General features: G+C 44.6%; 1 protein-coding gene across 3 annotated transcripts; it reads right to left on the bottom strand.

Annotated features, from left to right (window-relative positions):
- Positions 1–12365: 12365 nt before the first annotated feature.
- On the bottom strand, positions 12366–56197 carry HEATR6 (HEAT repeat containing 6). Of its 3 annotated transcripts, XM_039318808.1 has the most exons (20): positions 55854–56197; positions 54780–54887; positions 54249–54389; positions 52716–52831; positions 51515–51629; positions 47948–48049; positions 46294–46431; positions 43939–44219; positions 39493–39670; positions 37505–37711; positions 35834–35933; positions 32115–32470; positions 30724–30846; positions 28008–28088; positions 26356–26490; positions 24082–24204; positions 20600–20724; positions 18828–18924; positions 14770–14974; positions 12366–13317 (listed from the first exon to the last, which is right to left on the bottom strand). In XM_039318808.1, exons 1-20 carry the CDS (start codon positions 56118–56120, stop codon positions 12764–12766), a joined length of 3552 nt encoding a protein of 1183 aa, XP_039174742.1. In that variant the 5' UTR covers positions 56121–56197; the 3' UTR covers positions 12366–12763. The 3 variants fall into 3 exon arrangements, with proteins under 3 accessions (XP_039174742.1, XP_039174743.1, XP_039174744.1); XM_039318809.1 differs by lacking the exon at positions 46294–46431; XM_039318810.1 differs by lacking the exons at positions 54780–54887; positions 55854–56197 and having other exon boundaries at positions 52716–52821; positions 54249–54388.
- Positions 56198–71850: the final 15653 nt, after the last annotated feature.

Here is a 71850-nt window from a genome sequence, read left to right as displayed (position 1 = left end):
GGGTAGGCAACCTTGGCTCTTTTATGACTCGTGGACTTCAACTCTCAGAATTCCTGAGCCAGCCATGCTGAGGGGAAAGGGAGAGTTTCCAAGCTGAGCCGTGCTGGCTCAGCAATTCTGGGAGTTGAAGTCCACGAGTCATAAAAGAGCCAAGGTTGCCCTCCTCTGGTCTAGTCTAATGAAGGGAAGGATGAGGGGGGACATGATAGCAGTCTTCCAATATCTCAGGGGCTGCCCCAAAGAAGAGGGAGTCAAGCTATTTTCCAAAACGCCTGAAGGCAGAACAAGAAACAACGGATGGAAACTGATCAAAGAGAGAAGCAACCTAGAACTAAGGAGAAATTTTCTGACAGAACAGTTAATCAGTGCAACAACCTGCCTCCAGAAGCAGTGAATGCTCCAACACTGGAAGTTTTAAAGAAGAGATTGGACAGCCATTTGTCTGAAATGGTATAGGGTTAGATGACCTCCAAGGTCCCTTCTAACTTTATTATTATTGTTGTTGTTGTTGTTGTTATTATTATTATTATTATTATTATTATTATTATTATTATTATTATTATTATTATCTTCATCATCATCATCATCATCATTATAAATGTTGAACTCAATTGTGGTGGTAAGTCAAGCACTGCCTGTATTTGGACACAGCTTTGCAAAAATGACATGGAAAATAGATTAAAGATATATTCATTTATAATAAAATAAAGACATCCCTGCCTGCAAGGGGCAACTCTTTTCCTTTCTTCACCTCCTTTGTGCAAACAGGAGACGAAATGAAGCAGTTTTATTTAGTCTTCCTGTTTGTGTCAATAAAAAAGAAGCCAAATGTATGCCAAGGCTTAACTAATCTGGATTACGTGACCCTAAGTGCATGCATGCACTGCTAGCATGACCCCAAAGGGTCAACATTTCCTATAACCTGCCTTAAAAAAAGGAAAAAGCTATTCAGGATGGTGTTCTCCACCATAATAGCAAAAAATTGCCAAGGATTTCATCTCATATATCCTGGAACAGTAAGATATATCCAGTGGTGGGATTCCAATATGTGAACAACTGGTTCTCTGTGTGGATGCTGCTTCTGGAAGTCCATTCTGGGCCTGGGCAACAAAAAATTAGCTACCAGTTCTGCCAAAGTGGTGCGAACTGGCTGAATCCCACCACTGGATACATCTGTAAATTTTGCCGCTGTCCCCATTCATCACTAAAATGGCTAAATTCCACAGTCACCGATGTCCAGCTTTAAAAAAAAAAAAAACACCTAGAAAAATAAACAGGTACAATGGAAGTCCTCTAAAGAGATTAACCCCATCCATCCCCATTTTTAGAACTCCCAAGCCTTGCAGGATCCAATCATGGCTGATCACCGGGACCAACGGTTTAGTCTTCCAAGTTTTCGGAGGTGAAGCCCATCCGCAGGGAACTTTTCTCTCACCAGAATTCGTCAAAAATCCGACTTGACTTACGACCACACTTGAGCCAGAAATTCCCATTGCTAAGCAAGATGGCGGTTAAGTGAGTTTTGCCCCATTTTACCACCTGTCTTGCCACAGTTGTTAAGTGAATCGCTGCAGCTGTTAAGTTAGGGACGTGGTTGTTAAGCAAATCTGGCTTCCCCGTTGACTTTGCTTGTTAGAAGGTCACCAAAAGGATCACACGATCCCAGGACACTGCAACCGTCATAAATACATGTCAGATGCCAAGCATCTGAATTTTGTTCACGTGACCATGGAGATGCTGCAATGGTCATAAGTGTGATAAGCAGTCGTATGTCCCTTTTTTCGGTGCCATTGTAACTTCAAAGGGTCAGTAAACAAATCATTGTAAGTCGAGGAGTATCTGTAGCTCTCAGTTTACAACCAGTTGCTTAGTGACCATTCAAAATTAGAGTGGACCTACCTCGGGGCTACTTATGACCAGTTCTGAAGTTCTAAGTCAGTGGTGGCGAACCTATGGCACGGGTGCCAGAGGCGGCACTCAGAGCCCTCTCTGTGGGCAAGTGCGCCATCGCCCCAGTCCTAGGCCTTCAGCTGGGTTTTATAAAACCTTTTTGCTTTAGGCCTCCGCTGCTGTGTGCAAAAAAAAAAAAAAAAGGTTCAATCAATCTGTCAATTTCAACTTCTTGCAAAGTTGGAATTGATTGATTGAACTTTTTAGTCCCACCCAGTCTGCCGTTACCACCACAGCCACGCCCACCCAATGGGCCACACCCACCCAATGGGCCACACCCACCCAGCACCCGACAATGCATAAGTGGGCTTTGGGCTGCAGTTTGGGCACTCGGTCTCTAAAAGGTTCGCCATCACTGTTCTAAGTCTTCTCCCCCCTGCAGTCACGGGACAAAACTGCGGGTGCTCAACAATATGACCTCATTTATGTCCATTTGTAGTGTCCCAAGGTCACACACACCTGCGTTTTTTACAGTACAATAGGCACTTCCAGTTTTCAGCGGGACCACACCCATAGTCATTGCTTCCTTTTAATGACCACCACAAAAAAGTTGTAAAATTGGGTCAGTCACAGGACCGATCCATTTATATGACCACCATGACTTATGATTGTGATGGGCAACCTCCATTATGGTTGTAAGTGGAGGACTATCCATAAAGGTGGAATGGAATTGGTGAATGTAAACCTCTTAAGCATCATTCTTATTATGAGATAGTGAAAATTCATTTCATCATTTTGTCACAAGGTTTCAGAGTCATCTCCAGGGTCCATTTTGGGAGAGTAAAAAAAAATCTCATTAGCTGAGTAGATGGCATTCAGCGTTGAATCCATATCCTGCGGGGAGAAGCAACCTAGAGCTAAGAAGAAAAATCAAGGAGAGAAGCAATTTAGAACTAAGGAGAAAAGTCAAGGAGAGAAGTAACCTAGAACCAAGGGGAGAAGTCAAGAAGAGAAGCAATCCAGAACCAAGAAGAAAAGTCAAGGAGAGAAGCAACCTAGAACCAAGGAGAAAAGTCAAGGAGAGAAGCAACCTAGAACCAAGGAGAAAAGTCTAGGAGAGAAGCAACCTAGAACTAAAGAGAAAAGTCAAGGAGAGGAGCAACCTAGAACTAAAGAGAAAAGTCAAGGAGAGAAGCAACCTAGAACCAAGGAGAGAAGTCAAGGAGAGAAGAAACCTAGAACCAAGGAGAAAAATCAAGGAGAGAAGCAACCTAGAACCAAGGAGAAAAGTCTAGGAGAGAAGCAACCTAGAACTAAAGAGAAAAGTCAAGGAGAGAAGCAACCCAGAACCAAGGAGAGAAGTCAAGGAGAGAAGAAACCTAGAACCAAGGAGAAAAGTCAAGGAGAGAAGCAACCTAGAACCAAGGAGAAAAGTCTAGGAGAGAAGCAACCTAGAACTAAAGAGAAAAGTCAAGGAGAGAAGCAACCCAGAACCAAGGAGAGAAGTCAAGGAGAGAAGAAACCTAGAACCAAGGAGAAAAGTCAAGGAGAGAAGCAACCTAGAACTAAAGAGAAAAGTTAAGGAAAGAAGCAACCTAGAACTATGGAGAAAATTCCTAACAGTGAGAACAATTAACCAGTGGAACAAATTGCCTTCAGAAATTGTGGGTGCCCCAACACTGGAGACTGGACACCCATCTATCAGAAATAGTATAGATTTCCTGCAAGAGCCAGGGGGGGTTGGACTAGATGACCTCCAAGGTCCCTTCCAACTCTGTTACTGTTACTGAGTCCTTTCCATCCCCTTTCCTAGAAAAACATGAGGGCAAACCATCCAGGATGAATGGAAGACTGTCACACAAGTTGTGGTCAGCAGATTCCCAGATGATTTTCTGCCCTTCCACTCCTCACCCCAAGCTCGGACTTTGGACTCGGACTCAAACTTCCACAGCTTGTACTTGGGTTTGCTTGACCTAAGATTAACTTCTTGTTTGTAACTCTGCAAATCTGAGAAAAACACACAAGCTCCTATTTCAAATTGGGATTTTTGTTTTATCTGTCAAGGGGTCACCGATGGCATTTCCCGGATGTGTTTTTATCATCTCAGGGAGGAGAAATACGAAGAGGAATAAACAGACCTGAGGGCTATCTTTCCCCAAAGACAATCAACCAGATCGTGGCTTGTCTTGCCTAGGTTTGATGGATTGCAATTTTAGAGAGATTTCCCACACCCCCTAAAATATCATCCTGATCTAATTCTAGCAACTGAAATGGATACTGGAGGATCTTTCTCCCTAGACCACAAAGGATACATTCAGGATAATAAAATAGCTTTTTTAAAAAAATATTTTTTAATTATTTTATTTGTAATGTGTTTTGGAATTGTGAGCTGCCCAGGGTCATTGACTGAGATTAGCAGCTATAGAAATTAATTAAATGTTTAGGAAGAGATCTAACCTAGAATTAAGGAGAAATTTCCTGACAGTGAGAACAATTAACCAGTGGAACAACTTGCCTCCAGAAGTTGTGGGTGCTCCAACACCGGAGCTTTTTTAGAAGAGATTGGACAGCCTTTTATTTGTCTGGCATGACATAGGGCCACAGGTGGCACTCAGAGCCCTCTCTGTGGGCACGTGCACTGTTGCCCCAGTCCTAGGCATTCAGTTGGGTTTTATAAAACCTTTTCTCTTTAGGTCTCCGCTGCCGTGTGGAAAAAAAAAAGGTTCAATCAATCAGTCAATTTCAACTTCTCACGGGGAAAAAAAAGATCTCGGAAAGGTGGAATTGATTGATTGAACTTTTTAGTCCCGCCCAGTCTGCCATTACCATCGAAGCCATGCCCACCCAAAGGGCCACGCTCACCCAATGGGCCACACCCACCCAATGGGCCATGCCCATACAATGGGCCACGCCCACCCGGCACCCCACAATACATAAGTGGGTTTTGGGTTGCAGTTTGGGCACTCGGTCTGTAAAAGGTTTGCCATCACTGACATAGGGTGTCCTGTTTGAGCAGGGGGGCTGGGCTAGAGGACCTCCAAGGTCCCTTCCAGCTCTGCTACTCTGTTAGCCTGCTATTCTTGGATTGTCCCACAAATATTGATGGCAATGATGTTTACAGATTCTGACATGCCTAGCAAACATCTCTTTTATTCACTCTGAGACGAAAACACCAAGCTTTGGCTGAGTTCACACATTGCATTAAGCCAGAGGACAGTAAGCTAAAGCTAAACAAACCACACCTTAGGGTGATCTTTGCAAAGCTCCCTGCAAGATAAACAAGAGCCGACTGGGATTATTTTTATGATCGAGGAAAGATGATGTTTAACTTGTAGGGGGCATTCCAAAGGGACACCTCTTCTGATTTCTGCTATCTTTTCCATCCGGTTTCATCAAATCAGATGAATACAGGTAGATAGTAGACTCCTGGCTATCAGATCATGGATTTTCTAGTTAGCCCTACTTTGCCCAATAACAATGGCATCACCATAATGAGGAAGGTGAAATGAGTTTTTAAATCACTCCTGATCGCTATTCATCTGGAAGCGGTTTTAGAAGATTAACAGGGCAAAAACCAGAATTGAAACAGAATTGGAAACAATCTATAATATACGTGTAGATCTATAGAATTTATAATAATCATTATAAAACAAAAGGTAAAGGATGTTAATAGCTGGAAAAGACCAACCAAACAAAGGAAGTGTTTTGTTTTTTTAGAAAAATTAAAACACATCAAGGTTGCAGATGGCTGCGGAGATTCTCAGTTGTCCAGATCATGGTTATTTCAAAGGTGCTTTTTTAAAAGGCAACTGGACTTTTTGTGTTTTTCTTTGAAGAAGTTTCGCTTCTCATCCAAGACGCTTCTAAGAAGCTAGTTGGATGAGACGCAAAACATCATCACGGAAAAATAAAGAAACTCCAGTTGCCTTTTGAAAAAGCACCTTTGGGACAATCAGGGTTTGTAGGTTACTACTTTAGTACAAAGCTTGGTTAAAATATAGTTTACTGGAGCCTGAGAAAAACATTATCCGGAACTACTTCCTAGTCTTTAATGAGTTAAATCTACACGGTCAGAAGGAGAAAGAGGGAAGATTTACCATTCTAACTTTACCTCCTTTTTTTCAGATTATTTCCATAGCAGATTGTGGGAATGCTGCAGACATAAAATATCTTGACTTCAGCAAAACATTTGGCAAAATATCCTACAGCAGGGGTGTCAAACTCAATTTCATTGAGAGCCGCATCAGCATTGCAGTTGCACTTGGGGGGCCGGGTGGGTGTGGCCAGGGTGAGTGCGGCCTACTGGGTGGGCATAGACAGAGTGGGTGTGGCCTACTGGGTGGGCGTGGCCAGCTCTACATCGTTCGCGTCAAGGGTGCCTGTGGGGGCCTGGGAGGAGTGGGACAGATCTGAGGGTCTCTGGCAGAAGGGGGTGGGACCAGGGCAAATGCCAAAGCATGGACCACTGGAGGAGCCTCACTGTTCCTCTCTGGCCATACGTGGGGGGCTGGATAGTGGCACGGGCTGCCCGGAGCCCTGGGCAGCAGAGGTCAAACGCCCAGCCTGGCCTTCGAGCACCTGTGGCCTTGTGGAGCTAAGACTGAATATGTTTCAGCATAGATGGCCACCACAATATTGTACATTGGCTCCCAGCTGGCCTGGGCCAGGGCCAAGACAGCGGGGGCCATTCCCTCACTGTTTCCAGGATGGCTTCACAGACCACATGAAACCACTTCGCGGGCTACATCCGGTCCCCGGGCTTTGTGTTGGACATGTCTGTCCTACAGTATTCTGATTAACAGGCTATTCAGCAAGGTTGGATAACATGTACATTTAGTGTATCAATTGGGTGCCAGAGAGTTTGATGTGTGAGAGAAAATTAACAGAATGCAATATAATAATGATCAAGACAAAACCTTTACTCAGGAAAAAAGAAATGAAATCCAAAGAGGAAGATTTATATTTATTGATTGATCAGATTTCTAAACCACCCACCTCACCAAAGTAACTCTAAGATGGAGATACTAGGTGTAGCAATTGTATACCACTTCATAGTGCTTTTACAGCTCTCTCTAAGTAGTTTATAATGTCAGCATGTAGCCTCCAACAATCTGGGTCCTCATTTTACCAACCTTGGAAGGATGGAAGGCTGAGTCAACTTTGAGCTGATCAGGGTCGAACTCCTGGCAATGAGCAGAGTTAGCCTGCAGTACCGCATTCTAACCACTGCGCCATCAGAGCTTAAAACAAATGCAGTTTATTATAATTAAAGCATTCACAATAGGTAAAATTTAAATGTCCACATATTCCCAGTAATTTGAGAATTATCAATAAGCAAAAATAATAATTCCATAATAATAATAGGGACCTGCAAACACTAGTGAGATGTCTGTGGCAAAACTCATTTAACAACGATCTTGCTTAGAAATGGGAACTCCAGATTAGGAGATCCACAGGAAAGCTAAAACTACTTTTTATGGTGATCAGCTCTAATAACAGCTTCTTACAAGCCTGACTGTGATAGACTTCCTCGTTACAGTTCAATGAAAAAGTTCACAAATACAGGCAGTCCTCAACTTATGACCACAACTGGGTCCCAAATTTCTGTCGCTAAGGGGGCCAGTTGTTAAATGAGTTTTGTCCCATTTTGCTACAGTTGTTTAGTGAATGACTGCAGTTGTTATTTGAATCCTGTGATCATTAAGCGAATCTGACTCTCTTCATTGGCTTCGCTTGTCAGAAGCCCATGGGGAAGGTCACAAATGGTGATCACATGACCCCAGGAGAGTGCCACTGTCACAAATATTTGCCAATTACCAAACACTCAAATTTTGATCACGTGATCAGAGAGATGTTGCAATGGTCGTAAATGGGAAAATCAGTCATAAATCACTTCCTTCAATGCCACTGTAACTTTGAACGGTCACTAAAAGAATGGCTGTAAATTGAGGACTACCCCATAAAGATAGTACCAATAACGATAATCACCTTGGGTGCAATCCCAAAATATCTGGAGCACTATCGGCATTGACCAAATCCCATCCATCAATTGCAAAAGGCAGCCTTGCTTGGAACAGCTTACATCCTGCCTAAACGTCTGGCTGACCAACCATAACAGCAGCTATATAACTTCCCTAGAATCTTCCAGAAGCGATCTGTCTTTACCATTTTCTGAAAGGGTATTAAACAAGGCAGCAAACTAAAGAGGAAAATGCAATTTTAAGCCACAGCAAGAGAGGGTTTCTAGGTCTCAGGAAATAATAGCGCCATTAATGGCGTCCAGCATCCCACAGCTTCAGTTTGAGCACATTTCATATTTAAAGAATATTTGTAGCTCAGGGTTGACATGAGGGGTGCTCTCTGAACTTGGTTGCTTTCTTGCAGATGTTTCATTACCCAAACTAGGTAACATTATCAGTGCTAGTCCTAACACTAACGTTGATGCCATTAGCTAGTTTGGGAAACGAAACGTCTGCAAGAAAACAAGCAAGCTCAGAGAGCACCAAGGACCCCACATTTCATATACCCAAGACAGCTGTTAACCTTCCTAGTCTCCCTTTGTCTTTATTTTTGGACAAATTACTTTACAGATAGTCCTCGACTTACAGCCACAATTGAGCCCAACATTTTTGCTGCTAAGCGAAACATTTAAGTGAATTTTGTCCCATTTTATGACTGCTTGTGCCATAGCTCTTAAGTCAATCCCTGCAGTTAAATTAGTAATCTGGTTGTTAAGTGAATCTGGCTTCCCCATTGACTTTGCTTGTCAGAAGGTCGCAAAAGGGGATCTCACGACCCCGGGGCACTGCAACCGTCATAAATATGAATCAGTTGCTAAGCATCGGAATTTTTGATCCCCTGATCCTGGGGATGCTGCAACGGTGGCAAGAAAAATGGTCACAAGTCACTTTTTTCAGTGCCATTGTAACTTAGAACGGGTCACTAAACCCATTGTAAGTTGTAAGTCGAGGACTACCTGTGCAAATGAAAACAAAACAAAGCATCAGATTGCAGCAGCCATCCAATGTTTATTTTATAAGTGTAGTTCATAGGAGCGATATATGGATGGGCACAAGGCACTTTTATCAAGGAGATGCTAGAACAGTGGTTCTCAACCTTTTTAATGCCGCGACCCCCAACCAGTCGTAAGTCGAGGACTACTCAATCGGTCGTAAGTCGAGGACTACTCAACTGGTGCAGCACCGTTTGCAGAATGGGACTTTTGGCGGGCTCAGCAGGGCAGAGACAGCCTGGACAATTCCTATTGGCTTTTGAAAGCCAATAGAATTAGACTCTATTCAAGAGAGTCTATTCTATTGGCTTTCAAAAGCCAATAGAATAAAAGGGAGTAGCACAGCTAAGAAAAAGGGGAAAAAAATGGCGGACTGCGTTGTTTGGCGACCCCCGTGAAATGGTTGTTCAACCCCAAATGGGGTCCCGACCCACAGGTTGAGAACCACTGTGCTAGAAGGAGCTGCTTTGCTTTGAATGTTCCATTTGTTTGTTTTTAAATTAACAGGGATTTAAAAACAAAAAAAAAGAATGAAATGCAGGTGGGACAGGGAGCCTCACAGACTCCAAAGGGGATCTGAATATCTGCAGGCACTGTGCTGCTGACTCCTGCTATACAATCAAGCTAGAGCTTTTAAAGACAATCTGGGGATGCCATTCAAAGCTGGGGCCAACCTTTGAAAGCATTACCTCTTCACCTTTCAAAAAAGCTGCAGGTTTTGGCACCTGCAGCACAGCCCAGAAATGCACCGAAGTCAAGGAAACAATCCAATTTTCTTCTCGTTCTTTTTTTTTTTCCTTTCTACAGAGGAAAATGGTTTATTGACTTAGCATGATTGTGTGACAGACCCAGGTTGTATAACTTGAAGCTACCACTTGAACCTTGGACATTTGATTGCCCAGGGGTTGGAAGGTGATAGTTCAGAACCAGGATTGTTCTCCTTAACTGGTCAGGAGGTCGCAAAAGGTGATCCCGTGACCCCGGGACATGGCAACGGTCATAAATATGAGCCCGTTGCCAAGCGTCTGAATTTTGATCCCATGACCCTGGGAAATGCCTCATGGTTGTAAGTGAAAAAACAGTCGTAAGTCACTTTTTTCAGGGCCGTTGTAACTTTGAACGGTCACTAAAGGAACTGTTGTAAAGTTGAGGTCTACCTGTATGGTGGTCATCAGACTCACTTAATAATTGTTTTGCTTAGTAACTGAAATAATAATAATAGTAGTAGTAGTAAAGTTGGAAGGGACCTTGGAGGTCATCTAGTCCAACCCCCTGCTCAGGCAGGAAACCCTATACCATTTCGGACAAACAGCTGTCCAGTCTCTTCTTAAAAGCTTCTAGTGTTGGAGCATTCACCTCTTCTGGAGGCAGGTTGTTCCACTGGTTAATTGTTCTAACTGTCAGGAAGTTTCTCCTTAGTTCTAGGTTGCTTCTCTCCTTGATTAGTTTCCAACCGTTGCTTCTTGTCCTGCCTTCAGGCGCCTTGGAAAATAGCTTGACTCCCTCTTCTTTGTGGCTGCCCCTGAGACACTGGAACACTGCTATCATGTCCATTTTGGTCGTAAGAAGAGAGCTACCTGTATTTTGATATATTTTTTTCGCAAGGTGCAGGCATTCCTTGGCATGGGTCAATGGTTAAGATCAGTTAGTAGGTAGCTCTTGTACAATTTTTATTTATTTCTTAAATTTATATGCTACTCATTTCACTTTCCAAAGCAATTCTATCCACGAAGGACAAAACACCCACAGGCATAGACACACAGACACAGACACAAACACACACAAGCCTGAAAGATTTTACTTATCTTTCAAAGGCCACAAAAAAACTAGGAAAGGCCTGTCACTTTTCCGGCCTATAATAAATCGTACTTCCAGCTGATAAGGAAAGGGCCCTCACCTTGAAAACAATCCAAGGGAAGGATGTCAAAGGGTTGGCTTGCAAACAGAACTAGGAGGCAAGAATCCCCATAAAACCTGCCACCTGCACACTTAAAGGTTGTTAAACGCACCCTTGTCCCAACACAATGCCTCCTCCTGAAGGCTGGAAGTCCCCTATGCATGGAGTTTACAACTCACAGTGGTTACAACATCCCAGGATTCTGTGATCGCCATTTGCAACCTACCCAGCTGGCATCCAACCGGCAAAGTTAATCTCTTAACTTTAAAGACATACAGATCTGTCTCCACAACTTCACAGCTTCTAGAGCAGGGGTGTCAGCCTGCGGGCCGGATGCATCACGTGGGAGCCGTGCCCACCCCATTGCCGGCAAGGGCAAAATCGGACCGATACATTGCACGACGTCACGTGACGTCACGAGTTTGACATGCCTGTTCTAGAGGCAGGTTGTTCCACTGGTTAACTGTTCTAATGATCTTGTTGAGTGCTTGGTGATCTATGAGCTCACTGGTTTTCTTGCAGACATTCCCCATTACCCACCTTCACCACTGAAGACAAACCGCCAAGCTCAGAGAGCATCAAGGACTCTATTGTTCAACGCTAAGGTACAAATACCCACCTTTATTGGTTTCAATTGCCATTAGAAATTGGTGTCATGGATACACCTCCAGACTCCTTCCGGACACGAGTTCGGAGGAAGATGAGCCGGTCCTGGCATCCCTGGAAAGTGAGTACAAAGGTGCGTGGAGACAGGGAGCAGAGGGCTTCCAGCTCAATGGAGCAGCTACAGCTGGAATGACCGGATGGGCAGCAGGCTGAGCCTGAGCAGATGGAGCTGTGGCACATAGCTGACTCAGGAATTCTGGGAGTTGAAGTCCACGAGTCATAAAAGAGACAAGGTTGCCTACCCCTGACTTAGAGGCTTCAGGTGAAGAATGGGAGCAGCTACCTGTGGTCAGGAGGATGAGGAGATGGAGTCCACCCTCCTCCTGATTCAAGGATGTGCAGAACGGAGAGGCGACAGGAACAAGCAGTCGGCCAGATTATTCGTGAGGCGACAGCCTCGCCCACTGTGAAGGGCCGTACTGGCGTTACTTATTTAATCCTGCCCAAAGAGATGGGCATTGCTGGAACATATCCAGTTTCCTTGCTCTGTGTTCCTGCTTCTCATGTGTGCCCTTGAACCCATGTTTGAATTTTGGACTGATGTCTGGACTGAGTATTGTGCTTTGCTTCTAGCCAGGAACTTTTGCGTCGCTACGTGCAATTGCTCAAGTCTTGCTAAGCTCGGTGACTGAACGTGCTCTTCGTGTCAGCTATTTTAGAACTGCCCGGGTGGGATGGGGTTGAATAAAGATCTTTAACTGACTGTAGTATGTGTGAATGAGCAGGGCAGCACAACTGGGGACAGGCGTCTATCTGAAAGTGGGACGTCACTACAAACGGAGAGAAGAAACTATCCCTCCCCCCATTTCAGACTACCTTTTCCTGATCTTCAGAATAAGAGAGAAAAGATCAGTAAGAGCACTTATACAAGAAGGCAAAAGAAATATCAATGGACCTATGTTTAGAACCAAATAATTTATTATTGTTCACTGAAACAAAGTGATATTTTTTAAAGAATGTTAATACGGGAGTCCTTGATTAGTCTTTTTTTTTAATGTATTCATAAGGTAGCAAACCCTTCCCCAATCTGTGTCGTTCGCTCACATTATTTGTCTGAAGTATTTGGAAACGAGGCAGTCGGTAAGGCAAACGCTTAAAATATGTAAAAAGGCTCTGTGGAGTTTGTCCCTGTGGTTAAAAAGGAAAACGGAGCCACCAAAAAGGACTTTTCAATTCTTCCGCAAGACACCAACTGCGCCGTCTGACTTGGGATCTCTTAGTATCGTCCTCTCTAATCTTCTTTTTGGGGTGTTCGTAATAAGCACAAGGCTGGCCTGGCTCCTGCTTATTTTACCAGTTTAAGCTTTGGTGAATTCTGTGGAACAGTTGTGGGTTTTCAAGAGGTCTTCTAAGTAAGCCAACGTTCCCGTTTTCACTGGGTAGCCTTCAGATGCTTCCTCCAACCTTCGCACATGCTCAATGGCCCTTTCCAGGATTTTGTCTCTTTCAGGAATGGTCTCTCCTATTCCAGCTTCCTCACCTACAGTTCCTGATTTCATATACTGCAGCATATAAACCCGAATTATTTCTCCCTGCTCTATCAAGGTCCTCCTGATGTCTGGTAGGTCAGTCTCCTCAGCCAGACTCAGCAGATGTAGCAGAGCGTGACACAGTTGTATTCGGAGGCTAGCGCTGTATTTGAACTCTAAGAAGTCTTCGGCGTTTTCACTCCGCTGCAAAGCGGTCACCAGCGCCTCCCAAATCTGGGAAAACTGCTTGGGAGTCCCATAATGCCTCCTCTCAGAGGGCACGGAGAGAGCTGCAGCTGACTTGATGCGGACTTTAAAATTCTTGCAGGACTTGACCGCAGATGTGAGGGCATCATAGGCTTTGCCGGTCCAAGGGGCTTCTCCTAAAGAATTCAAAATAGGTAAAATATATATATATATTTTTTGTTGTTGTTAATTGCGAAGTCGTGTCCGACCCATCGCGACCCCATGAACAACGTTCCTCCAGGTCTTCCTGTCCTCTATCATCTTCTGGAGTCCATTTAAGTTCACCCCTACTGCTTCAGTGACTCCATCCAGCCATCTCATTCTCTGTCGTCCCCTTCTTCTCTTGCCCTCAATCTCAATCTATTTTTTTAAACCAGGCTTATTAGGAAGCCAACAATTGCTCCTCAATTCCTCCAATGAGATTTATGATATTTTTTGTTAGTTTCCAACAAAAATCAATGGGTTTGCTTAACGACCACAGCATTTGTTTTAAGGATCACTGCATTCATTTAACAACTGTGAAAGCTGGAAATTTACTTCCGGTCACATGGGTTCCTTGACTTACGACCATAACAACCTACAACTGTTCTTCAAATTATGGTCGTAAGTTGAGGACTACCTGTAGGTTCCAGCTATTACAGTTAAATCCATGGGTGAGCTTTCTCCAGGAATTTGGGCAGCGTCTGTGGAAAGCAGGACAAGATGTCCCTCTCGGTCTGGTCCAGCTGCCTCTCTGCATAATTCTGCACCCCACCGTCTGTACACAACCAGAAATTACGGCCAGTTGACACAACAAGATGGGAGGAGAAGTTGGCGTTGATAAAAAGCTGGGGAGGGGGGCATTTCTGTATTTACCCACATAGTAGGGCTGTAGTATTAGTATTTATCATTATTTTTCTTACTCTCCCCTTATTGATAATACAGGTAGTCCCCGACTTACAACAACTGACCCCAAAATTGATGTTGCTAAGCGAGAAGGTTGTTAAATGAGTTTTGTCCCATTTTACAACTTCTTTTTTACCATAGTTGTTAAGTTAGCAACACAGTTGTTAGGTGAATCTGGCTTCCCCGTTGACTTTGCTTGTCAGAAGATTGCAAAAGGGGATCACGTGACCCCGGGACACTGCAACCGTCGTAAATATGAGTCCATCGCCAAGCATCTGAATTTTGATCATGTGACCACGGGGATGCTGCAATGGTCGTAAGTGTGAAAAATGGTCATAAGTCACTTTTTTCAGCGCTGTTGTAATTTTGAAAGGTCACTAAATGAACTGTTACAAGTCGAGAACTACCTGTGTTACTATGATTATCATCATTCTGTTGCTTTTGCATGCAGACTGAGAGCTTCTACGCTGGAGACAAATCCCTTGTGTGTCTAAACTATACTTGGCCAAGTGAACTATTCAATCCAACGGCGCCTAGAGCAGTGTTTCTCAACCTTGACAATTTTAAGGCATGTGGACTTCAACTCCCAGAATTCCACAGCCAGCATTGCTGGCTGTGGAATTCTGGGAGTTGAAGTCCACATGCCTTAAAATTGTCAAGGTTGAGAAATACTGGCCTAGAGACAGGCTGCTGTTTTTACTTACCCAAGGGCAAGGCGGGGTTTTTAAACACGTTTCCGAAGGCATAGCAGGCGTTCCAACGCACTTTCATCGTGGCCTCGCTCTGCACCGTCGAAGTCAGAGCGTGGATGGATTCCTGGATGGGTTGGAGGAATCTGGGACTGGCGACGTGGGACGGCTGGAGAAAATGAAGGAGGTTCCCCAGGGCTCGGACAGCGTTGCTCTTGACCTAAAAGAGAGATTGAAAAAGTCTGTGGCTTGCACTGTAAAAACTAGAGCTGTTCCTGCGTTCCAAGTACTGAACAATGTCAGGAATCCATCTTGCTCTGTATTCCAGCCTTTCGGCCTCTGAGCCAGTAGGATGGACTGGGTCAGGGGTAGGCAACCTTGGCTCTTTTATGACTCGTGCACTTCAACTCCCAGAATTCCTGAGCCAGCCATGCTGAGGGGAAAGGGAAAGATTTCCAAACTGAGCCATGCTGGCTCAGGAATTTTTGGACTTGAAGTCCATGAGTCATAAAAGAGCCAAGGTTGCCTACCTCTGGACTGGGTCTTCCTGAGGACAAGCCATCCACTTCCTTTCCTGCAAGCTAAGAGTGTATAAAAATTGGATTGGGGTGATATCTATGGAGGTTCTCAGTCATCCAGGTCATGGTTGTCCCAAAGGTGCTTTTTAAAGAGGCAACTGGATGATGTCTTCAAACAAAACTCAAGCTCAATAGCAGTAACTGTGAGAGGGACCTCGGAGTCCTAGTAGGCAATCACCTAAATATGAGCCAGCAGTGTGCTGCAGCTGCCAAAAAGGCCAACACAGTGCTAGGCTGCATTAACAGAGGGACAGAATCAAGATCACGTGAAGTATTAATGCCACTCTACAATGCCTTGGTAAGGCCACACTTGGAATCCTGCATCCAGTTTTGGTCACCACGATGTAAAAAAGATGTTGAGACTCTAGAAAGAGTACAGAGAAGAGCAACAAAGATGATTAGGGGACTGGAGGCTAAAACATATAAGGAACGGTTGCGAGAATTGGGTATGTCTAGTTTAACGAAGAGAAGGACAAGGGGGGACATGATAGCAGTGTTCTAATATCTCAGGGGCTGCCCCAAAGAAGAAGGAATCAAGCTATTTTCCAAAGCACCTGAAGGCAGGACAAGAAGCAACGGGTGGAAACTAATCAAGAAGAGAAGCAACGTAGAACTAAGGAGAAATTTTCTGAGAATTAGAACAAATAATCCGTGGAAAAACCTGCCTCCAGAAGGAGTGAATGCTCCAACACTGGACGTTTTTAAGAAGAGACTGGACAGCCATTTGTCCGAAATGGTGTAGGGTTTCCTGCCTGAGCAGGGGGTTGGACTAGATGACCTCCAAGGTCCCTTCCAACTTTACTACTACTACTACTACTACTATTATTATCGATCATTATTATTATTATTATTATTATTATTATTATAAAACCAAGAAAGTCCAGTTGCCTCTTGAAAAAGCACCTTTGGGACAATTGGGATAATGTTTATTCCGGACTGAACAGCATGGTGGCCTGCTAGTAAAGACGCTTGCCTTCCACTCGGAAGGTTGAGAGTTCAATCCAAGGTAGCAGCAGACATTTCTCTCCTAGGGCACAAAGAAAAAATACAGTAGTGGCCAAAATTGTGAAAACCTTTTGGGAAAAGATGTACAGTAGAAATGCCACCTTTGGTTAAATTTCCACCAATTTTTCTTCTAATTTCTTTATAACTGTAGCCTTGTTCACTTAATAATGCTATTTTACGTAGCTTTCTGGGCAACCAGTCAACTCTTTGCACCATTACTTTAATTTTATTACGTTTTACAAGCTCACTCAATGCAAGAACACAAAAAAAACCCAACCAACTTGATAGCAATCATATAACACACTGACAAATGTCATCCTCTCAGCTTCAATACAGGACATCAATAACCGAATCCTACTGTGATCTGATTGGCTCATTGCCAAAACAAGATGACACCTGATTGGCTCTCTAAACACTCATGGTTACAATCAGAGGAAGGAAAGCTCCCTGAGATCAACCTAAGCAAGTTGTGCTTCCTTTTTCCGGTTACTTGGCTATAACCTTTCATAGAATACGGTACAGATAATTGAACAAACTTTGTTGCATTACATTCTTGATTAAATTATCTTTCCATTGATATATAATTTTATGGTACTACTCCCCCCAAAAAAGTGGTCTTGTTAGCCATCAAACCTCAAATGTACACTTTTCCCAAAAGGTTTCCACAATTTTGGCCACTACTGTATCTGCTGCCAACTCTGTGTAGGTGTCAGGAAGGGCATCTGTCCAGTAAATGCTCAGCTCCATCCAGTCGCCGCCAACTCTATCCCAAATTAAGGGACAGCAGGGTCATAAAAAGGGAGATGTCTACTTTTGACTACTGGATTTGGTTTATTTACAGAAGCGTTTTGACGTCTCTGTCTTGCTTTTCTTATATCCTGAAGCGACATTCTGCATCCTATAGATAGAAAACCAGTAAATTATCTACTTGATATAAGCTTGGTCTACTGGTTAAGGCACCAGGCGAGAAAGCAGGAGATTGTGAGTTTTGGGTCCTGCCTTAATCATGAAAGCTGGCTGGGTGACGTTGGGTCAGTTTTTTTCTCTTAGCCCAATTCACCTCACAGGGTTGTTGTGGGGACAAATAGGAGGAGGAAGGTGTGCTGGATACGTTTGAATTATTTGTAAAAATAATAAAGACAGGAAAGAAGGAAATAAACCGATGCTATTGTAACATTCCATTGTTTGTTTTTAATTCGTGTTTCTTTTCTCTCAGAGATGCTTTCACATTAGGAATTTGTATTTTTGTCTCTATTTTATGAGACAAAAATACAAATACAAATCATACTGCAAACACTGTCCTGAGAAGGCTGTACGGATGACACACAAATACTTTAAAAAATGCTGCAAACACAGCCCCCTGTGGTGAAGAATAGTAAAAATGCAGTTGTCAAGCTTCAAATTCCCTTGAAAAGAACCAGCCTGTTAGGTTAATTGTGTGCTATCAATTCATTTTCAATTCCTAGCAACCACATAGATATATTTTCTCCATGAGCCTGTTGAATAAACGGTAAAAAAAAAAATCATTGTGTTACAGGGAATTGTATACTATCTATTGATATTTCTCTATTTGACTGATTGATTTTTATCCTGCCTTTATTGCTTACTTACTCAAGGTGGCAAACATGCCTAAAACGCCTGCCTCCTCCTATTTTCCCCACAAGAACAACAACCCTGTGACGTGGGTTGGGCTGAGGACGAGGAACTCTTCCTCGTCCTCCAGAAAATGGCTTCAACTGTTTTTCAAGGCAAGACTTGACTCCTGCTGATTTCAAATTAGTCACTCAGGCGTCAAATTTAGTCAAAGGGCAACCATTACCTTTTGACTCCCTTCCTTTGAATTATTTTCCATTCCAGCTGCCCTTTCTAACAAATTAATTAAGAACTGGGGCACAAGTTTACTTTATAAGTAACTCAAGATGGCAAACATGCCTAAAATGCCTTCCTCCTCCTATTTTCCCCACAACAACCCTGTGAGGTGGGTTGAGCTGAGAGGGAGTAACTGGCCCAAAGTCACCCAGCTGGTTTTCATGCCTAAGGCGGGACTAGAACTCACAATCTCCTGGTTTTTAAGTCACCCAGCCGGTTTTCATGCCTAAGGCAGGACTAGAACTCACAATTGCCTGGTTTCTAAGTCACCCAGCTGGTTTTCATGCCTAAGGCAGGACTAGAACTCACAAATCGCCTGGTTTCTAAGTCAGCATCTTACCTATTACACCAAACTAGCTCTGAAGTCAGAAAACCCACAATAGATCCATTTTCAAATGAAAGTCTTCCCCATTTAAATAAGTAACTCTGACTTTTCTGCCCTTCACAGATTAGTCCATCTCACCACATTATTTGTTCTGACTGGATCCCTTGGTGTTGATCTTGGCACTTTCCCACTTATATGTAGCCTGACAAACTTCGCCTGCCAAACTGTCCAATTTCAGCTGTGCCTCCATTGCTGCCTACGTACAAGCACACAGGCACAAATCTGAAGATACTTGCCTTATCTTTGTCTTTCGATGCCTCAGTTGCTGATCGTAACATTTTCAGAAGTAATAAGTCTGAGAACTCATCCTGGAAGCTTTGTCCCATTAGTTCCCTGTTTCCCACCAAACAAAAACAAAGAAATCAGAAACTGTTCCAGATGGATCAAAAATACCAACAAATTCAATACCCACACAGGGGTCCATTTTAACACAGTCCCTGCAATTTATTCCTTTTGTATCTTTCATTGTTTTTAAAGAGGGCTTGATTTGAAGAGATTAGGCTGTTTTTTAAATAACGAGTTCATATCTGAGAAAACATTAGAAAAATGTGGCATTATGAGTGAGGTGGGCAATCTCTAACTCTGATAAATAAAGTGGCTTGGAGTTTTTATTCTCTTTCCTCTGTCCCTTTCAGCATACAATTGGATTAGATATAGTATTCATTTGAAAATGGCCTCTCGGAGTTCATTCCCTTCCTTCAGGATGCTTCTGTGTGTTTTTCTTTCAATAATACCAAAATTATGTAAGCCACCGAGAGTTGTTTTGATTATGGCCAAATACAATATTTTAATAGCTGAAAAATGAAGCTGCAGTTCCAAAAATTCAGGTATCCTTTGACAATTTGGATAAATACAAAATCTCAAAACACAGGCTTAGGGGTCTAGACCAGCGGTCCCAAACCTTTTGGGCGTCAGGGATCAATTCTGTGGAGGGCAGTTTTTCCACAGACTCTGTGTGTGTGTGTGTGTGTGTGTGTGTGTGTGTGTGTGTGTGTGTGTGTGTGTTTGCATGCTGCCTGGATCTCATGCCTGCGCAGATGGAGCTTCACTTGCTTGCATGGCCTGGTTCTGACCATGGACCACTGACAGTCTGTGAACCCGGGGTTGGGGACCCCTAATATAAACAGCACACAACTGAGGCAACCATCCACTAGTTCGGTGTTTTTTGAACTTGGTAACTTTAAGAGGTGTGGACTTCAATTCCCAGAATTCCCCAGCCAGCATTCTGGAAGTTGGGAGTCCACGTCTCTTAAAGTTGTCAAATTTGAAAAACATTGCTGTGTAACTTTATTCAATAAACATAAAACAAGAACCGATGTCTCTAGAACCTTTTTCACGATGGAATACTGTACTAACTTTCCGCCTTGGGCTTCAGAGAGTTGATTTATCTTAACATGGATTAAAAGGCACCACATACTGTCAGATTAAAAAAAAATTTCCAAGCCCTTTGAAACGTAAGTGGAATTTTTGAAGCTGCAGGATTGTTAAGAATTGAATAGATCAGGGGTAGGCAACCTTGGCTCTTTTATGACTCGTGGACTTCAACTCCCAGAATTCCTGAGCCAGCTCTGCTGAAGCTGAAGTCCACGAGTCATAAAAGAGCCAAGGTTGCCTACCCCTGGTATAGATAATCCTTGCTTACTGACCGCAATTTGGATCAGCAGCACAGTCGGTAGGTGCAAAAATCATGTGACTGCCTCACAATTTTACTTCCGCCTTCCATACCGCATAGTATTAATTCTGCTTGTTGCAAGTGAAAACGCACACCCGTTGCAAAGTGATCGTGTGACTGAGAGACTGCGACAGTCATAAATATGAGGATTGGTCACAATCCTTTTTAGCACTGCCATAACTTCGAACAGTTGCTGAACAAAGCAGTTGGTAAACGAGGATTAACTGTAATGCAAGGTTGCTTTTCTGTTTTGAATGCGTGCTCCTGGAACCTAGATTCAGCATTAAAGGAAGGAAATAAAATGTAAGAAGAAGTAATCCTAAGCCAGCAACCTACTTGTTGATGATCAGAGTGTCGGTCAGATTGCCCAAAGACCAAGCTGCTTTGGCACGGACATTCGGAGAACTATCACCGAGCGAATTCAGAATTGTGTTGGCCGTGTCAGCGACAAACATCACATCCTAAGATCAGATATTGGTCATTAATGTATTGCTATTTCTTCCCACATACTCTGCTACATATTTGTGCAATTTCTTCCTCGACACCATCAAAGTTGGAAGAATTTGCCTTTTCCTCTAAGGAAGCAATATTGTCTTAGACTTCTGCTCATCATCTTATTAATCTTTAATCACAGATGAGCTATATTCCAGAAGGGAGAAGTCCCCTGCAGATGCGCTCCAGCACGAGTCCAGAAGCTCGGTGACTGACCCAGGTTGGATCTTGCAACATTATCCTGGGATACGTATCATTTGCTTTCATTTGTGTCTCCAAACCCGTCTGATCCCCTGATTTTACAAGGACTTTGGAGTAAGTTTTCATTTCATAGTTTCACCGCTATTTAGAAGCAATTGCGGTTGAAGCAATTGCCTCAAGACACAAAATTTATTCATATCGCAATCTTCTCTTTGCATTAATTGCTTGTGTATATTTATTTATTTATTTATGAGACTTATATACCGCTTTAAGTGCAAGCACTCTCTAAGCGGTGTACACCAGTAAGCAATGTATATATATATTTACATTGCCCCCAACAATCTGGGTCCTCAGTTTACCTACCCCGGAAGGAGAGGGCTGAGTCAACCTTGAGCCGGTGAGATTTGAACCGCTGACCTGCTGAACACAGTCAGCTAAAGTGGCCTGCAGTACTGCACTCTAACTGCTGCGCCACCTCAGCTCATATTTGCTGGTGACCTTGTGATTCTACGCTGCTCTTCAGAACCAAACCCTATTTGACTCTCCTTTCTTGTTGATCACTTCCTTTTGTAACCAACCCCCAACCTCATTTCAATTTCAACTGTTGAGCTATTTAGTCTTGCATTTTTTCCCCAAGAGACAGACAAATGAACAGATAGATGGATAGACAGATGGACAATTCATTCATTTATTCATTCATTCACTCACTCACTCATTCATTCATATGAAGGCAAATATACGTGTCCCAGAATAATGTTGCAGGATCCAATCTAAGTCGGTCACCAGGACCAAAGGTTTAGTCTTCCAATCTTTTGGACTTGTGCTGGAGCCCATCTTCAGGGAACTTCTGTAGCAGAGTGTGTCCTTTGGACTGTTCTATGTGTAGTATTTATATGGTGCCTGGTTGTGTGTAGCTTTTTAGCTGTTTATTTATTTATTTATTTATGAGACTTATATACCGCTTTAAGTGCAAGCACTCTCTAAGCGGTGTACACCAGTAAGCAATGTATGTATATATTTACATTGCCCCCAACAATCTGGGTCCTCAGTTTACCTACCTCGGAAGGATGGAAGGCTGAGTCAACCTTGAGCCGGTGAGATTTGAACCGCTGACCTGCTGAACACAGTCAGCTAAAGTGGCCTGCAGTACTGCACTCTAACTGCTGCGCCACCTCGGTTGATTGGGTTGTTGAGCCAATGACTTAATAGCCAGCCATCAACACCCCAACCAACAACTAAAAAGCCACACACAACCAGGCACCGCATAAATACTACGCACAGAATAGCCCAAGGCACACGTTCTGGTGAGAAAGAGGTTCCTTCAGGATGGGCTCCAGCACCAATTCAAAATCTCTGGTCCCAGTGACCGACCCAGATTGGATCCTGCATTCATAGCTCTCTATAAGGCTGCCCAACTCAAGTGTGACTCTTGCTTACAGTGTAAAAATCAAGGTGATTGTGGATATGCATCTCTGTAGTTTATTCAAAAGTGGTTTGTCACTGCTTTCTGCTAATGTTTCAACTCCCCTATCTGGCCCACTGTCCTGGGATTCCCTAGTGCTTGCTAATTACTTTTGAGATCAACCAAGGTTGGTTAGATGCTGCCATCTGCTGAGGCAAGGGACCTCACTTGCATGCAGAGATTTAAATGTCTGGGATTTTTTTCCCCCCTGCTTTCGGACAGGACACATCATAGAACTCCCACTCTAATGATATTTCAGAAGTCCTAGCCCAGGGGGAGGCAACTTTGGCTCTTTTATGACTCGTGGACTTCAACTCCCAGAATTCCTCAGCCAGCATGGCTCAGCATGGCAACCTCTCCCTTTCTCCTCAGCATGGCTGGCTCAGGAATTCTGGGAGTTGAAATCCACGACTTATAAAGGAGCCAAGGTTGCCTACCCCTGTCCTAGCCGATTCTCTCAGACCCGTTGCTAAGGTAAATGCTGACGCCTTGGTGTTTTTTTTTCTTTTTTCACTATCGATTATCTTTTCCACAAAAGCCACAAGTGGCACAAAGAGCCATGGAAAGATACATGCTCGGCATCACAAGACAAGATAGAAAGACCTGCTTGTGGATTAGAGAACAAGCAAAAATGGAATGGAAATGGGCTGGTCACACAGCAAGAAGAACTGATGGCAGGTGGACCAAGGCCCTCATAGAATGGATCCCGCTTGATTAAAAAGCATCCACAAAAGAGACCTAAAACAAGATGGATCAACGATATCAACAAGTATTGTGGGTCCAATGGGCAAAAGAAAGCTCAGGACCATTGGAAACATGCAGAAGAGGCCTTTATCCTGAAGTGGGTGGACAATGGCTAAACTGACGATGATGATGATCTTTTCCAGACAAAAACAGGGGGGGGTTCTTGCTTAGTTGTCATGGAATACTTTACAGGATCTGTCTTTTTTGTAAGGGGGGCCGGATGTCAATGCTGCAAATATTGTATATTCTTGCTTTGACAATATGGAAAACTGTCTGGTATTTACTGGGTTAATACATAGCTTAGAGGGGGGGGGTAAAAAGCCCGGGAAAGAAAGAGGAAGTAAACTTTTGACCTTCACACTAATTGGATAATGTGACTTGGGACTGCAAGATAAGGGAGGGGTTTAGCAAGAAAAGTTTGATGCCAGCAAGAGGAAGTCAGATTCTGGCATCAAAACGTCCATGATGGTGACCGGCAATTTGTAGCTCTGTAATAAAGACTTTAGGAAACATGCCTGAAAGTTCTTTGAAGTGCTTCATTAGTCGGAACCCATGACATTAGTTTTATGTTTTTTCTAATTTTTAAGGAAGAGACACCTGGATTCAGGGCGCTCTAAAGTTATTATAGCTATTATTTAATTATCATAAATCATAAACCATGTGGCAAAGATTTTCTACGTGATGATTAGTATCTGGGAGAGCGAGGGGCTTTTGTGCAGAGGAAAAAAGCTGGCGGTAAGCATCGCTCTGATCTGAGAGCAGATCTTGTCAACTACTCTTTTACAAAACACTGAAGGTTTTCCCCAGCAGTACAAAACAAGATTCCTCCGTCTCCAGGCACAAGGCTGGTGGTGTTGGTTGAGGAAGTTTCATTCCAGAGCCAGATAAAGCAACACCCGAAGCAGTTCAAGTTCTTTACCTGACGGAGGCACGGGAAGACAATGTACACCCCGAGCGCCCGTGAAGCTGCGGCCTTCACCAGAGGATTCTCGCTGTGGCTGAGCCCAAGAAGGATCGTGATGCAGAGGATCTGCTTGTCGTCCTGCATCAACAACAGAAAGAAGCCAGTCCTTGAGCGCCGCAAAACGTAAACTCAATCTACTAACGTGTTTCACCTGGGGAGTAAATTAAAATGACCAATGTGGAAACTGCCCCAAAGGGGGGCAAAGCTCTGGCACAATGTCTAGGGAGAGACTCAGTCATCTGGGTCATGGTTGTCTCAAAGATGCTTTTTCATGGGGCAATTGGACTTTCTTGGTTTTTCTTTGAAGATGTTTCGCTTCTCATCCAAGAAGCTTCTTCAGCTCTGACTGAAAGGTGGGGAAGGGAAGGATTTATATTTGTTGCAGACATTCTAAAACAGACATGTCAAACACAAGGCCTGGGGGCCAGATGCGGCCCATGAAGTGGTTTCATGTGGCCAGCGAAGCCATCCTGGGAATAGTGAGGGAACAGCCCCCTCTGCCTTGGCCCTGGCCCAAGACAGCCGGGAGCCAATGTACAATCTTGTGGTGGCCATCTATGCTGAAACACATTCAGTCTTAGCTCCATTAGCCCCCCCCCCCGGCATGACCTGAGAGGAACGGTAGGCTCCTCCAGTGGACCATGCCTTGGCACTTGCCCCGGTCCCACCCCCTTCTGCCAGAGACCCTCAGATCTGTCCCACTCCTGCCCAGGCCCCCACAGGCCCCCTTGACACGAATGATGTAGAGCTGGCCACACCCACCCAGTAGGCCACACCGACTCCAGCCACACCCACCCAGTAGGCCATACCCACCCTGGCCACACCCATCTGGCCCCCTGAGGGCAACCGCAATGCTGATGTGGCCCTCAATGAAATTGAATTTGACATCCCTGTTCTAAAAGAAGGCAAATGACCAGTGGTCTGCAAGGAATATAAATTCTTCCCTTCCCCACCATCCAGTCAGAGCTGACGAAGCTTCTTGGATGAGAAATGAAACATCTTCAAAGAAAAACAAAAAAGTCCAGTTGCCTCATGAAAAAGCACTTTGGGACACTGGTACAATGTACCATTTCGGACAAATGGCTGTCCAGCCTCTCCTTAAAAACATCCAGTGTGGAGCACCCACAACTTCTGGAGGCAGGTTGTTCCACTGGTTAATTGTTCTGACTGTCAGGAAGTTTCTCCTTAGTTCTAGGTTGCTTCTCTCCTTGATGAGTTTCCATCCGTTGCTTCTTGTCCTGCCTTCAGGTGCTTTGGAGAATAGCTTGACCCTCTTCTTTTTGACAATCCCTGAGATATTGAAAGACTGCTATCATGTCCCCTCTCATCTTTCTCTTCATTAAACTAGACATACCCAATTCCAGCAACCGTTCCTTATATGTTGTAGCCTCCAGTCCCCTAATCATCTTTGTTGCTCTTCTCTGTGCTCTTTCTAGAGTCTCAACATCTTTTTTATATCGCGGTGACCAAAACTGGATGCAGTGTTCCAAGTGTGGCCTTACCAAGGCCTTGTAAAGTGGTATTAATACTTCACGTGATACCTTTTTAGAATGACTTACTGTCAGGTGCAAAGAACCAGGATTGTACCATCAGGTTGCAGTTAAGATGATTTCCTGCTCAAGCCTAGACACAAGAATCTAGTCAACTAAGGTTCAATGGGAGATTGGCACCCGAAAAGGGTCAACGGAATTTAAGAGGGTAGACTTAGACTATTTGTGGGAATGTAACGATTCTAAGCTTGTGACCTGCTTAACTACGCCCCCACCCTACCTCTGCCTGATCTTTGCTTACACTTACAGAGGAATAGGAGGGGAAGCCAGAAGCAGTATAATTCTTAACAGATGCACTGGTTCACAACATGAAATGACCATATGGCATTTTGCCAGCTTCGCAGTCTCAGCAAACAAAATCAAGCAACATTTACTTATGATTTTTCAAAATCTTGCATTTAGCAAAACAAGGACAAACACAGGCCCTAGCTATAGCAACAGCACTTAGACTTATATATCGCTTCACAGTGCTTCAGAGCCCTCTCTAAGCGGTTTACAGAGTCAGCCTATGACACCCCCCAGCAATCTGGGGGTCCTGATTTTACCGACCTCGGAAGGATGAAAGGCTGAGTCAACCTTGAGCTGCTCAGGATCGAACTGCTGGAGTGAGCAGTGAGTTAGCCTGCAGCACTGCATTCTAAGCACTGTGCCACCACAGCTCTTCTAGCCATGCACTTACGGAGAGACGGCTGAAGGCTTCTGGCAAAATAGAGGAGAGGGCGTCACAGGTGCTGGTCTGGAGAGTCGGGTGCTCATAGTTTTGGAGGGCAGCTGGTACTGGTCCATTTAGCATCCTTGTCCAGAATGTCACGACCTGGGCGGTTGAAAAGAAAATCCTTGCAGAGGATCATTCACAGAGAGACTGTGTTTTATGAATGAAGTTAAGGCAAGGGTTACTGTTTGTAAATACACATATCCTGCCATCGTTGATTTATTTTATTTATTAGATTTTTTATCCTACCTTTATTGTATTTAGAAATAACTCAAGGCAACAAATATATAACACTCCTTCCTCTTCTTATTTTCCCTACAACAACAACCCTGTGAGGTGGACTGGGCTGAGAGAGGAAGTGGCCCGTCACCTCTTCCTCTTTCTCCAGGAAATGGCTTCCATTGTTTTTCAAAGGCAAGACTTGATTCCTACTGATTTCAAATTAGTCAATTGGGCATCACTGGGAGAAAAGCAGGATTGTTACCCTTTTGACTTCCTTCCTTTGAATTATTTTCCATTCCAGCTGCCCTGACTAACAACCTAATTCTAACGAGTGAAGAACTGGGTCACAGGTTTACCCTATTTATCTTTCCTGCAGAATTTTAAGATAAGATAACCTTGACTGTCATTTCTTTTACTGTGGGCACAACGGCACACATCAAAAATGAAATTCAGTTGCTCGCTCTCAAAGTGAAACACATACATGACACACACCTAAACATACTATATACAACATACGTAGAGACCTACACCCTCACATATAAGTAACATATAAATATTAATCACTGTCCACCTTGAATACATAATGGAAGGAGGAAGCTTTAGAGTTCACAAGGTTGATACTGTATGGAACAAAACTGTGACTGAATCTGGATGTTCTGTTTCGGATACCACGGAGCCCCCTCCTCCCAGAAGGGAACAAGGAAAACAGGTCATGAAGAGGATGTGTAGCGTCCCAGACAATCCTGAGGACCCTGCTCAAGCAGCGCTTCTGTGCTATGTCCTGGATGGGAGGGAGGGAGCTGCCAATGATCTTTTCTGCTGTCCTCACCACTCTCTGCACAGCCTTCCTGTCCGAAGCAAGGATGCTTCCAAATCAGACTGTGATGCTGTATGACAGGATGCTCTCAATCGTCCCCCTGTAGAAAGTGGTCAGGACAGGGGAAGGAAGATGTGCTTTTCTCATGAGATGCAGAAAATGCAGGTGTCTCACTGTTGAGCGACCAAGCTCGTTAGCTGCACACCCAGGAATTTGATGCTTTTTATTTTATTTTATCCCTTCATTGTGGTTTACAGGGACCTCTTCACTATTGTGTGTTAATTCAGCTAACTTGAAAGCTTTTTCAACTGGAGATAGTGGGAAAATGTTTCAAATGCCAAGAAAAATAAAGCTGATTTCCTGGCTGTGGCAAATGAAGCAAAAGAAAAAATATATATCTGCAATCTACATATATGTTTGTAATATTTTAGATATTATATTTTGTATTTCGTATTTTTTATTTCTTGCGCCTTTTTAATCGAAATGTGATGTGAATGTGCTGTGCGATAAATAAATAATAAAGAAAAACTAAACAGGGGACAGAAAATACTGTACAATATCATAGCAGGACAATACACACCAAGTCAAGGGGTACCCGTTGATCTGCAACTAGGTCTGGCTTGTACTGTTGTATTATACCCACTCCAAGTTCATCCAGAAGCTTCCAGAAGCAAAAAAAGAAAGGAATATTAGAAAGGAATATTATGGATTTGCAAATGGAGATTCCATAAGGCAGGGGTCTTCAGACTTGGCTCTTTTATGACTTGTGAACTTCAACTCCCAGAATTCCTCAGCCAGTCATGCTGGCTGAGGAATTCTGGGAGTTGAAGTCCACAAGTCATAAAAGGGCCAAGTTTGAAGATCCCTGCCATAGGGAGACAGTTATACAGAGAGTCCTCAACTTACAACATTTGTCTAGAATCTGTTCAGAGTTAAGAAGGCATTAAAAAAAGGGAATTATGGTCAATCTTCGCACTTATGACGATTGCAGCATCCCCACAGTCACTTGATCAAAATTTGGGCATTTGGCAATCGACTTGTATTTATAACAGCTGCAGCATCCCGGGGTTGTGTGATTGCCATTTGCCACCTCTCCAGCTGGCTTCTGACAAGCAAAGTCAATGGGATAAGCCAGAGTCACTTAACAAGTGTATGATTCACTTAACAACTGCAGTGATTTGCTTAACAACCATGGCAACAAAGGTCATAAAATCTCATTTAACAGACACATTACTTAGCAAACAGAAATTCTTCTCCCAATTATGATCATAATTCAAGGACTACCTCTACTGGACCAGAACTAATATTGCAATAAATTACAATATGGTTTAGTCTGGATTAAGTTATTCAAGTGTGATTTATGTAGTAACTATAGCTTAACATGACTCTCATTACTGATAGGTTTTCCTTCTTTTCAGAATAAATCAAGGAAAAACAAATGAAATGAAACTGTTGGTGTCAGAATCCAATTATATTTCATCTTTAATTATCAAATATAGAAACTCCCAATTCTGCCTTCTCTGGATTCTGCCATAAGAGGGAGAGAAGGGGGAGAACAAAGGGGCTTTATGGCCCTCACTTCCTTCAGTATACTTCAAGGAGCTGAATGCTGAATGTGTGTTTATTGTAACCTCAAAGCGTTAGCACCAAAGAACCTTACCATAACAAAGAAGGGTATTTGCCTTTCATGTAGTTATCTGAAGTCTCCATCCAGACGGAAGAAAGAAAAAAGGGGGTGGAATTGTGATACCTGAAACTATCACTGGAAGGGGGGTTGATTGGGTGGGACTACTGGGGAACCCCTTAAAACCTTGAATGGGAGGGCTTGGACCCCAAGTCCTGTCTAGCACGCCTGCAACCACTTCTTCTTAATAAAGGATTCCTGTTGGAAGAATTATTCCAAGAGTTCTGTCTTCTTAAGATGCAAAGTGGGGTGGGTCCTTACATTAGACAGGACTTGCAAAATTAATCCACCTGGAAGGGAGACCCTTGCCGGGGGATTTTGCAAAAAATTTACCATGTCAGACAATGGAGCAAGAGAGGGGGAAAACTCCCTGGAAAGAGAGCCGCTGACCCAGTTAGAACCTTGCCAGATGTTGGGATCCGAGAGGTCAGATTCCTCAGGAGAAGAAGTGGTGGAGACACGGGACCACAAGCCTCGCTGGTCAATGGGCGTTGGAAAGAAAAGTGAGTGGGGAAAGGAATCAAGAAAGGTGATCCTGAGACGGGGGACCAAGCAACCAGAATGGAAGCAGGAGATGGAGAAATCCCTGCACGCAAGTGAAGAGGGAGGAAGCTGGGCACCATACTCAAACTGGATCCTAGAGAAAGCTATTGACCTGATGAAGAGAACTCTCAGCTCCCTAGGAGAGGAGAATCCTGAGCCCTATGGCCGCCCCAGCTCCTGGAGCCGCAAAGGAAGAAACACCGAGGGGGATGTGGAACCTGCAACCCCGGGGACAGCTACTGATCCAGTAGCCCCCACCCCCTACCGGACCACAGATGGCAACCTGGACGGAAGACATTACCACCAACAACGGAGGCACCGATCCATTCCAAGACGTCCACCGTTGGAGGTGAAATTCAAAGGGGAGCCAACACGCTTGGGGTTTTTCCTAACCCAAGTCCTCAGCTACATGGAGGAATACGGGCAGGACATTCCCAGTGACAAAGCCCACATCCGGATCGTGCAATCCACCCTGGATGGACCGGCTGCAGATTGGGTGGTGAACTTTCATGACTCCAATGCCCCACAATTTTTTTGTATGAATATTTAATTCCAGCATCTGAGTATAGTTTAGTAATTTAAATCACCAAATGGAGTCTCTGAATCCACAAAATAAGTAATTTTGAATCAAGCCATTCTTTAATGCAATGACACAACTAGATTGTTTTTTTTTAAAAAAAAATCATGTAAAGTTATGTTACTTTAAGGATTTCCTGTAAGAAACATTTTTATCAACAAGGAATCAATATTTCTATAAGCTAAATACCATTCTCCATAAAATAAACCCATATAAAACCAAAACAGTTATTTTCTCCAAAGCTTTAAATCACGATTGTCCAACTTTTTGGCTTGCCTGGGCCGCACTGAATGAAGAGAAATTGTCTTTGGCCGCATATAAAATATATAAGTTAGTTAATGCACTGTATATAAATAGATAATAAATAATAAGTAAATATATACATATATAATGTATATGTTTATTTTTAAAATATTTTATGATCTTTTGGGGCCATGTTATTAGTGGCCTGCAACATGAACACATCTGCATTAAATAGATATTAGTACTTACTTTTGCCCCATGGAGTTGAAGAGATGGATCCATTTCCTCCATGCATTTACAAGCCACTTCACCAAGTTCTAGTAAACAGCTTTGAGCAAGGATAAAATAACCCTTGACAAGCAGCGCTAAAACCTACAGTAGATTGAAGCCACAACGGGAAGGAAAGGGAAGAAACAAAATGGGAGTTTTAATATTCAATAGAAAACCTATCATATGACAGTGAACGTATCTAAATTGTTATTTAAATATTATTGCCAATAACAACTGTGATCAAAGAGGGCTGCCATTTTTTCATTTTATTTTCGTCATATATTCTTCTTTTTATTTTTAATTAATTTAATTTATTTTTAATTATATTTGTAAATAGTGCTCAGAGTTGTTTACACAAACTGGGCACCTATATAAACTGAATAAACTAAAAAAATAAAACAAAATACGAATTATAATTTTTGTCAGCTCTATGATTTGAAAAACTGAAATATACTAGCCAACATATTATAGGTGAACAGAGATACCGTCACTTCCTATGGGCTTTCAGATGAATTAATCTGCAAGCTGAACACTACTTAAGGATGCATCTCAAAGCAAGGTTCTAGTATCTAATGAAGGGGTAGGCAACCTTGGCTCTTTTATGACTCGTGGACTTCAACTCCCATAATTCCTGAGCCAGCCAAGCTCAGGAATTCTGAGAGTTGAAGTCCACGAGTCATAAAAGAGCCAAGGTTGCCTACCCCTGATCTAATGCATCATAAATTAAGTTAGGACAGTGAAGCTGTAGCTGTGCTGGGAATGGTTACTGCATCTCCTGAATAATTTTGGGAGAGCCACCCAGTCATTAGAAACTGAATAAATAAATTTATAGAGCTAATTAAACTGTCGACAAAATATAACTAAGTGGGAGTGCGGTGGCTCACATGGTGAAGACGCTGGGTAAACCATCAGCAAGCCCACATTCGAGGGCCGAGTCCTGCTGCATGACAGGGCGAGCTCCCATCACTCTCGCTCCAGCTCCTGCTGACCCACCAGTTTGAAAGTGGGTGACCGCAAGCAGATAGATGGGTACCACTTTGGTGGGCAACTTAACACAGGAACATGAAAGGAGCCCCTCCAACTGGGCATCCCCTGAGCAATGGTGATGTCACCAGCTAATTCTTTCACCCTCCAGAAGTGCCCTGGTGCTTCCGATACAAAAGCAGGTAAACGTAACTAAGCATCTTGACAACATACGTTCCAGTGGGCAACGTTCACTTTATTTATTATTTATTAAATTTATATGCCGCTCCCTTTCGCTAGCCACTAACTTCCTTAGTGCCCCAAAGTTTCTTTACTGCCACTCGATACCATCACCACGGCGCCCGTTCTATCAGCAACCCACCAGCTCTCTCTCCTTATTCATGTACCTGCAGGGCCTCCAGGCGAACTGGAGAGGGTTCGTAGGTACTAACAGTTGACAGACAGCTGGTGTCACTATCCGAATAGCCATCCTCCCGGGGCAACACAGCGAGAGAGATGCAGAGACGCAGGAGCCAAGGGGGCTCAGCTGGTGTCTTCTCTGGGGCAAGTGATGGTTCTCCTGAGGCCAGAGTGGGCTCTTTGCGCCATTCGGGTGCACCGGAACGGAACAGCAGGAGGGGTGCGCCATCGCTCGTCCCCGAAGAGACGGGCTGCTGCAAAAGGAGGCGCACCTCGGGCAAAGGGGCTTGAGCCGATACGATGGAACCTAGTAGAGTTAGGCTTGACACTCGAACATTAACATCTAGGAATAAAACAAAACACACACACACACAGAGGGCACACATGGAGCAGCTATTCTAAGCCAAAGAAAGATGGCGGCATATAGGCAGTGATCACGGCGCAGGTGGCTAGATTCTGCGCAGCAGCACTGGGGATTCGCCAGAAACATAAATAAACATTTTAGATCTTTTTAAGAATCTTTTATAATCAATTTTATTACGTGTTTTTATCCAGCATTAGACTATAGCAGTGGTGGCAAACCTATGGCACGCGTGCCATAGGCGGCACTCAGAGCCCTCTCTGTGGGCACGCGCGCCATGCCCCGGAGATGGCAACCGTCCCTCTTCAACCAGCCGCCCGCTAACTCACCGAGGTCCCATGTGGCCGGATGCATCCCAGCACTGCTGGTTTCCCTCCCCTTCCCGTCCCATCCCTCCTGGCCTTGCATGCTCTCCTTTTCCCAGGCACGACCCACTGCATCGCATCCTCAGCTGTCGGCCAGCCGTCCAGCTCAGAGCAGTTTCTCTGAACTGCTGGTGGCGGGCTGCGGAGCCCCAGAGTGCACCAGTTGAGGGGCTAACAGGCTGTGGCTGCTGACAGACACAGTCGGCCCCCATGCACTCGCTGCCCTCTGCGTGTGGCCAATAGTGTCAGGCAGCAGCTGCCCCGACCCCTGCCTCGCCTTGCCCTGCGACAATGGCACCCCCACCCTGCCTCGCCTTGCCTCACCCCGCAGGACGAGCCTCCTGCCCACCACCCCACCTGCCAGAGACCCCCTGGATCTCCCCCAACCCTGCTCGGCCCTCACAGGCGTCCCTCCCCACGAGCAACATCGAGGTGATCACACCCACCTTGGCCACATCCACCCAGTCTGCCATGACCACCACAGCCACGCCCACCTGGCACCCGGCGACAAATAAGTGGGTTTTGGGTTGCAGTTTGGGCACTCGGTCTCTAAAAGGTTTGCCATCACTGGACTATAGTCAATGTATTTTTATTGTCAGGTCAGTATGATTCAGTTTTTCTGAAGCTAGCTGGTTTATATATATATATATACTGTCTGTAAAACTAGGCAGACCTTGGTCACCCATTGATTACATCATTAATGGTAATATCTTGCTATGTCTTCCTGTGTTGGTTTTGTTTAGTTTTATTTTATTTGAATGTTTAATGTATGTGTTGGCCTTTGGCTGTAATAATAAATTGATTGATTGATTGATGACGGCATAATGCATTATGGGATTCTGGAGGAGAGGAGCCATGGCTACTGATTGGTTAAGCTGCCCAAGGCCACAGCACAGCCTGGAAATCCAAGCCTGTTGCCTGAACTACACGAGAAGGAACACAGCAGTCAGAATGGGGCTGGGAAAAGAAAGGGGAAGACGGGAACTATGAAAGGAAGACTGAAAAAATGGCACAGTTCAGAAATACACAAGGAAAAAAAGCTTCAAATTAGCAGCATTTAGGTGTTTGGCCGACTTTTGTGTGTTGTGCCCAGTGGTTCTATGAAAGGTAAAAGTTTGCCCTATCTCAGGGGTAGGCAACCTTGGCTCTTTTATGACTCATGGACTTCAACTCCCAGAATTCCTGAGCCAGCCAAGCTGGCTCAGGAATTCTGGGAGTTGAAGTCCCTGAGTCATAAAAGAGCCAAGGTTGCCTATCCCTGTGTTGTTTCCGACTTTAGAGTGCGGTGCTCCTCTCCATTTCTTGGCTGAGGGAGCCAGCACTATCCGAAGATGCTTCCGTAGTCCTGTGGCTAGCATGACTATAAGCTGAGAGACACAAAATGCCGTTACCTTCCCATCAAAATGGTACCTATTTATCTACTCGCATTTGCATGCTTCTGAACGGCTAGGTGGGCAAGAGCTGGAGCAAGGAACGGGCGCTCACCCCATTGTGCAGCGCTCAGGTCTCAAACCCGGACTTTGCAGCTGACAAGCTCAGTGTCTTTAACCACTGAACCATCATGCCCCCGAACGGTTCCATAATCAACATTTAGTAAGGTCCCGAAAACCTTACTGTCCTTCCACCTCAGAGAATTTTAGCTCCCGGTTCATGCAGAACTCTCACTTCGAAGATAAAGCTGGCCTAAATCTTCCGTATTTTTGTTATAGCAGGATTCCTATGAAACCCCTGGCTGAAGTAGGATGCAACCAAGGAAGGTATGCTCAGTTACAAGTAATCCTTGACATCTGACATCATGAACCCTACCCACCACAGCTGTATATCATGATGGTTTTAAAAGGGGTCGGTGTTATGGTTCCAGCTAATGAAACATTTCAAAGAACTTCCAGGCATTTATTTTCCTAAAAGTCTTTTATTGAATCAAAATGTCCGCACAGGCACAACGGAGGGATGCTAGGATCTAAGTTCTCTTCCTCTGAGCAGTTAAATTATCAGCATGTTCCCTCCCTACATTAGCCTCATATCTCACATTATCCAATTAGTGTGAAGGTCAAATGTTTTCTTCCTCTTTCTTTCCGGGCTTTACCCCCAACCCCCCTTCTGCTCTGTATTAACACCATAATTACCAGACAATTCTGCATATTGTCAAAAGCAAGAATATACAATATTTGACTGACCCAATTTTACGTGTTTTGTGGCGGTTGTTAAACAAATGCAGTGGTTGTAAATGCAAACCTCTCTGTTCACTAGGGCACGGCTGATCACATGACCGTGGCATGCTGCAAGCCACCACACGTGAGCATCCGCAGTTCAGTCATGTGAAGGAGGGTGGCTGTCAGAACTTTGCATCCATGTTGTAAGTCTCCTTTTTCAGGTAGGTTGTAAATTCAAATGGCTGCTAAGCGACCAGTTGTTAAGTCAAGGGCCCCCTGTGTATTATTAATTCACACTGCCTTTCCTACAGCAAATTATTCTCTTTTAAACCGTAATGCAAAAAGCTTGCTTGGCACCCTAATCAGAGATGATGTCCAACAGAGACAGGTATGAAACAAATGGAAAATCTGTTCTGCGGGACAGCTTCACAATTCCATATGCCATTGATTATTTATATTATATGGGGAGTTCCTCACATCCACACCACTTTACATGGATGGCTCACAACCACATGTACAAGTTCTAACGAACTGGATAACAATTTCTGTAGAGACACACAAAGGTGCATAGATTATGTGCACCTAATTCCTGTGTCTTTTAAAAGAACAAAAACGTGTGAGCTGAGCAAAAAAAGAAACCCAATCCAATCCAAAACTTCTAAAAAACAGATGGGATAAACATGTTGGACCCCACCATCTGATGCTTCTGTGAAAGGCCACAGGCAAAGTTGCTTCATCCAAAACATGCAGCTGGACAGTATGTTTTATTGCAAATAATACCGATGACAAAACCGCTGCGCCCAGGATAACATAAAATAACTGCATACCTTTATGTTTAATGTATGGCTTTATCTGGTTCCATACTCTTGATAGCAGGCCAGGCTTTAAACGGTTGTACGGTACATTTGAGACCAGATTGGCAAGGCACTGTCAACAAGGAAGATAGAAAAGTATAAGCAGTCCTCAATTTATGACCACAAAGGAGCCCAAAATCTTGCTAAGCAAGACAGTTGCTAAGTGTCCCAAAGGTGTTTTTGTTTCCTCAAAAAGCAACTGGACTTTCTTGTTTCTTTTCCTTTGAAAAAGTTTTGTTTCTCATTCAAGAAGCTTCTTCAACCATGATCTGGGATGACTGAGAATCTTTATAGATGGGGATTAAGTGAGTTTTGCTCCATTTAAGTGAATCACTGCTGTTGTTAATTTAGTAACACGGTTGTTACTTCCCAATTGACTTTGTTTGTTGGAAGGTTGCAAAAGGGGATCACATGATCTTGGGACACTGCCAATGTCTTAAATATGAAACAGTTGCATGACTCTGGGACATGCTAGTTGCCAAGAGTTTGAATTTCCATCACGTGACCATGGGCGATGCTGCAACCGTCGTAAGAGTGAAAAATGGTCCTAAGTCATTTTTTTACAGTGCCGTTGTAACTTTGAAAGAATAGAATAGAATGGAATAGAATAGAATAGAATAGAATAGAATAGAATAGAATAGAATAGAATAGAATAGAATAGAATAGAATAGAATAGAATAGAATAGAATAGAATAGAATAATAGAAGCTGGAAGGGACCTTGGAGGTCTTCTAGCCCAGCCCCCTGCTCAAGCAGGAGAACCTATACCATCTCAGACAGGTGAATGTTTAGTCTCTCCTTAAAAATCTCCAGTGATGGAGGACTTTTGTTCTTTCTGAGGAGAAGGTAGAGATGACGGTGCCTGGTTGGGAGTGAAAACAGTTCAGAGCCCCAGAACAAGAATCAACGGATGGAAACTAACCAAAGAGAAAAGCAACCTAGAACTGAGGAGAAATTTCCTGACAGTTAGAACAATTAGTCAGTGGAACATCCTGCCTCCAGAAGCTGTGAATGCTCCGATACTGGAAGTTTTTAAGAAAAGACTGGACAGCCATTTGTCTGAAATGGCATAGGGCAGTGATGGCGAACCTATAGCACGTGTGCCAGAGGTGGCACTCGGAGCCCTCTCTGTGGGCCCACACGCTATTGCCCCAGCCCCACCTCCCTCCACGGCTCCCTCCTCACCAGCAGCCCCCCTGGAGGAGTCGCCCTGAGCGCAGTCCATGCGGAGCAGCGCAGCCAAGGACATGGCAGCTTGGCAGCATAGACAAGACTCTGTTCCTCATGCCCCAATGCGCAAAGTTGATGCTGTGGGGCGTGGACAGAGGGTGTGGCTGCCATGGCGCTGCTGGGCTGCCTGGGTGATCTGCGGCGGGCCCTGGAGGCGGTGAGTGGCCCTGCGGGCAGGCAGAGTGGGGCAGAGTGGGGACGGGGCAGGGGGTGGAGTGGGGTTGGGCAGGGGGTGGAGCAGGGGCGGGGCCAGGTTTGGGGCACACGATCTCTAAAAGGTTCGCCATCACTGGCATAGGGTTTCCTGCTTGAGCAGGGGGTCGTACTACAAGACCTCCGAGGTCCCTTCCAATTCTGTTACTCCGAACTACGGGAAGTTGTAGTGCAAAAGCAACATCGGTAGGCAAACACTGACCTTGAGTATCTGGGTGAGGGTCTGGGACGAAGATTCGGCCACCAAAGCCAACAGCATACAGCGGTGAAGTTCTCGGATGCTGGAGGCAATGCTCACGGAGAAGGGCGTGAAGGCTCTCTTGTGATCAATGGCATCTTCGGCAATGGACAGGAATTGCTTGGAGCCTTCCAAAATGGCTGAGAGAACTTGAAAAGCACCGGCCCGTGTCTGCAATAGAACAAAATCGTTAAAGGACTTGAGCCTAGACACCTGGGGGGGGGTGTCCAAATTATCTTCTACATCAGTGGTTCTCAACCTTTTTAATGTCGCGACCCCCAACCGGTTGTAAGTCGAGGACTACTCAACCGGTTGTAAGTCGAGGACTACTCAACTGGTGCAGCACCGTTTGCAGAATGGGACTTTTGGCGGGCTCAGCAGGGCAGAGACAGCCTGGACAATTCCTATTGGCGTTTGAAAGCCAATAGAATTAGACTCTATTCAAGAGAGTCTATTCTATTGGCTTTCAAAAGCCAATAGAATAAAAGGGTGTAGCACAGCTAAGGAAAAGGGGGAAAAAAATGGCGGACTGCGTTGTTTGGCGAACCCCGTGAAATGGTCGTTCAACCCCAAATGGGGTCCCGACCCACAGGTTGAGAACCACTGCTCTACATCAATGTTTCTCAACCTTGGCCAATTTACGATGTTAGGAGTTCAACTCCCAGAATTCCCCAGCCAGCGTTGCTGGCTGGGGGATTCAGGGAGTTGAAGTCCTAACATCGTAAAGTGGCCAAGGTTGAGAAACGTCGTTCTGCATCATCTCTCAAGGATATTGCTGGAAGTCCTGGCTGGACCTATGGAAGACAGAGATGGGCTGAGCAGTTGACATGATCGCCATTAGCATATTCTTCTTCCTCTCTAGCAAAAGGTCAGATAACTTTCTGGTGTACCGGGGAGCTGAAAGCAATAAAGGACTGGAGTGCCAGTGGAGGAACTTCAGAGTGAATTGGACTGAAAGAGGGTGGGGCTCTCTTTAAGACCCACATTCCATTATACTCCTGCATCCTGCATATCGTGTATAGATGTCAGTTAGTTAGGTTTTAACTCTATGTTAAACCTTATTTTATTTATCTTCAACAGACAGGATAGGACAGGACAGGACGTGTGGTAGTACAGTGGTTATAATGCAGTATTGCAGGCTAATTCTGCCGACTGCCAGCAGTTCGATTCCGACCGACTCAAGGTTGACTCAGCCTTCCAGCCTTCCGAGGTCGGTAAAATGAGGACCCAGATAGTTGGGGGTCATAGGCTGACTCTGTAATCCGCTTAGAGAGGCTGTAAAGCACTATAAAGCAATATATAAGTCTTATTGCTATTGCTGTAGGGTAGGGCAGGGTAGGATAGGATAAGATAGGATAGGATAGGGCAGGATAGGATAGGGCAGGGTAGGGTAGGGCAGGGCAGGGCAGGGCAGGGCAGGATAGGGCAGGGCAGGGCAGGATAGGATAGGATAGGATAGGGGAAGATAGGATAGGATAGGATAGGATAGGATAGGATAGGATAGGATAGGATAGGATAGGATAGGATAGGATAGGATAGGATAGGATAGAGCAAGATAGGATAGGGCAGGATAGGATAGGATAGGATAGGATAGGATAGGGCAAGATAGGATAGGGCAGGATAGGATAGGATAGGGCAGGATAGGATAGGATAGGATAGGGCAGGATAGGATAGGACAGGACAGGACAGGAGAGAATAGGTCAGGATAAGGACAGGATAGGATAGAATAGGATAGGATAGGGCACGATAAGGACAAGATAAGGACAGGACAGAAAATATGGAATGGAATAGAGCAGAATGGAATGGAACGGAGCACTCTGCTTGTAATGTTCTATGACTGCAATAAAGTAAATTGAATTGAATCCTATTCTATTGCAACGAGTGCTTGGAGGAGGGCTTATGCTGGATCATATGGGATGGGTAGACATTACAAAGATAATGGACCCCCTTACCTTGGGGGAAGGATCTTTTAAAGCAATGGTCATCAAAGACACTGTTTGTGGGCTTCCTATTCCAGGTTCATCAGGAATAAATGCTGACCAGTAGCCATAGAGTACTTTCTTCTCTACGGATTTCACAGCGGAAAGGAAGCAGGTTAAAGCCCCTTGGCGAACTTTAGCTTGGAAGGACCTGGCAGGAAACAAAGACACACAGGCAGGCGGGGGGGGGGGAACTGATTTAAGACATTAAGTAAATGACATTGTCATATTGGTCAAAGTGGGCGGGGGGGGAGAGTCTTTGATCTTAGAATGTAGAACATAGAATAGTAGGGTTGGAAGGGACCTTGGAGGTCTTCTAGTCCAACCCCTTGCCCAAGCAGGAGATCCTATATTATTCCAGACAGATGGCTGTCCAGTTTCTTCTCGAAAATCTCCAGTGCTGGAGCACCCACAGCTTCCAGGGATAAAAATGTTCTGTCAGGAAATGTCTACATTTTTCAAATTTCTTCATTTGAATGGTGTATTGGCTGCGATGCCCATCTCACAAAAAAAGTGACTCTGAGCAGCATACAATCCTTAGTTTTAAAAAAGCCAATACATTTATAAAAACCTTCATTGTTAAAAAGTATAAAGAGCACAAGAGCAAGCGAGGATGATATTAACCACAGCTAGGAAGATATCACAATGTCTTCCTGATTCCCGGGGACTCTCCCAGGCAGGATGATATTAACCAAATCTTGAAAGGCTTGTGGAAAGTGAAGAGGATCCAATCTGGGTCCGACACTGGGAACAGAGGAGACTAATCTTCAAAGCTTTTGGACACGTGCTGGAGCCCATCCTCAGGGACCTTCTCTGCTACAATGTGTGCTTTGGACCAGGGGTCCCCACCCTATGGGCCGCGGGTTGCTGGCCACTCACGCTAGCGCTGCGACCAGGGGATGCGAAAACAGGACACCGCACAGAGTAGTGCAAAAACAGGCCGTCGCCACGCCTCAGGGTGCAAAAATGAGACGCCGCCGTACCGCAAAAACGGGACACACACTGCCGCGGTGTGAAAACAGGCCAACGCCGCACCTCAGGGCGCCAAAATGGGATGCCATGAAAAAGGGCCGATGCCGCGCCTTGGGGTTCAGAAATAGGGTACTCTGCACAAGAACGGGGCAGGGCTAGCGAGTATCACCCAAGCAATAGCCCCGTCCTATTTGCGTCACGCACATGCTCGCAGCCCCATGCGCATGCACACATGCAGGTTTGCGTAAAATGCTTCCCCCTCCCTTTTCTTACAGTCCACCAATCAAGAAAGATGGGTGATCTCTGCTTTGGACTATTCTATGCATTGTATTTATGTGGTGCCTGGTTGTATGTGGTCCCCCAGCTGTTGATTCGGGTATTGCTGGCCAGCCACTAAGTTGTTGGCTGTTGTTTCCTTGTGCTGCCAAGTCCTCGGCCCCTAAGTACCCGATAAGCTGGTGATAAATCGCCACTCCTGTTGACTGACAAGGGGCCTGTTTACCAGGCTTACATAATTTCCCTGCTCAGCCAACAATCTCAGTGGCTGTGAAACTGAACCTAGGTCCTTGTTCACTGCAATGTGAGGCTACCAATAAATACTACGCGTAGAATAAACAGCCCAAGGCACACATTCTGGTGAGAGAGAAGTTCACTGAGGATGGGCTCAGCACAAGTCCCAAAGCTCAGAAGGATAAACCTCCGGTCCTGCTGATTGACTGAGAATGGATCCTGTTCTGGGACACGTATTTTTGCCTTGATTCACAATGTTAAGAGGGATGGAGCTCATCTCATTGCCAGGGAGGGGGGAAAAAATCCCATAAAATGGCACTATGGCAAGTGGTTCCCACTTGGAGCCTGCCAAGTGTAGGCCCTTGATCGACAGAACCTCTCTGCCAGATCTAATGGGACGGGCAGATATATTTGGGGAAGAGGCGGTCCCTCAGATAACCTGGCCCCTTGCCATGAAGCGCTTTAAAGGTTAAAACGAGCATCTTTAATTAAACCCGGAACCAAACTGCCAACCAATGCAGCTCGTGGAACAGAGAGGTAATGTGTGCCACTCTAGGGGCATAGATAACTGCCCGCATTGCTGCATTTTGCACCAGTTAAAGCTTCCGCGTATTCTTCCAGGGCAGCCCATGAAGAGTACATTACAGAAGTCTAATTGGGCGATGACTAAGGCATGAGTGTAAGGAACCAGAGGCCCCTGACCAAGGAACAGGCATAACTGGCACCAAACACACAGCTGGGCAAAGGCCCTCCTAGCCACAACTAACACCAGCTCTTTGAGCAGGAGTCGTGAATCCAGGAGGACCCCCCAGATTGTGCATTAGGTCTCCCCTCCAGCACCCAAAGATAGCACAGTCTGAGAACCAGAATGCCCCCAAACCCAAAACCACTCAAATCTTGCCAGGTCCAAAGCACCAGAGGGAGGAGAAGCAGCAATGGATGGAAACTAACCAAGGAGGGAAGCAACCTAGAACTAAGGAGAAAATTGCTAACAGTGAGAACAATTAACTACTGGAACAGCTTGCCTTCAGAAGCTGTGGTTGATTCATTCCCAGAGGTTTTTAAGAAGAGACTAGTATAGTATAGGTCTCCTGCGAGAGCACAGGGTTGGAGTAGATGACCTCCAAGGTCCCTTCTAACTCTGTTATGGTCCAGCTGAAGCCTGATAATAATAATAAAGTTGGAAGGGACCTTGGAGGTCATCGAGTCCAACCCCCTGCTCAGGCAGGAAACCCTACACCAGCGGTTCTCAACCTATGGGTCGCGACCCCATTTGGGGTCGATCGACCATTTCTCGGGGGTCGCCAAACAAGGCGATCCGCCATTTTCCCCCTCAGGCGGCGCCGCGCATGCACAGCACGTTTGTGTGATGGGGGTCACCGTCACACAAACGTTGAGAAGCACTGCCCTACACCATTTTGGACAAATGGCTGTCCAGTCTCTTCTTAAAAACTTCCAGTGTTGGAGCATTCACAACTTCTGGAGGCAGGTTGTTCCACTGATTAATTATTCTCAGTGTCAGTAAATTTCTCCTTTGTTCTAGGTTGCTTCTCTCTTTGGTCAGTTTCCACCCGTTGCTTCTTGTCCTGCTTTGGAGAAAAGCTTGACTCCCTCTTCTTTGGGGCAACCCCTGAGATACTAGAACACTGCTATCATGTCACCTCTTATCCTTCTCTTTGTTAAACTAGACATACCCAATTCCAGCAACTGTTCCTTGTATATTTTAGCCTCCAGTCCCCTGATCATCTTTGTTGCTCTTCTCTGCGCTCTTATCCACGTTGTTCCTTATCCATACACTCAGTCTCCAAGCACTGAGATAAGATTGCATGTAATCGCTTAATCCGCCAAGTGTACAAGTGAATATCATCAGCATATTGATGCTATCTCCCCCCATGGTAACAGATGAGCTCACCCACTGGCCTTGCATAGATGTTAAATAGGAGAGGGGAGTGCATCAAACCTTACAGCACTCTCCTGGGGAGGGTGTGTCTGCCTTTCCCCAGTCACCACTGCCTGGAATCAACTCCAGAAAAAGGAGGCAAGCCAGCACAGAACCAGGCTGCCTCTCCCAATCCTCTGAGATGATCTGGAAGGATACCAGGAAGGTTGAGGGCGGGGGTAGGCAACCTGGGCTCTTTTATGACTCGTGGACTTTAACTCCCAGAATTCCTGAGCCAGCCACGAGTCATAAAAGAGCCAAGGTTGCCTACCCCTGGTTGAGAGTATCGATGGTATTTGTTGCCACGATTTTCTTTGACAGATGTGATTTTCCACGTGTCAATTTGAAGCCAGTGGCATGCAAACATTAACCCATAAATAAATAGAAAAACCTTCCCTTTGCTCTTCCCAACACAGGTAGTCCTCGACTTACAACTTTTTGCTTAGCGACTGTTTGAAGTTATAGTGGCACTGAAAAAAAAAGATGACCCACGTCCATTTTTCACACTTAACGATCGTTGCGGCCTCCCCACGATCACAGGATCAAAATCCAGACGCTTGGCCATGAGCTCGTATTTATGGAGGTTGCGATGTCCCAGGGGGTCACGCGATTCCCCTCTTGCGATCTTCTCACAAAGAAAGTCAACGGGGAAGCCAGATTCACTTAACAACCGGGGTACTAAACTTAACAACTGCAGTGATTCACTTAACAACTGTGGCAAGAAAGATCATAAAAACGGGGCAAAACTCGTTTAACCTTTAACAACAGTCTGACTTAGCAACAGTATTGCGGTCTTTAAGTCGAGGACTACCTGCATTTGTTACAAACAGAGGCAGGGGAGGAAAGTGAAGAAAACCAAGTGAGGAAAAAAAATCTAAATAGACCTGCTTTTGAAAAAAGTCAAGTCAGAGAGAATCCAGCCACGCCGCTGTAAAATGAACACACTTCGGGGTGTGTGTGTGTGTGTGTGTGTGTTTTGAGTGGTTGCCATCACAAACCTTGTTTTGCTCTGCATTCCACCTTCAGCATCAGAATATTCTGAGTCACTGCTGCTGATTCTCTTCCAGCTAAAAGCGTGGGAAGATAAACGCTCCTTCGCAAGTGAAGGATATTTATCACCGAGCGCCCAGTTTGTCATCTTAGAGTCCTGATCTTGGGATAACTCATCTTTCGACGAGGGTTTCTCCCCTCTGGTTCCTTCAGCATCTCCTGGCTGTTCTTTTACTTCTTCTTCAGGCTTCCCTTTCTTGGGTTTTCCTTTAGGTTTCTTCCTGCGGTTCTGTTAGCGGTGGTGGTGGGGAGTAGAAATTATACAAACACATATCTTTTCAATTCGGTGAATTATACACAACTCTCTTTGATCAATCCACTCATCTAATGAACAGTCTTCTGAATATGAACACAGAATAGCCTGGACAGGATTTTTCTTTTGGCATCAAGGAATCTAACTCAAGAGGCCCTCTAGGACTTGAACTCTTTGCTTAAGGCACCATGTGGCTAGCAGAGCCTCCTGTTCAAGATTTAAATCAGTGGTTCTCAACCTTTTTAATGCTGCGACCCCCCCAACTGGTTGTAAGTCGAGGACTACTCAACTGGTTGTAAGTCGAGGACTACTCAACTGGTGCAGCACCGTTTGCAGAATGGGACTTTTGGCGGGCTCAGCAGGGCAGAGACAGCCTGGATAATTCCTATCGGCTGTCAGAATCCAATTATATTTCATCTTTAATTATCAAATATAGAAACTCCCAATTCTGCCATCTCTGGATTCTGCCATAAGAGGGAGAGAAGGGGGAGAACAAAGGGGCTTTATGGCCCTCACTTCCTTCAGTACACTTCAAAGGGCTGAATGTTGAATGTGTGTTTATTGTAACCTCGAAGTGTTAGCATACCAAAGGAGAGTATTTGCCTTTCATGTAGTTATCTGAAGTCTCCATCCAGACGGAAGAAAGAAGAAAAGGGGTGGAATTGTGATACTTGAAACTATCACTGGAAGGGGGGTTGATTGGGTGGGACTACTGGGGAACCCCTTAAAACCTTGAATGGAAGAGCTTGAACCCCAAGTCCTGTCTAGCATGCCTGCAACCATTTTCTCTTAATAAAGGATTCCTGTTGGAAGAATTATTCCAAGAGTTCTGTCTTCTTAAGATGCAAAGTGGGGTGGGTCCTTACATCGGCTTTTGAATGCCAATAGAATTAGACTCTATTCAAGAGAGTCTATTCTATTGGCTTTCAAAGCCAATAGAATAAAAGGGAGTAGCACAGCTAAGGAAAAGGGGGAAAAAATGGTGGACTGCGTTGTTTGGCGACCCCCGTGAAATGGCCGTTCAACCCCAAATGGGGTCCCGACCCATAAGTTGAGAACCACTGATTTAAATCATAGTAAAACTAATATTTCATATTTCACAACAGCTGCTTTGGAAGCCCATTTCAGACCCCCCCCCCCCCGTTTGGTAAGCAAAAGCTTCTACTTCAAATCCCTGGCATCTCCCGCTAGCAAATGGAAAATCCGTTTGAAAATATGAAAAGAAGCTGTCAGCTAGAACAGAACTTCCTCTCACACCCTGTTGCCCCCTCCAGATGTGTTAAACCTCTCATCCCCAATGAAAACTGCCATTCGTGAAGATGATGGGATTTAGAAGCCCCGTAAGCAGTAATTAATGAAGGTGGATATATGCTCATAAACAGTGGCTTTGCTCTACAGCAGGAGTCTTCAAACTTGGCCCTTTTGTGACTTGTGGACTTCAACTCCCAGAATTCTTCAGCCAAGCAATTTGACTCCAAGCAATTTGATTAGTATACAGTTCCATGTATTGTGTAATCTTGTCTGGAGTAGCGATTAAGGCATCAGGCTAGAAGCAGGGAGATCATAGTTCTAATTCTGCTTTAGTGGATGACCTTGGGCCAGCCACTCTCTTCTCAGCCCTAGTAAGGAAACAATGGCAAACCATTTCTGAAAAATCCTTGCCAAGAAAACTGCAGGGATTTTGTCAAAGCCAGGGGTCTTCAAACTTGGCCCTTTTATGACTTGTGGACTTTGACTCCCAGAATTCCTCAGCCAGCATTGTTGATCTAAAGCAATGTTTCTCAATCTTGGGGCTTTAAGCTTTATGGACTTCAACTCCCAGAATTTCCAGTGCTGGTTGGGGAATTCTGAGAATTGGCTTAAAGCAGTCAAGGTTCAGAAATATTGCTCTATTGTACAGAATTCCATGCATTGCTGTAATGTGCTTTTAGCAAAACATTACCTATTTTTCAAGCAGACAAAAACAGTCCTCAAGCTTGTGGCCAGATTCCATTTGAAGTGGCTTAGGTTTAACGCGCGACGCCCCAAAACAATTATTTAAAAAGTTTACCCCGCTCAATTTAACATTGTTCTGTTCCAACTTCTCTTGCTCAATGGGTGACCGGCTGTCATATTGAGGTAGGAGCGCTGGATATAAGATGCTGGGCATTTCTATGTTAATTCCAGGGAGTCCGTGAAACATGCATTTCTGAAATCATCAAAGAAAATCCTAGATATCAGTGCTATAATCTATTTAGGGGCGAGGAAAAATTAAATCTGGTGGGTTTTGGGGTTTTTTTTTGCCAAAAACCTTTACAGGTAGTCCTCTATTTACAATTTCTGTTGCTATGTGAGACAGTTGTTTAAGTGGGTTTTGACTGATTTTAAACTTTTAAATCTTTCTTGCCAGTTGTTAAGCGAATCACAATTAGTTGTTAAGATAGTAGCACAGTTGTACAGTGAATCTGGCTTCCCCATTGACTGTCAGAAGGTTGCAAAAGGTGATCACGTGACCCCGGGGACACTACGACCGTCATAAATATGAGCCGTGGGTATCCAAATTCTTACTAGTTGGTAATTTGTTCAGGATAGCAGATTTCATTGGCACTTCCACAAAGTGGAAGGGAACAGCTTTTGTGTACACGATACTGAATTGATACCTCACACCAAATCATGGTTTGCTGAATAAAGCATAATGAACTTGGACCACACCTTAACTGAGCTAAAAATCATGTTGTACAAAGGTTAGATTTGCATTTGTGATGCAAAGCTCAAACAACCAATCATATACTGGCTTAGGGTGACATATGAAACCAGCTGCGAACTATTTTTGGACATCATAATGCACTATGGATTATTGCGATAGATGTCAGTCTAGCCTCCCCCATTATACATACACAGTACATAGAGACACACCACACACCATGGCTTTTAAGATTACACACTTTCATTACTATTTTGGAGTTAGCCTATTCTGTCACCCACACTCAAAACTGTGGCTAAAATAATTACAGTACAGAAGTACCGTAATTCATGATTTGGCTGATTTACTTCAAACAAACATAGATACTATTACTCTCATTCTGGATTTCAGCAACAAACTAATTTGGAATGTACCCAAAACAGCAATAAGATAGTCCTTAACTTACAACCATTCATTTAACAACTGCTCAACAACACTGAATAGTTACTTATGACCAGACCTCATACTCACAGCCATCACAGCTTCCCCATAGTCATATGATCACTTGGCAACAGACTTGTATTTACAGTGGTTGCAGCATCTGAAGTCTTCCCAGCCAGCTTCCAACAAGCATTCAATGGGGAAAGCCGGATATGCTTAGTGACCATGTGATTCACTTAACAACTGGGGCAAAAAAGGTCATAAAATTGGGCACAACTCACTTATCAACCACCTTGCTTAGCAAAGCAAATTCTGGTCCCAACTGTGGTCATAAGTCAAGGACTATCCGTAACAGTTCTTGACTGTTTCTTCACGGACACGCCAAGAAGAAAACAAAACAGCTTGGCTCATTGTTATCAAATCAGTTGTGGTTACTGTGGCTAGTGCAATTCTAATGTTAGAAACCAAAGCCATTTCAAAAGCTTTCTACCCATTTGAGTACAAAGGCCCATCCAAAAAAAAAATCGTTCAGGGTTGTTTTAGGACACTCAGGGAATCCCCGTTAAGACAGAGAAGATTTCCACTTTAAATCTCTTTAAACCTTTAACGCAGCAAGGAGGGAACCAAAGTGATCAGTCTGGGCCAGCTTCATCTTTCCTCCGTTTAAGAGCGACTGGACTCCTTTCAAAGCATTTTGCAACAGCTGGAAGGAAACAAAAAGCAATGAGCATTCTTCGTTACCATCTGGGGTAGCACAACTCTACCATCTAGAGCAGGGGTCTTCAAACTTGGCCCTTTTATGATTTGTGGACTTCAACTCCTAGAATTCCTCAGCCAGGCACGCGTGCCTGGCTGAGGAATTCTGGGAGTTGAAGTCCACGAGTCATAAAAGGGCCAAGTTTGAAGACCCCTGCTCTAGAGAGTACAATTTTATCTAGGTCACGGGTGTCAAACTCAACGTGTCACGTGACATGTCGCAATGTATCATGACTTTTTTTGCATTGCCGGAGCTGGGATGGGCACAGCCTCCATATGAGGCAACCGGCCCATGGGCTGGCAGTTTGACACCCCTGATCTAGATGATAAAAGTCCACAGGCAAAAGTTTCCCTCAAGTGACTAGAGTTTGAGAAGTTGCTATAATAATGTCACACTCAACTCTTAGTCGCAAACTCAACATGTGGTTTAGATTAAGCAAGCATTCGGCTTATGTAAGAGCATTCCACATGAAATCAATTTCTTAATTGTATCACCAGCAACTAATTAGCAAGCTCAGACAGTCCCCCAAAGTAGGTTTAATAATACAGGGACATAATTTTCCATTACATGATGTCCCAATTTACCTCTCTTGAATCTCAGCTATAGATTCACAGCAACAACAAAAATCTTGAAATGCTTCGCTTGAAGCACACTTGCAGGAAAAGCCACTCTCTTGATTAAGCAACCGCTTAAGTTCCACTGATAAAGGATTTGTAGCTCAGGGTTGAACTAAGGGGTCTTTGGTGCTCTCTGAGCTTGGTGGTTTTCTTGCAGATGTTCCATTAGTTTGGGTAATGAAATGTCTGCAAGAAAATAACCAAGCTCAGAGAGCACCAAGGACTCCACAGTTTAAACCAGGGGTCTTCAAACTAGGCCCTTTTATGACTTGTGGACTTCAAGAGGCATACTGGCTGAGGAATTCTGGGAGTTGAAGTCCACAAGTCATAAAAGGGCCAAGTTTGAAGACCCCTGGTTTAAATCCTATCTGAGAAGATTGACTCAAAAGCATGATCATTAATCCACTTTCAAAGAGTGATCAAGGAAGCCACACAGTACATGGCTATGCTGAATTGCCCCATTCCATCCCTCAGATGTAGTTGTGTCTATATCAACGTTTCTCAACCTCAGCTATTTTAAGATGTGTGGACTTCAACTCCCAGAATTCCAAAACCAGCATTCTGGAGAATCCATCTTAAAGCTGCTGAGATTAAATACTGCTCTGCAATTCCTGAGTGTACTAAGCTTTCCTGTCATGTTGGGGATGCTGTTTTTAGTAGGGCTGCATACAGTGTGTTTCTTCTGAGAACTAAGGGCCCATCCTGTGGAAATTATTAACAGAAATAGAGATCTGGCATTCTAAATCAACAATATACTAGCAAGTTTGCTTTATTTTTCCTTTCAATAGTGACAAGAAAAGAACGGGGAAATTGCAAATAGAAGCCAGGGTGGGTGAAAAACAGAGGGAAGAAAAATAACAATTCCCCAGAACGATTATTTGATGGTAGCCAGTTGAAGATAAGCACTGGTACAGGTACCGTGTTTCCCTCAAAATAAGACCTGGTCTTTCTTATTTGTTTGTTTATGCCTCCAAAAGAGGCACCAGGTCTTATTGGGGGGGGGTCTTTTCTATTCACCTCACGGCAGCTGCACGACAGGCCTGCCAACTGGCCCGCTTCTTTTGCGGCCGAAGGAATAGCTTCATTCTGCAGCTGAGAATGGAGCTCCGGCCTGCATTTCACAGTCAGAGGCCTTTTTGGAAAGCCTGTACAGCTGTGTACCGAGCTACAGATCTCGGCTGCAGAGGCCTTTCCGGAAAGGCCTCTGATTGCAAAATGCAGGCAGGAGCTCCATTCTCAGCTGCAGAATGAAGCTGCTCCTTTGGCCACAGAAGAAGTGAGCCGGCGAGGCAAGTGTTGATCCATGTGAGGCCTGGCTGCAATGGTAAGCTCCACCCTCCCACCCCAGCTTGATTTTTAGGCTTGGGCCTCACCCCAAAACTAGGGCTTATTTTCGGGGTAGGTCTTATGTTAGACCCACCCACCCCCCAAAATCAAGCTAGGGCTTATTTTCAGGGTAGGTCTTTCAGGGAAACACAGTAGTCCTCCATTTACGACCACAATTGAGGCCAAAATTTCTGTTGCTAAGTGAGACATTTGTTAAGAGAATTTTGCCCCATTTTACGACATTTCTTGCCACAGCTGTTCAGTGAGTGACTGCAGTTGTTTAGTAACACGGTTGTTAAGTGAATCTGGCTTCCCCACTGACTTTGCCTGTCAGAAAGTCACAAAAGGGGATCACATGATCTCAGGACACTGAAACCATCATAAATACGAGTCAGTTGCCAAGCGTCTGAATTTTCATCATGTGACCACGGGTATGCTGCAATGGTCGTTAAGTGTGAAAAATGGTCATCAGTCATTTTTCTCAGTTTGGTTGTAACTTTGAATGGTCACTAAATGAACTGCTGTAAGTTGAGGACTACCTTTAGCCCTGAAAAATCAGATCTGCAGCTGGGTGGTGCTCCTAGATCTGGCTATGCTTCTCGACTCTCAAATTAGGTAAGATAAAATAACCTTTATTGTTATTTTTTTTTACCGTGGGCACACTGGCACACATCAAAAATGAAATTCTGTTGCCTGCTCTCAAAAGTGTACATATACATAACACACATATAAACATGCTATATACAACATATGTATATACCTGCACCCTTACATATAAATACATATAAATAATATTAATCACTGTCCATCTTGAATACATATTGGAAAGAGGAAGGTTTACAAAAATTACATATTGGAATGCGATAGGACAATGGTGGCGAACCTTTTAGAGATTGAGTGCCCAAAACCTGGCCCTGCCCCCACCCTGCCCGCCCCCGCTCCGCTCCGGCCCAGCCCCACCCACCCGGCTACCCACCGCTTCCATGGCCCGCCACAGATCACCCAGGCGGCCCAGCAGCGCCATGGCAGCCATGCCCTCAGCCCGCACCTCACAGCATCAACTGCGTGCAATGGGGCGCGAGGGCAAAGTCTTATCCCCGCTGCCTGGCTGCCATGTCCTTGGCTGCACTGCTCTGCACGGGCCGTGCTTGAGGGCAAGTCTCCAGGGGGGCTGCTGGTGAGGGAGCTGTGGGGGAAGGTGGGACTGGGGTGACGGCACGCATACCCACAGAGAGGGCTCTGAGTGCCGCCTCTGGCACACGTGCCATAGGTTCGCCACCACTGTGATAGGAAATGATAAGTCCTCCCTGCCTTAAAAAAAAAAAAGGACTGAAACAGTTTGGCCCCTACCTCTCAGAAGACCAGATGGCATTCTGTAGTTCCCTGAACGTGGGGAGGGCTAAGCTGTCATCTCCCAATCTCGCCCTTATTGCCCACCTCTATCCTAAGTAATCTTCTTTGTCCTTACCATGCAAAAGGTGATGTCATCCATTTCAGTTCCTTTGGAAGACTGTAAGATGCCCAAGAAAGCCTCAAAACAGACCTCTCTGTAAGACTCCTCAAGGTACAGCTGTCCGGGTAGGCTGAAAGATAGGCAGACACAAAGGAGGAAGATGAGCTGCAGGAAAGAAGTAATGCTTTTTATCCATCTGTTTAGAAAATTCAGTAGAAGGAAGAAGCAACCCCTTAATATCAGAAAGATCGTCCGCAGAAGGGGGCAAAATGCTTTATCCAATGAAATAAGGGAAGGGTTTATTAAGAAAAGCAACATCTCACTATGCTATTATTCTTCCAAGTATTAAGACAACATAGAAACATAGAAAACCGATGGCAGAAAAAGCCTAGTGGTCCACTGAGTCCAATCTTTGAGGGTTTTTTTTTTATTTGTTTAATTTTGGGGTTTATTCCAAGCATGTTTAAGCTAAAAATATTTCCAGGTATGTGACCTGACCTGTCTTTTCGGCAGAAAACTTCATTCTGCACTGTCTGTATTTGCAATTCTGCTGTAGAATGTTAAACACTAGGAGTTTCTGAGGCAAGGTATTGAAATTACAGATCTTTTTACAGCCGTCTAGATTCTTCCATGTAACAGTGATTAAAGTAAGGAAAATATTAAGAATAATATTATAGCCTAATAGTGACTGGGTTCAAATACTGCAATTAGCCATGGCCTGCTGAACAACACACACAGACTTTGTTCAACAACTAAGCTGCCATAACCCTTATATCCAATAAAATAAGGGAACTCTGGGTTCACCTATTGCATTAAGCTATAACCAAATAAACCACATTGTGGTTGAGCATCAAGTGCTGAGTACCAATTTGTTTTTGAAAAAGTACTCTTCAACAGCATCTCCATCACTTCCATTGACGTTTAAAACAATCAAATCAATTAACATTAATACGTTAAATTTGTATTTCTTTAGTGAAGAACCTTTGGACTAGAATGTTAACAACAGCTAATTTTGGAAGTCTATTATTACAGTTAAAGAAAACACACTTCCACCAAAATGTGCCCTAAGCTGGAATGTACAGGCATGTTTATATTAGATTTAGACATTTTTTTCTCTACCCCCCTCCCAATGCTGGAATATTTACATTCTCTATCCCTAGAAGAGGCACAACATAATGGAAAGGAGTCAAGTCATAGCTATCTGTTTCGGTCATACCTGAGGCACAGGTTTGCCATGCTGTGTATTGCAGCTCTTTTCCGTTCAGCATCGGTTTGAACCGGGCTGCTGAACTGCATCAGAAGTCCATTTTCCCCCAGCAAATCTGGGAGATACTTAAAAAAACACCAGTCAGCACATATTTGTTGAACAAATTGGAGAAAAGATGCAAAACAGAACTTAACATTAACTAAGTTATACAACAAAAGCGTGCTTAGTGCATGAATTCTAGAGGCTCAGCCACCTTCTGTCTTATTATGGTTTCAGAATGAAATATGTGAGTCAAGTTCAGGCTAAAATAAAAATAGAGGTAAAAGTTGAAAAATTTCGTTCAGGACATCTCGCTGTTTTTCCCCATCATCAGATAACAGGTATTATTGTGGATTAGTTAGAATGGGATAGGAAATTAGCTCCTTTATTTAGCCACCAAACAGCCTATATACTAAGCTGTACTGAGTTTCAGTTCCCATCACTACAGATTATTGCTTATATTACATGAGTTGGACCAATATATCTGAAGGATAGTTTTAGAAAAATATTCTTACCACAGGATATTTGAAGATTTCCAAAGAACCCAGCCCATTTTTTTTTAATTTTTAACTTTTCTATATTGTGAAAGTGGTATAAAAATATAAAAACAGAACTGAGGATGTAGAAACACTACCCAAGAACTCCAGATTACTTTCTGTCAAGATGATCATAACATTTCCACTAACTCATCTATCTCCAAGAAATATACCAGAATCTACAAAGTTTTATTAGTCCTTCTGCTTGGAGTTATTAGGTAGATACATAGGGATCCAAGGAGATGGGCTGATTTATGAACCTATTTGTTTCTACTACTTCCGCTATCTACTATTGAGATGCAATTCTCAGGGGACTGGAGGCTAAAACATATGACAAACAGTTGCAGGAATTGGGTATGTCTATTCAGGGATTCCCAACCAGGGGTGCGAGACGATATTCCAGGGGGTGCGAAAACTTGGGTTTTCAAAATTATAGTGTATATGCATAATTCGGTGCCGTTATTTCAAAATGCGTGCGGATCTAGTTTAATGAAAAGATGGACTATGGGTGACATGATAGCAGTGTTTCAATATTTAAAGGGCTGCCACAAAGAAAAGGGAGTCAACCTATTCTCCAAAGCACCTGAAGGCAGGACAAGAAACAATGGATGGAAACTAATCAAGGAAAGATCCATCCTAGAACTAAGGTGGAATTTCCTGACAATTAATCAATGGAATGACTTGCCTCCAGAAATTGTAGGTGCTCCAACACTGGAGGTTTTCAAAAAGAGATTGGACAACCATTTGTCTGAAATGGTGTAGGGTCTTCTGCTTGAGTTGAAGGTTGGACTAGAAGAACTCCAAGATCCCTTCCAGCTCTATTCTGAATTGAAATTAGCATTCTTGCTCAACACTGTTATTCTGTTACAGTATCAGTCCAAGAGCACAGTCTGCCCATAATTCCTCTGCATTATACAAATAGAAAAAACCTTCTAAGCAAGATATTCAAAATCATGCTCCAATTCACCTTTTGGCACTTGTGTCCATTGTTGTAGACAGACGCTGCCAAGGCTTGCAGAATTTCAACATGTGTCCAAGTGCTGCATTTTCTCAGAGCAGAGATGAAGTAAGGCAGAAGATAATTCAGGCTATTTTCATCAAGTGCAACCTGCAATTGCAGAAAGAAAAATTAAGTTGGCATGATCTTGCATTGGAGAATTCAGGATAGCAGCTTATTAGGCAAGCAGTAAAGCAGTTTCATTAACTATTGTTTCCTATCCATCAAAAATGACATCCAGAAGCAGAAGAATGTAACAGCTAATAAATCCACTGGCTGTCTCATCCAAATACTGAAATGAGGAAAAAAAAACTGTGCTGCATTTATAATAACTATATCATGTTTCTAATGGCAGCATAACTCTTCTTTTATAATGTATACAAGAAGTCTCAATATACTGTATTATCAAATCAATGAAAACAATTATGAGAATTTGAAACAGTAGCTGATTTAAAACTAGATGCTTCATCAAAATATGGCAAAAATATATAGTTTTCTCACCTGGAATCTGTTGAGCAGCTGATGAATTAATTGGCACAATTTATTGACAAGATGTTCTTGATTAAGCTGGACTAGCTTACAAGCTTGGACAATTAGTTCACAAATGTCCTGCCACATAAAAGATGACAAAAGAAGGTGCATTCATTATTTTTAACGCTCTGAATGTACACAGAGAAGTGAGATAAATTGAATGTCAATACAGGTGGTCCTCAACTTAGAACAATTCATTTAGTGACTGTTTGAAATTATAACTGCACTGAAAAAAGTGACTTATGACCATTTTCACACTTATGACCATTGCAGCATCCCCATGATCCAATGATCAAAATTCAAGTGCTTTGCAAGTGACTTATATTTACGACAGTTGCAATGTCCCAGGGTCATGTGATCCCCTTTTGCGACCTTCTGACAAGCAAAGTCAATGGGGAAGCCAGATTCACTTAATAACCGTGTCACTAACTTAACAACTGCAATGATTCACTTAACAACTGTGGCAAGAAAGGTTGTAAAAGGGGGCAAAACTTAACTGTTTCACTTAGCAACAGAAATTTGGGGCTTCATTGTGTTCATAAGTCAAGGACTACCGATATGACATAGAGGTTATAGTGCTAGAGTATGACAAGGCATGGATTTAAATTCAGTCATTTATGGAAACTCCAAACATCATGAGCAGGTCAGGATTTCTTAACCCAAGTTATAAATTTGTTGCTGTGAGATTAATATTTTATTATTGCTTTGGAAATAAAAAGTCACCACATGGATGTACAGGCACAATTGTTTCACATTTTCCCCAATAACTCTCCCTATTTTTCTCCCAGTGAAGCAACTTGACTTGACATACACACTTTGCATGCAAAGACAGTGAGGAGCAGCTACACAAAATCTGAAGCAGCTACACAAAATCGGGGGGGGGGAAATAAAAAAGAATATTATAGAATGATGGAATGGAAAAGGGAGAGTCAAACTGGCCCCGCCTGTGGACGATGATCCTGGAGGACCCATCCTTGTTTGGAGTCCTATTTCCTCCACCCCATCAGGCTCCCCGCCGCTCCTCTCCCTTCTCCGGGTACTCACCTCCGGCTTCGGCCCCCACGGCGCCGCTCCCCACGGGCCGCAGGTCTCGGAAATGAGCTCGTCGAAGAGCAGGTGGAGCTCGGGGCGGCGGCGGTCGACGTTCTCCCCTCCCGGGGCCTGGCTGGGGTCCGGGGCGAGCCGCAGAGCCTCGAGCCGCACCAGGTAGCGTTGCAAGCAGAGCCCGGATTCGGTCCAGGCGGGGTTCGGTTCTGCTGCTGTTGCCGCCGCCGCGCAGTCTCCTCCAGCCATGCAGGCCTCGGCCGCCATATTTCCAGCTCGGCTGTCAGTTGCTGGGGTAACTAGGCCGAGGAGGGACGCCCAGGCCTAACTTCCGGATGAAAGCCACTATGGACTGTGTAGGTAGGAGGCGCCGCAACTCTATGGTTGAGGTAACTTCCGGGTCCCTCTGTGGAGCGCCTCCTGGAAGTGGTGCGCTCTGGTGATCTGTGGGTCAGCAAAGAGCATGATCCCATTATTGATTGAAATCCTGAAGGCTTCCAAAAGTATTTCCTCTTAGAAGGAAGGAAGATAGCCATTATTAAAACGTTTAGGTTTATTGCACAACCGAGAAGCTAGGCTTTAAACAATATATGTATGTATGGAGACCACAGTAAAGCTTCCATATCTGAGTTGTAAAAACTTTGACCACCACTAGATGGCAAAGGGGGGGGTCTTTTTTGTCTCCTTTGGTTGCCCTCTTGTAGTCATTTGGATGCTTGCCGGTGTGGGAAATCAGCCTTTCCCCCCCCCCCCCCCAGAGAAAGAAATATTTTTGGAAATATTTAAAAGGCAGAATATATTTCTCTAAAGGATTTTAAAAACAGAAACCAAAACTGCCCCCAAGTCTCTCTGTCCCAAACAGAAACCAAATCTGCAGAATTGCAGATGTGATAATCTTGTCAAAAAGACCGGAGTCAGGAAACTGGGATTAGGAAGAAAGATCTTTAGAATCAACAATCCCTCACACCAAAAATCTAAGAGTCATCAGCCACAGGCATAGGGAAGCAGGATTGATCTTTGGAACATAATAGGATTAACCCACCACCATCAGAATACCAGAAAGGCACACTCAGACTCAGGTCAAAGTTCATGCCACAGGAACCACTCCACACAAAAGGCTCAAGATTGTATAAAAATCCACTCCCTACATATGCTCTCTCTCTTTTCTTCCAGAGCCATCTTTCAGTCTGTCTCTCTTCTTCAATAAACTGATACCTTCTTTCTAAAGCAGTTGCCATGTTGTTTATTCCCAGCTTGGACTGAACCATTATGAAGACTTTTCCTTCAACACAGGGTTAATATGGGCGCTCTGGATCAGGGGTCTTCAAACTTGGCTCTTGTATGACTTGTGGACTTCAACTCCCAGAATTCCTCAGACAGGCACACTGGCTGAGAAATTCTGGGAGTTGAAGTCCACAAGTCATAAAGGCCAAGTTTGAAGACCCCTGGTTTAAAGACTAAGAAATGGATTGTCGTGTTATTTTGTTCAATCACATTCCGCTTCATTCTGCATCTGCTCTACATAGTAAACAGTTCCCATCCTGACCTCCCAGGATCTCTACCTCAAGCACATTTGTTCACAGGTAACAATGAAAATGTTCAGGAGAGGTAAAGGTGAATCCTCCTTTGGGAAGACCCTCAATCCATTTACAAGACATTCTTAGCTTAAATGCTGTATCAAGTATTTGACAAGTCAACAAACAGAAAATAGAGCAAATCTGTTATCTTTTCCTCCAGAGGACAATGGGTGGAATTTTGTAAGAAAACTGGTTTCAGCTGAACGTTAGGAAAAACATTAGCTTTCCAATGGATGGTGAGATAGCAATAAGGATGTAATTAGCTTCTGAGATGTGTAGATCTTGTTATTGTGGTTTGTTTACAAGACAGCCAGTTATGTATAGTGGTTTTTAGAAAGCCAGTTGAGTGTAGTGGTTAATGCTTCAGGCTAGAAACTGGGTGACTTGAGTTCCAGTCCTGCCTTAGGCACAAAGTGCTTAGAGACAAAGATGATTAGGGGACTGGAGGCTAAAGCATATAAGGAACGGCTGCTGGAATTGGGTATGTCTAGTTTAATGAAGAGAAGGACAAGGGGGGGACATGATAGCAGTGTTCCAATATCTCAGGGGCTGCCACAAAGAAGAGGGAGTCGAGCTATTTTCCAAAGCACCTGAAGGCAGCACAAGAAGCAACGGATGGAAACTAATCAAGGAGAGAAGCAACCTAGAACTAAGGAGAAACTTCCTGACAGTTAGAACAATTAACCAGTGGAACAACCTGCCTCCAGAAGTGGTGAATGCTCCAACACTGGAAGAGACTGGACAGCCATTTGTCTATAGCAAGGTCCCCAAACCTTTGGGCACCAGGGACCAGTAACGTGGAGAGAGGTTTTTCCACAGACCAGAGGGGGCGTGGTTTTGTGTGCTGCCTGCATCATGCAGATGGGGCTTTGCTTGTGCGGCCCAGTTACTGGCATGCTGCGGCCCGGTACTGATCCCCTGCCCTATAGCAGCATTCCAAGGGGAGGAATTGAAACAGATTATGTTCAAGATGTGAGGGGTCTATAGATATTTTTTCAGCCCTCCTTCTGACCCACGTAATAATGGCAAACCAGTTTTGAAATCTTGTCAAGTAAACTGAAGGGACTTGTCCCTTTAGTTGCCAGGAGTCAAAAACTAGTCCCCAAACACAAATCAATGTATGGCTTAGTGTGCTGGTTAATACAAATAATGGCTTAATATGTAATATGTACACCACCTCTTCTCCTAACAATATGGTGGGCATTCTTTCTGAGAAGTGTTTGTCACAGACCATGTAGTTGTCTGCTGGTGTCCTGCAGATCATGAACTGAGCGTGAATTGGGTTGGGTGACTTTCTGTTTCCTCTCCAAAGCCATAACTCCAGTGATGTGCCTTGCTGCATAGGTAGTCCTCTACTTACAACAGTAAATTCAATGGTGAAAAAAGTAAGGTTCTACATTTAGGCAAGAAAAACCAAATGTACAGGTATAGTATAGAGCACAGGTCGGCAACCTGCGGCTCCGGAGCCGCATGCGGCTCTTTGAGCCTTCCCCGGTGGCTCCCAGCCTCCTCTGCCTTTGCAGAGAGAGACAGAGACAGAGAGGCAATTGCGCTTCCCTGCTTCTCTCTCTCTCTCTCTCTCTCTCTCTCTCTCTCTCTCTCTCTCTCTCTCTCTGTGTGTGTGTGTGTGTGTGTGTGTAAAAGATTGCACTCACAGTGCTCTCCGAGGAGCTGAAAAGCTTTCTGGACGGAGCTCCTCCCTTTGCTGCTTCTCTGCAGGAAGCAGGAAGCAGGAAGGGCAGGAGAGAGCTAGCTAGCCCAGCTAGGCTGACTCAGGAATTCTGGGAGTTGAAGTCCATGAGTCATAAAAGAGACGAGGTTGCCTACCCTGATCTTGTTGGACAACAGCTTGAAGCTTTCCAGGTGAGCAGCAAATAGGAGAGAGAGAAAGAGAGAGAGAGAGAGAGGGAGGGAGAGAGAGAGAGAGAGAGAGAAAGAAAAAGAGTGGGGGAAGAGGGGTGGCAGGCAGACCAAGGGCAGATAGAGAGGGAGGGAGAGAGAGAGACAGAGACAGAGAGAGAGACCCTTTTGACATCTAAAATGAAGATAACACTGCATATATCCTTTTTTTACCTGTATGTGTATGTGTATGTATATGTATATATATGTCTGTGTGTATACATACATATACACACACACACATACACACACACACAAAAACACACACACACCTATAATAAAGGTAAAAAAGGATATATGCAGTGTTGTCTTCATTTTAGATATCAAAAGGATTTCGCGGCTACCGGTGTTTTGTTTTTGGTGGGAAACGGATCCAAGTGGCTCTTTGAGTGTTTTGGGTTGCCTACCCCTGCTATAAGTGAACGATAGGTTATATACTTTTTCAAAATAAACTACATTTATTTTTATATTGATCCTTTCGTAATAAAAATACACAATATTTGAAATAGATACTTGATATTGCGCTTATATTAATACATAAGTATTTCTAAGAAATATAGTTTAGAAACACCAAACCTAAATACGTACGATCTCCTTAAAGAAAAAGAAGTGCAGGACAAACAAAACTATGCTTGAATAAAAACATCTGGGTTTGCTTGAAGGGGGGATCGGGGTGCACTTTTAGGAGCAACCTCTTAAGGTGTAACACAGGGAAGTGCGATACGACTGGATCATGGAGAAAGCTAGGGAGTTTCAGAAAAACATCTACTTCTGCTTCATTGACTACGCTAAAGCCTTTCATTGTGTGGATCATAAAAAATTGTGGCAAGTTCTTAAAGAGATGGGAATACCAGACCATCTTATTTGTCTCTTGAGAAACCTATATGCGGGTCAAGAAGCAACAGTGAGAACTGGACACGGAACCACTGATGGGTTCAAAATTGGAAAAGGAGTCCGGCAAGGCTGTATACTGTCGCCCTGCCTATTTAACTTATATGCAGAGCACATCATGAGAAAGGCAGGGCTAGATGAAACAAAAGTTGGAATTAAGATTGCCGGGAGAAATATCAACAACCTAAGATATGCAGATGATACCACTCTAAGGGCAGAAAGTGAAGAGGAACTAAAGAACCTCTTGATGCAGGTGAAGAAGGGGAGTGCAAAAGTTGGCTTGAAACTCAACATTAAGAAAATCAAAATCATGGCATCCGGCCCACTCAATTCCTGGCAAATAGATAGGGAAGAAATGGAGGTGGTGACAGATTTTATTTTTCTGGGCTCCAAGATCACCTCAGATGGGGACTGCAGCCAAGAAATTAAAAGACGCTTGCTCCTGGGAAGGAAAGCTATGGCAAATCTAGACAGCGTACTAAAAAGCAGAGACATCACCCTGCCAACAAAAGTGCGTATAGTCCAGGCCATGGTTTGCCCAGTTGCAATGTATGGCTGTGAAAGTTGGATCGTAAGAAAGGCTGAGCGCCGAAGAATTGAGGCCTTCGAACTATGGTGCTGGAGAAGACTCCTGCGAGTCCCTTGGACTGCAAGGCGTTCAAACCGGTCAGTCCTAGAAGAGATCAACCCCGACTGCTCTTTAGAAGGTCAGATCCTGAAGTTGAAACTCAAATACTTTGGCCACCTAATGAGAAGGAAGGACTCACTGGAGAAGCGCCTAATGCTGGGAAAGATTGAGGGCAATAGAAGAAGGGGACGACAGAGAATGAGGTGGTTGGATGGAGTCACTGAAGCAGTAGGTGTGAACTTAAATGGACTCCAGAAGATGGTAGAGGACAGGAAGACCTGGAGGAACGTTGTCCATGGGGTCGCGATGGGTCGGACACGACTTCGCAATTAACAACAACAACAAAAGAAATAAACCTTTTTAATGGCATTTTAAAATGACGGTATTCTCTACCTTTATTAACGGTATTAACACCTTATTAATAGGGCCCATTGGAGGAAAATTCCACTTAGGGTCTCCTGCTTCAGCAGGCGGCTGGACTAGAAAACCTCCGAGGTCCCTTCCAGCTGTATTCTGACAGAATTTTCCTCCAATGGGATTTTCCCATGTATTTTACCAGGAAACATACATAGGGCAGCCTAGAAAAGTCAGTGCTCTACTAACCATACCCAAGCACTCCGAGTTTGTTGGCGATGTCCATTTTGCTCTAGGAGTTCACAATGACGTAACCCTAACCCTAACTGGAATTTTACTCCAATGGGATTTTCCCATGTATTTTACCAGGAAACATACATAGGGCAGCCTAGAAAAGGCAGTGCCCTCCTAACCATACCCAAGCACTCCGAGTTTGTTGGCGATGTCCATTTTGCTCTAAGAGTTCACGGTGACGTAACCCTAACCCTAAGTGGAATTTTCCTCCAATGAGATTTTCCCATGTATTTTACCAGGAAACATAGATAGGGCAGCCTAGAAAAGTCAGTGCCCTCCTAACCATACCCAAGCACTCCGAGTTTGTTGGCGATGTCCATCTTGCTCTAGGAGTCATGGTGACGTAACCCTAACCCTAAGTGGAATTTTCCTACAATGGGATTTTCCCATGTATTTTACAGGAAACATACATAGGCAGCTAGAGAAAAGTCAGTGCCCTCCTAACCATACCCAAGCACTCCGAGTTTTGTTGGCGATGTCCATTTTGCTCTAGGAGTTCATGGTGACGTAACCCTAACCCTAAGTGGAAATTTCCTACAATGGGATTTTCCCATGTATTTTACCAGGAAACATAGAAAGGGCAGCCTAGAAAAGTCAGTGCCCTCCTAACCATACCCAAGCAGTCCTAGTTTGTTGGCGATGTCCATTTTGCTCTAAGAGTTCACAGTGACGTAACCCTAACCCTAAGTGGAATTTTCCTCCAATGGGATTTTCCCATGTATTTTACCAGGAAACATACATAGGGCAGCCTAGAAAAGTCAGTGCCCTCCTAACCATACCCAAGCACTCCGAGTTTGTTGGCGATGTCCATTTTGCTCTAAGAGTTCACAGTGACGTAACCCTAACCCTAAGTGGAATTTTCCTCCGACGAGATTTTCCCATGTATTTCACCAGGAAACATAGATAGGGCAGCCTAGAAAAGTCAGTGCCCTCCTAACCATACCCAAGCACTCCGAGTTTGTTGGCGATGTCCATCTTGCTCTAGGAGTTCATGGTGACGTAACCCTAACCCTAAGTGGAATTTTCCTCCAATGTGATATTCCCATGTATTTTACCAGGAAACATACATAGGGCAGCCTAGAAAAGTCAGTGCCCTCCTAACCATACCCAAGCACTCCAGGTTTGTTGTCGATGTCCATTTTGCTCTAGGAGTTCACGGTGACGTAACCCTAACCCTAAGTGGAATTTTCCTCCAATGGGATTTTCCCATGAATTTTACCAGGAAACATACATAGGGCAGCCTAGAAAAGTCAGTGCCCTCCTAACCTTACCCAAGCACTCAGAGTTTCTTGGTGATGTCCATTTTGCACTAGGAGTTCACGGTGACGTAACCCTAACCCACAGTAGAATTTTCCTCCAATGGGATTTCCACGTATTTTACCAGGCACATACATAGGGGGCTTAGAAAGTCAGTGCCCTCCTAACCATTACCAAGCACTCTAGTTTGTGGCGATTCCATTTTGCTCTAAGAGTTCACAATGACGTAACCCTAACCCTAAGTAGAATTTTCCTCATGGGATTCTCCATGTATTTTACCAGGAAAAATACATAGTGCCAGCCTAGAAAAGTCAGTTGCCTCCTAAACCATACCCAAGCACACTCCGACGTTTGTTTGGCGATGTCCATTTTGCTCTAGGAGTTCACGGTGACGTAACCCTAACCCTAAGTGGAATTTTCCTACAATGGGATTTTCCCATGTATTTTACCATGAAACATAGAAAGGGCAGCCTAGCAAAGTCAGTGCCCTCCTAACCATACCCATGCACTCCTAGTTTGTTGGCGATGTCCATTTTGCTCTAAGAGTTCACAGTGACGTAAACCTAACCCTAAGTGGAATTTTTCTCCAATGGGATTTTCCCATGTATTTTACCAGGAAACATAGATATTGCAGACTAGAAAAGTCAGAGCCCTCCTAACCATACCGAAGCACTCCGAGTTTGTTGGCGATGTCCATTTTGCTCTAAGAGTTCACAGTGACGTAACCCTAACCCTAAGTGGAATTTTCCTCCAACGAGATTTTCCCATGTATTTTACCAGGAAACATAGATAGGGCAGCCTAGAAAAGTCAGTGCCCTCCTAACCATACCCAAGCACTCCGAGTTTGTTGGCGATGTCCATCTTGCTCTAGGAGTTCATGGTGACGTAACCCTAACCCTAAGTGGAATATTCCTCCAATGGGATATTCCCATGTATTTTACCAGGAAACATACATAGGGCAGCCTAGAAAAGTCAGTGCCCTCCTAACCATACCCAAGCACTCCAGGTTTGCTGTCGATGTCCATTTTGCTCTAGGAGTTCACGGTGACGTAACCCTAACCCTAAGTGGAATTTTCCTACAATGGGATTTTCCCATGTATTTTACCAGGAAACATAGAAAGGGCAGCCTAGAAAAGTCAGTGCCCTCCTAACCATACCCAAGCACTCCTAGTTTGTTGGCGATGTCCATTTTCCTCTAAGAGTTCACAATGACGTAACCCTAACCCTAAGTCGAATTTTCCTCCAATGGGATTTTCCCATGTATTTTACCAGGAAACATACATAGGGCAGCCTAGAAAAGTCAGTGCCCTCCTAACCATACCCAAGCACTCCGAGTTTGTTGCGATGTCCATTTTGCTCTAGGAGTTCACGGTGACGTAACCCTAACCCTAAGTGGAATTTTCCTACAATGGGATTTTCCCATGTATTTTACCAGGAAACATAGCTAGGGTCAGCCTAGAAAAGTCAGTGCCCTCCTATCCATGCCCAAGCACTCTGAGTTCATTGGCGATGTCCATTTTGCTATAGGAGTTCATGGTGACGTAACCCTAACCTAAGTGGAATTTTCCTCCAATGGGATTTTCCCATGTATTTTACCAGGAAACATACATAGGGCAGCCTAGAAAAGTCAGTGCCCTCCTAACCATACCCAAGCACTCCGAGTTTGTTGGCGATGTCCATTTTGCTCTAGGAGTTCACGGTGACGTAACCTAACACTAAGTGGAATTTTCCTCCAATGGGATTTTCCCATGTATTTTACCAGGAAACATACATAGGGCAGCCTAGAAAAGTCAGTGCCCTCCTAACCATACCCAAGCACTCCGAGTTTGTTGGCGATGTCCATTTTGCTCTAGGAGTTCACGGTGACGTAACCCTAACCCTAAGTGGAATTTTCCTCCAATGGGATTTTCCCATGTATTTTACCAGGAAACATAGATAGGGCAGCCTAGAAAAGTCAGTGCCCTCCTAACCATACCCAAGCACTCCGAGTTTGTTGGCGATGTCCATTTTGCTCTAGGAGTTCAGGTGACGTAACCCTAACCCTAAGTGGAATTTTCCTCCAATGGGATTTTCCCATGTATTTTACCAGGAAACATAGAAAGGGCAGCCTAGAAAAGTCAGTGCCCTCCTAACCATACCCAAGCACTCCGAGTTTGTTGGCGATGTCCATTTTGCTCTAGGAGTTCACGGTGACGTAACCCTAACCCTAAGTGGAATTTTCCTCCAATGGGATTTTCCCATGTATTTTACCAGGAAACATAGATAAGGTAGCCTAGAAAAGTCAGTGCCCTCCTAACAATACCCAAGCACTCCGAGTTTGTTGGCGATTTTTGTTTCTTCTGCCATCAAAGTGCTTCATAAAACGCTAACGCTGTAATCTACAAACCACATTAACGCAATTGAAATCGCTCTTAAAATTACACCAGAGGATTGCTCAGAAATCAAAAGCTCGGCCAAAGAGATGCGTTCTTACCTTGTCCCTAAATACCCGGAAAGCGGGGCCCGTGAGGATCACCCAAAGATGCTGTCGCACGGCCTGCCTGGTGTGCCAGAAAAGGCCCTTTCCGGTAGACTGCCAAGCTCTGCTAATGGGAAGGCCCTTGGAGAGGTCCCTCCCGCTATTTCCCACCAAAACTGCAATATTGAGAGGAGTGGTGGCGATCGCAACCTCCCACCCTGTTTCCCGCTTCCTCTTGGGGTTTTTACTGGGCTCCCAACCTTACTCCATTTCCATCCGTGTCTCTTTAAAAGGAAAAGCCTTAACCTCACTGAAAGTGGCAAAAAGGGGGGGGGAATCCTCAAGGACAACTTACCTGTTTCCCCCCAGTTCCTTCTTAACAGCCACAGCAAGGGGTGGGGGGGTCACCCATCCGGCAGAGGCTCTAGGCTGGAAATCCAGGGAGCGTGACCTCCTTTCTCCACTGCCTTTTCCAAAAAGGCTGAAGCTTTCATCTGGCAGGCGTCCCCACCCTTCCTCCTGGCCGCTACATCAGTCGATGCAGTTGTGACTGGGGGAAGTTAGCAAAATTGCAAGCCGAACTCTGCAAAGACCCGGGTCTCCTGCTTCCCCCAGAGAGACCTGCTTTACCTTTCTCTTACCTCTGGGCGGTGGGTGGGCTGTTTACGGCAACCTGGAGAGGAAAGGAAGAAATCTCCTACCCTTCCTAACCCTGACTTGTTTTGGACGAAGGTCTACAAAGTTAGATGGACGGCGAACAAAATAATAAAAGCCATTAGTTGCAACTTCTCACGTCTCATCCCTTTTATCCATCCTTTAAATGATAAACCTAGAAGGGAACGATAGGTTATACACATTTTCAAAATAAACTGCATTTATTTTTACATTGATCGTTTCTTAATAAAAATGCACACAATTTCAAATAGAGATTTGATATTGAGCCTATATTAATACAGAGGGATCTCTAAGAAATATAGTTTAGAAACATCAAACCTAAATACAAACCTACATACGTACGATCTCCTTAAAGAAATAGCAGGGCAGGACAAACAAAACTATTCTTGAATAAAAACACCTGGATTTGCTTGAAGGGGGCGAGCGGGGTGCACTTTTAGGAGCAACCTCTTAAGGTGTAACACAGGGAAGCGCGGATACGACTGGTTCTTCTACACCCGGGACTCGGGCGCTGGGAAAACACCATTCAACGGCTGCCTTGCTTGGCAGCCTTCGAGGAGACCCCCGAGACGGGTCGGAACCCCCTTCCCGACCCGGACGCCAAAAGCCTGGAGCGTGTCCCGCCGGCCCCGCCTCTAAAAAGGAGCTAAAAAGAAGCCGCGGCTGAGCTCGCGTAAACGACCCCGAAGTGTGTTATGAAAACAAGCTAACTTCGTCTCTACGTATAGCTGAAAGGGGAAAGAGCGCAAAGAGACCAGGTCTCGCAACCTCCGGCGCCGCCGCCGCCGCCACCGGTTCTCGGTCGCATTTTTACAGACACCGGCGGCGAAAGGCCAGGCGGACATCTTAGGGGAGAGGACCAAACGAGTGGCCGGGGAGGAGGCGGGGGAGGGTGAGGGTGGGGATCCCCCGCTAACTAGGTAACAGAGAAAGCCGGTATTTTTCTGAAATCAGAAAATGCGGGGATGACTCGGCTCACCTGAGGCAGTAGCAGGCTTCCTTTTTTTTCCATCCCGAGGCCTCGCCGGTAGACGTGCGCTCCGTCCACGTAGTGCAGAAAAGAGCACGGGAAAAAGCAGGGAACCGTGCTGCGAACGGACAGGAAGCTGGGGACGAATTCGGCGGATGGACAGGAACTCGGCCGTACTGGGAACGTCGTCGTCGGTGGTCATGCTACGGGACGGAAAACCGTGCCCTCCTGTGGTCAAAAACGGGTACTGCGGTCGCCGAAAAAAATAAAGCTTTTAAATGGGATTTTAAGGCTATTTATTTTTCCCCCGTCTTTATTAGTAACCTCTTGTTAATATTAATAGGGCGACGAGAGGCCCTTTTGCCATTTTCGAAGGTTTATTTCTTTCGGTGGCTGCTATACCCGGCTTGGCCACGGGAGGGCACTGTTTTCCCTCCCTTAGCGATAGCGGCATTGAGGCCGTGGAAAAGGCCTACGGTGGCCTCGATGGTAAATGCTATGGGACGGGTATTGCGGCCGCCGAGGGAAATAAGCCGTTTGAATGGGGTTTTCAAGGCTTACCTCGTTGATCGGACGTGGAGTCCGCCCTGCCCAGAAGGTCCCCGGAAAAAAAGGAAGTGGAAGGATGATTAAGAAGAACGGACTGGACGTCGGCCATATTGGGAAGGTCGCATTTCAAAGCCCCTCGAGGACGGCGAAATTGAGCGGACAGGAAGTCGGACATATTGAGGAGGTCTACCCGAAAGGAAGTAAGGGGGGAACATTGAGAACGAAGGGACGGAAGTCGTTTGCCGCAGCACCTGGGGGACGGCCGACGCCGACGGACAGGAAGCCCGCCGTCCAGAGAGGGCCTCTCGCCGATTACTCGTCAAGAACCAGCCGGCCGACATGCGCAGAAGGCCGAGGGAAGCGGCCCGTCCCTTTCGGAGGAGCATAGAGTGGCGACCCTTTGGCTGACGCTCTGCGCTTTGGGGCTTAGCTTCTCGGTGTCCCGATCCTGGGCAAGTGGCCTACGACGGCCTCCCTGGTAATGCTATGGGACGGGAAACACTGCCCTCCTGTGGTCAAAAACGGGTACTGCTGCCGCCCAAAGAAATAAATGCTTTTTAATAGCATTTGAAACTTATTCTTCTCTATTTTTATTCTTAACGCCTTATTATTAATATTAACGTGGCGACGGGGGGCCCGGTCGGTGCGACACGGGCGCAGAAGAAATCCTGGTTCCAATCTTAAACCGAGTTAAGGCCTATCGTGGCTTATTCATATTAATAAGGTTTTAATAATCAAGAATAATCATCTTAAAGAGGTTTATTTATTTTTCTGGCCGCAGTATCTGATTTGACCAGTTTTCCGTCCCTTAGCAGGGCTGGCTCAGGAATTCTGGGAGTTGAAGTCCACCAGTCATCAAAGAGCCAAGGTTGCCTACCCCTGCCTTAGCTATAGGATGGAGGCCATTAAAAAGGCCTAGGATGGACTCCAAGCCAAAGCTATGGGACAGAAAACTGTGCCCTCCCGGGGTCAAAAATGGGTGTTGCGGCCACCCAAAGAAATAAACCTTTTTAATGGCATTTTAAAATGACCGTATTCTCTATCTTTATTAACGGTATTAACACCTTATTAATAGACGAAGGTCTACAAAGTTAGATGGACGGCGAACAAATTAATAAATGCCATTAGTTGCAACTTCGCACGTCTCACCCCTTTTATCCATCCTTTAAATGATAAACCTATAAGGGAACGATAGGTTATATACTTTTTCAAAATAAACTACATTTATTTTTATATTGATCTTTCCTAATAAAAATACACAATATTTCAAATAGATATTTGATATTGCGCTTATATTAATACATAGGTATCTCTAAGAAATATAGTTTAGAAACACCAAACCTAAATACAAACCTACATACGTACGATCTCCTTAAAGAAAAGGAAGGGCAGGACAAACAAAACTATTCTTGAATAAAAACATCTGGGTTTGCTTGAAGGGGGCGAGCGGGGTGCACTTTTAGGAGCAACCTCTTAAGGTGTAACACAGGGAAGTGCGACACGACTGGATCATGGAGAAAGCTAGGGAGTTCCAGAAAAACATCTACTTCTGCTTCATTGACTATGCTAAAGCCTTTCATTGTGTGGATTGTGGCAAGTTCTTAAAGAGATGGGAATACCAGACCATCTTATTTGTCTCTTGAGAAACCTATATGCGGGTGAAGAAGCAACAGTGAAAACTGGACACGGAACCACTGATGGGTTCAAAATTGGAAAAGGAGTCCGGCAAGGCTGTATACTGTCGCCCTGCCTATTTAACTTATATGCAAAGCACATCATGAGAAAGACAGGGCTAGATGAAACAAAAGTTGGAATTAAGATTGCCGGGAGAAAGGTCAACAACCTAAGATATGCAGATGATACCACTCTAAGGGCAGAAAGTGAAGAGGAACTAAGGAGCCTCTTGATGCGGGTGAAGAAAGAGAATGCAAAAGTTGGCTTGAAACTCAACATTAAGAAAACCAAAATCATGGCATCCGGCCCACTCAATTCCTGGCAAAGAGATGGGGAAGAAATGGAGGTAGTGACAGATTTTATTTTTCTGGGCTCCAAGATCACCTCAGATGGGGACTGCAGCCAAGAAATTAAAAGACGCTTGCTCCTGGGAAGGAAAGCTATGGCAAATCTAGAAAGCGTACTAAAAAGCAGAGACATCACCCTGCCAACAAAAGTGCGTATAGTCCAGGCCATGGTTTGCCCAGTTGCAATGTATGGCTGTGAAAGTTGGACCATAAGAAAGGCTGAGCGCCAAAGAATGGAGGCCTTTGGACTATGGTGCTGGAGAAGACTCCTGCGAGTCCCTTGGACTGCAAGGCGTTCAAACCGGTCAGTCCTAGAAGAGGTCAACCCCGACTGCTCTTTAGAAGGCCAGATCCTGAAGTTGAAACTCAAATACTTTGGCCACCTAATGAGAAGGAAGGACTCACTGGAGAAGCCCTAATGCTGGGAAAGATTGAGGGCAATAGAAGAAGGGGACGACAGAGGACGAGGTGGTTGGATGGAATCACTCAAGCAGTAGGTGTGAACTTAAATGGACTCCAGAAGATGGTAGAGGACAGGAAGACCTGGAGGAACATTGTCCATGGGGTCGCGATGGGTCGGACACGACTTCGCAATTAACAACAACAAAAGAAATAAACCTTTTTAAGGGCATTTTAAAATGACGGTATTCTCTATCTTTATTAACGGTATTAACACCTTATTAATAGGGCCAGGGGAGGCCCGTTTGCTGCAACGCAGGCGCGGAAGAAGAAATCTGCTTCAAAAGTTTGCTAAGCTCATAGATGTTCAATTCCTAATCCTTCATTCTTTGCTCTAACCGAGAATAAAATAAATTCTTAAACCTAGTAAAGAAAGCCTAGGATGGCCTAATATTAATAATATTAATATTGTACGAGTCGTACAAAGAACATACGGACTGCTATCCAATTTGGAGTTTATTTTATTCTTGGTTAGAGCAAAGAATGAAGCAAAGAACTGCCAAGCTCTGCTAGTGGGAAGGCCCTTGGAGAGGTCCCTCCCGCTATTTCCCACCAAAACTGCAATATTGAGAGGAGCGGTGGCCATCGCAACCTCCCACCCTGTTTCCCGCTTCCTCTTGGGGTTTTTACTGGGCTCCCAACCTTACTCCATTTCCATCCCTGTCTCTTTAAAAGGAATAGCCTTAACCTCACTGAAAGTGGCAAAAAAGGGGGGGGGGTAGAAATCCTCAAGGACAAGTTACCTGTTTCCCCCCAATTCCTTCTTAACAGCCACAGCAAGGGGGGGGGTGTCACCCATCCCGCGGCGGCTCTAGGCTGGAAATCCAGGGAGCGTGACCTCCTTTCTCCACTGCCTTTTCCAAAAAGGCTGAAGGTTTCATCCGGCAGGAGTCCCCACCCTTCCTCCTGGCCGCTACATCAGTCGATGTAGCCGTGACTGGGGGAAGTTAGCAAAATTGCAAGCCGGACTCTGCAAAGACCCGGGTCTCCTGCTGCCCCCAGAGAGACCTGCTTTTCCTTTCTCTTACCTCTGGGTGGTGGGTGGGCTGTTTACGGCAACCTGGAGAGGAAAGGAAGGAATCTCCTATCCGTCCTAACCCTGACTTGTTTTGGACGAAGGTCTACAAAGTTAGATGGACGGCGAACAAAATAATAAAAGCCATTAGTTGCGGCTTCTCACGTCTCATCCCTTTTATCCATCCTTTAAATGATAAACCTAGAAGGGAACGATAGGTTATACACATTTTCAAAATAAACTGCATTTATTTTTATATTGATCGTTTCTTAATAAAAATGCACACAATTTCAAATAGAGATTTGATATTGCGCCTAGATTAATACATAGGGATCTCTAAGAAATATAGTTTAGAAACATCAAACCTAAATACAAACCTACATACGTACGATCTCCTTAAAGAAATAGCAGGGCAGGACAAACAAAACTATTCTTGAATAAAAACACCTGGATTTGCTTGAAGGGGGCGAGCGGGGTGCACTTTTAGGAGCAACCTCTTAAGGTGTAACACAGGGAAGCGCGATACGACTGGTTCTTCTACATCCGGGACTCGGGCGCTGGGAAAACACCATTCAACGGCTGCCTTGCTTGGCAGCCTTCGAGGAGACCCCCGAGACGGGTCGGAACCCCCTTCCCGACCCGGACGCCAAAAGCCTGGAGCGTGTCCCGCCGGCCCCGCCTCTAAAAAGGAGCTAAAAAGAAGCCGCGGCTGAGCTCGCGTAAACGACCCCGAAGTGTGTTATTAAAACAAGCTAACTTCGTCTCTACGTTCCCAATTTAGCCCCTATAGCTGAAAGGGAAAGAGCGCAAAGAGACCAGGTCTCACAACCTCCGCCGCAGCCGCCGCCGCCACCGGTTCTCGGTCGCATTCTTACGGACGGGGGCGGCGAAAGGCCAGGCGGACATCTTAGGGGAGAGGACCAAACGAGTGGCCGGGGAGGAGGCGGGGG

Source organism: Crotalus tigris, unplaced genomic scaffold, assembly GCF_016545835.1.
Source record: "Crotalus tigris isolate CLP2741 ecotype Arizona unplaced genomic scaffold, ASM1654583v1 scf7180000021566.449902, whole genome shotgun sequence".
Lineage (NCBI taxonomy): Eukaryota > Metazoa > Chordata > Lepidosauria > Squamata > Viperidae > Crotalus > Crotalus tigris.
Note: the sequence above shows the minus strand (reverse complement) of the source record. Positions and strands in the feature narration are given on the sequence as shown.

Bases quoted from the DNA above. Each gene is read 5' to 3' on its own strand.
- HEATR6 (XM_039318808.1), bottom strand. From the start codon at position 56,120: ATGGCGGCCGAGGCCTGCATGGCTGGAGGAGACTGCGCGGCGGCGGCA. The intron at 37,712-39,492 runs GTAAGGGGGTCC...GTTCTATTGCAG, and splicing joins TAAAAGATCCTTCCCCCAAG to ACACGGGCCGGTGCTTTTCA. The intron at 14,975-18,827 runs GCAAGTATCTTC...TCTCTCTTTTAG, and splicing joins CATCGAAAGACAAAGATAAG to GTCAAGAGCAACGCTGTCCG.